This window comes from Theropithecus gelada, chromosome 4 (genome assembly GCF_003255815.1).
Source record: "Theropithecus gelada isolate Dixy chromosome 4, Tgel_1.0, whole genome shotgun sequence".
Lineage (NCBI taxonomy): Eukaryota > Metazoa > Chordata > Mammalia > Primates > Cercopithecidae > Theropithecus > Theropithecus gelada.
Window position 1 is genome coordinate 24,538,665 of NC_037671.1, and position 72,089 is coordinate 24,610,753.

A 72,089-nucleotide genomic window follows, 5' to 3' on the forward strand; every position below is an offset into this window, starting at 1 on the left:
ACCATATACTTCTCAAGGGCATGTACTGTTTTACAGTGGTAAGAAAGGCTTTGCAATGTGTTAAGCAAGACACCATGAAATGTGTATGTGAATCATTGTTAATATATGGCAGATACAGGGGGAAGTCCATATCGTGGTCCCAAAGGTAGAGGTTGCCTAACGGTCAGTAACAAAGGGAAAGAGAATATTTATGTAGTTTAGACCCGCCGAGGCATATGAGAGGGTAGTAGTCACTTGAACAAAATTGAGACTCTGCCAGAAAAAAAAATGGGAGATCCTGTGCCAGTAAATTACAAATTTGAACTCAATTCTCCCTGAATCCAAAGCTCATGCTTTTTCTATTACATTAATTTTCAACCTTTTTGGGTCATTGGCCCCTTTGAGAGTTTGATAAAAGCCATTGGAAAAAAATGCATGTTACCATAAAAATGCAAATGTGCACACAGATATAAAACTTATATAGAATTTCAGGGTGGTCACAGACCTCCCTAGGGCCTCAGTTTATTAATCCTCTATTACACATACCATGATGCCAAGGAAGGTTGATCGCATTATCCAAGTGTTCTTACAGGTCTTGCAGCCAGATCTGTGTGGAGAAGTGTTTTCTTTAATTAAACCATTAAGTTCCCAGGTCTACCAAACTCACTTCTTAAAAGAAAGTCTTTTTCACTTGATTAAAAAGAACCCCGTTTTCATTCCTTGCATTCAATAGAAGACTTTTTTTTTTTGAGACGGAGTCTAGCTATGTCGCCCAGGCTGGAGTGCAGTGGCACGATCTCAGCTCACTGTAACCTCCACCTCCTGGGTTCAAATGATGCTCCTGCCTCAGCTTCCTGAGTAGCTGGGATTATAGGCACCCACCACCATGCCCAGCCAATTTTTATATTTTTAGTAGAGACGGGGTTTCACCATGTTGGCCAGGCTAGTCTCGAACCCCTGACCTTGTGATCCGCCTGCCTCAGCCTCCCAAAGTGCTGGGATTACAGGCATGAGCCACCACACCTGGCCCAACAGAAGACTTTTTAGGCGGGCTTATGCTGTCCACAGAGGCACTCAGCAACGGTTTTCCTTACAGGGAATATCACATGTTTGGATCGGGGTTTACTCGAATCTTAATCTTGTCCAGACAGACACACCTCCCAACTTAGGATCTTCCTTTTTGCCTCCCATCAGCTCTACCTTGGTTCCTTTATTTTACAAGCTCCTCTGCAACTACCCTCTACCTCTCTTTGTGTCTCAAAGACAAAATGTATTGAAAATCTAGGTAAGTGGAACTCTTTTATAAAGCATTTGATTTAAAATGCAATATGCAATTTTTCTTTTTCTTTCTCTTTTTTTTTTTTTTTTTTTNCACACCTGGCCCAACAGAAGACTTTTTAGGCGGGCTTATGCTGTCCACAGAGGCACTCAGCAACGGTTTTCCTTACAGGGAATATCACATGTTTGGATCAGGGTTTACTCGAATCTTAATCTTGTCCAGACAGACACACCTCCCAACTTAGGATCTTCCTTTTTGCCTCCCATCAGCTCTACCTTGGTTCCTTTATTTTACAAGCTCCTCTGCAACTACCCTCTACCTCTCTTTGTGTCTCAAAGACAAAATGTATTGAAAATCTAGGTAAGTGGAACTCTTTTATAAAGCATTTGTTTTAAAATGCAATATGCAATTTTTTTTTTTTTTTCTCTTTTTTTTTTTTTTTTTTTGAGACTGAGTCCCACTCTGTTGCCCAGGCTGGAGTATAATGGCGTGATCTCTGCTCACTGCAACCTCTGCCTCCTGGAGTCAAACAGTTTTCCTGCCTCAGCTTACTGAGTAGCTGGGATTACAGACACCCACCACCATGCCTGGCTCATTTTTTGTATTTTTAGTAGAGACAGGGTTTCACCATGTTGGCTAGGCGCTGACCTCAGGTGATCCACCCGCCTCGGCCTCCCAAAGTGCTGGGATTACAGACGGGAGCCACCGTGTCCAGCCTCAAATGCAATTTTCTTACATGAAACCAAAATATATTAAAAACTGTGTTACACCGGGCACAGTGGCTCATGTCTGTAATCCCAGCACTTTGGGAGACTGAGGTGGGCAGATCACCTAAAGTCAGGAGTTCGAGACCAGCCTGGCCAACTTGGTCAAACTCCTGTAATCCAGCTACTGGGGAGGCTGAGGCAGGGAGAATTGCTTGAACCAGGGAGGCAGAGGTTGCTGTGAGCCAAGATCACGCCACTGCACTCCAGCCTGGGGGGACAAAGCGAGATTCTGTCTAAAAAAAAAATTGTGTTACAATTAAAATGCAACATAGAACTTAGAAATAATATATAGTTTTCTTTTAGATGCCAGTGACTCCAAAAGGTATTTTTAAAATTTCTATTTGAAATCTTACAATATAAGAATCTAGGTAAATGATTTATAACTGTTGGTACGCATACTGTTGTTAAACAACAACAACAAAAATCTGGCCATTATAGAATGCTCCAGAAATTACAAACATACACAAAGAGGAAAAGAAAAATAATCTTCATCCCACCACCCTGAAATAATCTTTGTAACTTTTGTGAATAGGATATTCACTGCTCTTCTCCCTGTGTGTGTGTGTGTGCGTGTGCATGCACACAAAATTGAAATGATTTTAACATGGTGGGCATTTGCATACATTCTCAAAACAAACTCTGTCTTCATATTTATTGACTTTTTCTTTAAGATACAGATAAAACTGTAATACTGCTAAAAATGCTAAATAATACTACTAAAAATAACTATAGTATTAGATTAGATACTTTAAGATGCCCATAAAAATGATGGTAGTAGACCTGGATAGAAAGGCTTTTTCTTTTTATTATTATTATTATTATTATACTTTAAGTTCTAGGATACGTGTGCACAATGTGCAGGTTTGTTACATATGCATACATGTGCCATGTTGGTGTGCTGCACCCATTAACTCGTCATTTACATTAGGTATATTTCCTAATGCTATCCCTGCCCCTCTCCCCACAATAGGCCCCGGTCCCCACAATAGGCCCCGGTGTGTGATGTTCCCCTTAGAAAGGCTTTTTCTTTAATTAAAACAATGTAAAAGTGCTAACTCCTCCGATACTGTTTGGACAATGTTTTTCTCTATTTAAATCATGTGACCACACACCCTGGGGGTTTGGAAGAAAACATAAATTTTATGAGAGTCAGGGCACAACGAAAACAAACAAAGAATTCAAGAATAATCTGTCGAGTTTCACACTGTCATGCTCACAACTTCACAGCAAACCTTTGGGATTAAATTGTGACACATCCAGGCTGAGGATCCAGAGTTCCAAACCCTCCTGCTGTTTTATTTCACTAACGTTTGAAGAATGTTGGTGGTCTTGTAAGAGAACCTGAAGAGAGAGAGGAAATGGTCAATATTAGGGAATAATCTACAGAAAGCAAAACATGATTTCCTTTCTTCTACCGGGAAGTATAGCTGTTCAGCCAAGATTAGGTTTTCTTTGTGCAAGGCTGTTTCCTGGGGTGCAAAAAGAAAATATTAAAACTCTTCCTTAAAAAAATTATAGCTTCTATATATGTATAGTTCTACATACTTTACAATATATGTTAATATAGTAGGCATATACATATTGTATAAACTAATAGGTATATGTATATGGGGAGTTAACTGAACTCATATTCATGTATATTTGGGGATGTGTATACTCAAAAGCCTTTTCAGGAGCAGAGTGCATTATCCAAACAGATCACCGCTTATCTTCCCTCAAAATCCTTTCTTTATTGGAGTCTTGCAAGGGATTTTATTACATGGCGGAGAATCACATCCTCACTGGAAAATGCACTGAAATTGCTTTTTATATGTGTCTTTTTGACAACTGAACTAATTATTGAATGGAGTCTGATAGAGGAAGAGGGCCTGTGTCCCCAGCCCTTTCTCCAGGCTAAGTGAGAACAGATTCCTTCATTTGTTCAGCATTTATCAAGGCCATTCTACATGAGCACCATTGAGTACTGTGAGGGAAACAGAGATGATTAAGTCATGGTTCTGATGATCATCAAGAATTGAAGGAAAAGTGAAACTCTATACTGGAAATATGGGCTGGGTGCTGGGAAAGTGCTGAGGAGGGAGGACTTAGTTCACACTGGAACTGTCAGGGAGGTTTCCAAACAGGAGATTTCCGTGGGCAATCCTGAGAGCTGGCAGTCCTGGATAAGGAACCAAATAGAGCTATGGAGGTGTGGAAAGTATTCAGTCTGTTGCAAAAAGCAAAGTGTTCAAATAGGTGGGATTCCAGGCTATTTAGAGTGATAGAAAGAGCCATAGATGGGACTGGAAAGGAGATTATGGAGGTTCTTGAACCTTGTGCTAAAGAGTCCAGATAGTAGCACTGTAAGATGGTTAGCATCATCCTCATTTTAAAAAAAAAAAAAAAAAAGTTTTTTTTAGACAAGGTTGCACTCTCTTGCCTACGCGGGAGTGCAGTGATGCAATCATGGCTTCCTGAAGCCTCAAACTCTTGGACTCAAGGCATCCTCCTGCCTCAGCCTCCCGAGTAGCTGGGACTAGAGGTGAATGCCACCATGCCTGCCTAGCATCCCCATTTTTATACATGAAAAAAACTGAGGCTCAGAGAAGCTCAAAGTCGCAATGCAGGTATACTGCAGGGCTGGCCTCGAATCCAACATTCTTTCCACTTTTAATTTATAACAGAAGTATAAAAAACAAAGATGCAAGCCGGGCGCGGTGGCTCAAGCCTGTAATCCCAGCACTTTGGGAGGCTGAGACGGGCGGATCACAAGGTCAGGAGATCGAGACCATCCTGGCTAACACGGTGAAACCCCGTCTCTACTAAAAAATACAAAAAACTAGCCCGGCGAGGTGGCGGGCGCCTGTGGTCCCGGCTACTCCGGAGGCTGAGGCAGGAGAATGGCGTAAACCCAGGAGGCGGAGCTTGCAGTGAGCTGAGATCCGGCCACTGCACTCCAGCCTGGGCGACAGAGCCAGACTCAGTCTCAAAAAAAAAAAAAAACAAAAAAACAAAAAAAACAAAGATGCAATATAAAATGCTTTTGTGCATTATTGGTTAATTTTCATGTGCATTTAGAAGAGGTAAGCTGAACCAACTGATAAGACTTTACAGCTGTATTATTAGTCCTTTTAAATTAATATGTTTGAAAACCTACTATAGTGCTCACAATTGCAGCTGTTAAAGAGTTAGTGACAGACACTGAAACCGGCGTGGCCTTCACGTCCCTGGTGTCTGAAGCAGTGCCCGAACCACGGCAGGTGCTCCATAAATGCAAAGGAAATAAAACCGATTCCATTTTTATTTTAAAGTCTATTAAATTTGAATTCAATCAAGAAAGTTGATTAGAAGTTGATTACAAGATGCATGCACACAAATACATTTGAAATGAATTTATGTCTCTTAATTATGGATTTGAGATTTTATTTATGAAAACTAGGGTCTCTGAATTTCCATTTGATAGCTACCTAATTTTTGTATTATTGAGAGAGTCCATTGGTGGAAAGCACCCAGGGTTAGGAGCTAGATTTAGGTTTGAATCTTTTTATTTGAGACAGAATCTCACCCTGTTTCCCAGGTTGGTAAGCAGTGGCATGATCTTGGCTCACTGCAACCTCTGTCTCCCTAGTTCAAGCAATTCTCCTACCTCAGTCTTCCAAGTAGCTGGAATTACAAGAGTGCACCACACCACACATGGCTAATTTTTGTATTTTTAGTAGAGGCGAGGTTTCACTATGTTGGCCAGGGTGGTCTCAAACTCCTGACCTCAAGGGATCTGCCTGCCTCGGCCTCCCAAAGTGAGCCACCACGCCCAGCCAAATTCAGGTTTGAATCTTAACTCTACACTTTTTTAAACCTTGGATAAATCTTGATTTAATCTTGGATAACTTCCCTGAGTTTCCATTTCCTCATCTGTAACATGGGAATACTACTCCTTTGCAGGATCATTGGAAGTATTAGAAATAAACTCCACATTAAGTCCATATATATAAAGATATGTAAAGATACACAGGTATGCTACATACAAAGTCACGTAGTAGGTACACAATGCATTGTGGTCATCATTGTTATTTTCTATTTTAATTTTTTAAAACTCCGTTACACTTCTGACAGATAGTCATTTCGTTGGCTAGCCTTTCTAGCTCATGAAACCCGTGACTATGTTCTATAGCCATATAATTTTCTCAAGCTTTGAACATTAAAATTAAATACAGAATAATCCTGCAGATATGGATAACTTCAGCTCAGCTATTTCCTATCTGTGAAAATATCACAGTTTATTTAATAACTGATGTCAGAATAGGTTTCAAGCAACGTATAGAATAGTAATGAAGCTGGGTTTAAACAAATGTGTCTGTTTATATTTAATTCCCTCCACTTTCTGATAGAATGAACAGTTTTATTAGAAAATAATCAGTGTGTGGATCTCTTTTCTACACATTGTTTCCACCTTAACTACCTAGACCCTCTTAATCTCAATGATTCTCACTGAGTTGGGTTCTTAACAGATAACAATGAATTTTAAGCACAGTGGGTACCGCATTCTTCATTCTGTGGGGAAATTGATTTGATGGAACAATAGATTTTGAGTTCCAATCTGGGGCGGAGTGCAGAATTTACAGAATAAAATAGATAAGTCAGCAAAGTAAACAATATCTTTCGAGGACTTATCATTCCCTCTCCAGAAAGGGCTGGCAGAGTCATTCTTTTGCTATGTATCTTATTTTGTTAGAGATATAAATCTCAGTTATAAAATCAGTTGAGGTCAGGCACAGTGGCTCACACCTGTAATCCCAGCACTTTGGGAGGCCAAGGCAGGCGGATCACTAGGTCAAGAGATACAGACCATCCTGGCCAACATGGTGAAACCCCCATCTCTACTAAAAATACAAAAATTAGCTGGTTGTGGTGGCGGGTGCCTGTAGTCCTAGCTACTTGGAAGGCTGAGGCAGGAGAATCGCTTGAACCTGGGAGGCGGAGCTTGCAGTGAGCCAAGATTGCACCACTGCACTCCAGCCTGGGCAACAGAGCGAGACTCCATCTCAAAAAAAAAAAAAAAAAAAAAATCAGTTGAGGACTGTGCTATGCAACTTTATAAACCACATGCTTGAGAGCTTCACAAAGTTTCCCTAAACTTGGAGCATCCTACTCATCCCCTTTCACTGAACAGGAATTTTTCATTAGAGGCTTGAGACATGTGAGTTAATAGGGTTCATGATCCTCATTCTGTTTTTCCTCTAAGCAGGTCTCCTAAGAGCATTAATTTGCGCATTCTATTTCAATAGAGATTTTAACACAAAAAAAGGTCAAATTATTACCCACATAATTTTTGTCACTTATTAGAGAAGTCTCAGTTGTCAAGTCCCTTTTCACCTGAGAAGTTCATGTGGGATGAGTTCCAACTTCTTTGCAGTGATCCGTGCTGATATTCAACATTCTGGAAATTCTGCATGCAAATCTCAACCTGTAGGTGAAAGTTACCTTTTAACCTTCAACTCCCGCTTCAATAAAGACAAGTTTCCACCTTTTTGGTAACAGACATTAGTTAAATTCTAACAGTCTAATTTTTTTGTTGTTTGTTTTTGTATCAGCCATACAACATCCCCAAATGGTTTACTTTTCTAACAAAAATGATTTTTTTTTCTTGGCTGGTTTTTTTTTTTCTCTCTCTCTCTCTCTTTTCTATGTTGCTCAGGCTGGTCATGAACTCCTGGCCTCAAGTAATTCCCCTGCCTTCCAAAGGGCCGGGATTACAGGCATGAGCCATCACACCCAGCCTTAAAAAAGAAATTTTTGAAATGGAAATATTCCGTACTGTCATGGGCTTCTATTTGAGGGTAAGAATCCAAAAGTCTTTACAGAGGGTCTCCTGCAGTTTGCTGGACCGCAGCCAGTCACTATGGAGGAAGAATAGGGTGGGAGGACTCAGGGTATCCCCACAGGCGCCTTTTTCCCCCCCAATGGAGCTGATAATCCTAGGTCAAACTGTGGCTCCCACAAAATTCTACATAAAACCCTGATTAGGGGAGGGATTGCATTGGGAGTTATACCTGATGTAAATGACGAGTTGATGGGTGCTGACGAGTTGATGGGTGCAGCACAGCAACATGGCACAAGTATACATATGTAACAAACCTGCACGTTATGCACATGTACCCTAGAACTTAAAGTATAATAATAATAAAAAAATAAAAAATATAAAAAACCCTGATTAGAGGCCTAGAGAATAAATCCATTGATTTACAAGAGGCTGTCCCTGACCTCATAGGGTGATGGGGGCCCAGAGATGTCATTCACATTTAAAGGAAAAACGCAACTTGAGTCTTGCAGCTTGAGTCTCAGGCTGGACTGCACTTATTCAAGTGCCCTCTTGTTCCTTCTCATCATAGTCTCCTCAGATGCCAGGTGTGGGCCTGCAGCCATTTGGTCCAATACTTGCAAGAGTGATCATCTGTATCCTCTTAGTGGTGCCTTCTGCGCCACTCGGGTCTGAAGTTGGAAGGGTGATATTGAGGCAAAACCCCAGAGCAGCTTGTCGACTTTGTTTCCACTGGCTTCTCCTCGTGTTTTGGTTGACCTGGTCAACATGACTCCTCCCAGCATTCAGGACTCCAAATAGAGTACCACTCAAAACTTGTACGTCTTCAGGGGACTTTTATTGCAGGTGATTTTCTACTGAGGGAGAAGGTAGGAGAAGTGTTCAGATGCTCTAAAAATTCAAGTTCCCCAAATGCAAAGGATCTTGCCACATCATGACTTCTTCCTAATGAGCCTCTCTTTGCAGGGGAAAGAATAGTTCCGATTTGAATGGCAAAATCTCTCCCTTCCAAGAAGGAAGGCTCCTCAGATGAGATCATTTTACTTCTCTGCTCGACACCTTCTCATCCTTTCACATCTTAGTAAAAACCAGTGATTAAAATGGTGCCATCTCTACATGATAGGGTCTTTTGGCAACTCTCAGTCCTCATGCCTCCTCCTTCTTTCTGACCCCATTCCAGCCTCAGTGGCCTCCTCACGGTCCCTCCAGCATGGTCCGCATGTCCCTGCCTTTGGTCTTTGCACATGCTCTGCCCTCTGCCTGAAATGCTGTTCCGTACATCTCTGCAGAGCTCTTTCCATGGCCTCTTCTAGTCTTCACTCAAATACCACCCTTCCAAGTGACACCTTCCCTGACCGTCCCGTCTAAAATTATACATATAACTCCCATCCTCCCATAACACTCTTCCCATCCTCCTTCTGTGCTTTAGATTTATTCTTAGAACTCACAACTGTCTAATGTGCTATCGTTCAAGCAAAATAAACAGGAGACCATTCGCTGGAGGCTATCTTTGTACTTTGTGTTCCTACGTAACAACCTCCCCACCCCCAAATAACTTAGTATATAAACAAGCTGAAACATAAGTGAACAGTGTATATATAGAGAGAGAGAGAGAGAGAGTAACACATAGCCAAGTTTCAGCCAATCACAAGCAACCAACTCATCACACCATGACGAAATAAGGCAAACACCTAGCTGTAGCCAACCAGGTGACTGCTCTGCTTTGCTTCTGAGTTCAGCTCCTGTTGCTGGGCGGCGCTGTCTGAACTTCTGGTTCTGAGGGCTGCCCAACTTAGGAATCCTTCTTTGCTCAAATAAACTCTTAAATTTATTTGAGAGACAAACTCTGTCTAAAAGTTCTTCTTTAACACTATGTAGTTTGAAAGTGTATCTCATTATCTGTTGGCTTTTTTTTTTTTTTTTGAGATGGAGTCTCACTCTGTCACCCAGGCTGGAGTACAGCGGTGCAATATCGGCTCACTACAACCTCTGCCTCCCAGGTTCAAGCAATTCTCCTGCCTCAGCCTCCCAAGTAGCTGAGATTACAGGTGCCCGCCACCACGCTCAGCTAATTTTTGTATTTTTAGTAGAGACGAGGTTTCACCATGTTGGCCAGGCTGGTCTCGAACTCTTGACCTCAGGTGATCCACCCGCCTCAGCCTCCCAAAGTGCTGTGATTACACGCATGAGCCACTACACCCAGCTTATCTGTTGGCCTTTAAAAATGAAAGCACCACAAGGGCAGGGATTGACATCCTATTTGTTCATTCCTGTATCTGCAGCACTTAGAATGGTGTGTGGCTGGCACGTAGTAGGTGCTCAATGAACATGGATTGAACAATGAATGCGTGAACAAAGAATAAAGTTAGGACCATTTATGGCCTCTGTGTGTGTGTGTGTGTGTCTGTGTGTGTGTGTGATGGAGTCTCACTCTGTTGCCCAGGCTGGAGCACAGTGGCACAATCTCAGCTCACTGCAACCTCTGCCTCCCAGGTTCAAGTAATTCTCCCACCTCAGCCTCCTGAGTAGCTGGGACTACAGTTGCCACCACCACGCCCAGCTAATTTTTGTATTTTTAGTAGAGACAGGTTTTTACCATGTTGCCCCATCTGGTCTCAAACTTTTGACCTCCAGTGATCTGCCTGCCTTGGCCTCCCAAAGTGCTGGGATTCTAGGCATGAGCTACCACACCCGGCCTATGGCCATTCTTGACTATCCTCAGCCAAGGGCACCCAGCTCATGCTTTCCCAAAGGCCACATGGTTTTCACAGCACCCTGCAGAAGATCAGAGGTGCTGCCCAGACTCTGGTTGTGCTCCTGAGAAACTGAATTTTCTGCATCCTCTTATCATTGGCCACTGACCTGGCTGAGATGCAATCTGTGTTCCTTGGTTTTTCGTATGCATAAACTGAATGTTTGAAGCCTCACCTTCCTTTGGATACAGATGAAATCATATTTAATGAAATATAAATCATAATAACTCTCAGCCCCCCTCCACCCCGCATAATTGCAGGAACTCTAGGCATCCCCCCGCCGCAGTTGATTTCTGTTCATGTTCTTCCCTGCCAAACTCCCTAAGGCCCTTGTCAGTGCCCCTTGAGAAAGGTCCCCACTATGCCTAGCCCCTGAACCACTGGGAGTCTCCTCTGCCCAGCACCAGAGCTCCTTCATGGGCTCTAAAGGCGCGAGGGGGAGGAAAGCAGCCAGCTGCTTCTGCTAGTGATACGCTAGCAAGCGGGACTGGGAAATGCTGGGTAGAGAAAGGCGGGGTCCCTGGCTAGGGCTCCACCCTCAGGCCTATACCCACGGACCTATGTGAGAACAGGCATTTCTGTTTTACCGCCCAAATATTGCATTTTCCAACACCACCCTGGCCCGCCACACCCCCCATCCTGTGCCTGTAAAAACCCGGAAACCCTAGAGGGCACAAACACAAGCAGCTGGACATTAACAGGAACACACCAGCAGAGGAAGACACCGGCAGAAGAACACACTGACAGACACCAGCAGACACCAGCATGTCATCGCCCGCAAAGTTCAGCCCAGGGCAGTCAGAGGAGAGCCCGGCCACTGGGCGGCCCAACTCCAAGGGAAAACCATCTTCTCACTCCACACCCCTTCTGGCTCCCCCATCCATCTGCAGAGAGCTACTTCCACTGCTCAGTAAAACCTTGCTCTCAGCCTGGCGCAGTGGCTCACGCCTGTTATCCCAGCACTTTGGGAGGCCGAGGCGGGCGCACCACAAGGTCAAGAAATCGAGACCATCCTGGCCAACATGGCAAAACCCCGTCTCTACTAAAAATACACAAATTAGCTGGGCGTGGTGACGCATGCTTGTAGACCCAGCTACTCAGGAGGCTGAGGCAGGAGAATCGCTTGAACATGGGAGGCGAAGGTCGCAGTGAGCCGAGATCGCACCACTGCACTCCAGCCTGGGTGACAGAGCGAGACACTCCGTCTCAAAAAATAAACAAACAAACAAACAAAAACCTTGCACTTACTCTCCAAACTCACGTGTGATCCGATTTTTCTGGTACACCAAGGCAAGAATCCAGGGATACAGAAAACCCTATTTCCTTGCTGTAAGGCAGAAGGTGTAATTGAGCTGATTAACACAAGCCGCCTACAGACGGCAAATTTAAAAGAGCACCCTGTAACACACGCCCACTGGAGCTTCAAGAGCTGTAAACATTCACCCCTAGACACTGCCATGGGGTCAGAGCCCATGCTCCCCACGACCTGCCTGTCTGCCTGCTCCCCTAGGGGTTTTGAGCAGTCCAGCACCTGAGCCACAGCCCCATCACACCCCCGAGATGGGGACAAGGGAACTTTTCTCGTTTCACTTAGACTCACAAAGTCTTTAGGTGACCACTACTGCTTTTGGGTCTGGGCCCGCACTTTACAATTACACAGTTTACAGGCAAACCCTCGGGCTGGTGGGAGAGTAGAGAACTTGCATTCTCTTATTGCTCCCCTCTTCCCCTTCTCCTTCCAGGTGTCATGCAAAATAATAGCCTTTGACTCCAGGACCCAACACAGATATTTCTGGAGTTGTCACCCTGTGCCAGAAGTTCCTAGTCTCTGACCTTATAGGACACCTTGCAATTCATTCTCATTCTATTTAGAGGATCCCTTAGAGTGCTACTCCATTCTTGGTTTCTGGCTCCTAAGTTCACTCACCATTTATCAGGAGGCAATTCTTATTCACCCCTTACTAACTCCTTGGGAGAGTAAGAATTGCCTTCTGGGAATACAACACCAATTCTCTCAGGGCTTTCTAGGAAAATCTGCTATAGATTTCTGTGTATAAACCCACTTCTTTCTTTCTTTATACATAAGCTCACTGATGGAGCATACACCAGCACACCCCTACTGGATTTAAGGTCACTTCCCTCTTGGAAAATCAATATTTTTCTTGTATATCACAAATCAAGAATTTCCTGGTAGAGAAAAACATTATCCTAAAGTCATCCTTCTTTGCTTTTTTTTTTTTTTTTTTTTTTTTGAGATGGAGTCTCACTCTGTTGCCTAGGCTTGAGTGCAGTGATGTGATCTTAGCTCACTACAACCTCTGCCTCCTGGGTTCAAGCAATTCTCCTGCCTCAGCTTCCGAAGTAGCTGGGACTACAGGTGTGCACCACCACACCCAGCAAATTTTTGTCTGTTTTTAGTAGAGACGAGGTTTCACTATATATTGGCCAGGCTGGTCTCGAACTCCTGACTTCAGGTGACCTGCTCACCTTGGCCTCCCAAAGTGCTGGGATTATAGGCATGAGCCACCACACCCCACCCTGCTTTACTCTTAAGATTCCAAATTATGACCTTCCCATATTCCTTCCATCCATTTTAGTCCCCTCCCTACACCCTCATAAACCCTCCATTTGTGACGCTCTCGGATTGGAAAAACACGAATCTTAACAAAATAATGCCCCACCTTCCAAAGCAAATGTGTTGGGTTCAGCATCCTTTAATGATTTGATTGTAGCTTGAAGATGCCTATTAGATGTAAGCAATAGAAGTAGGAGATACTGTTGCGGGAAGTGACCAATGTTTGGTGCCCACCTTAGAATCACGAGAGAGTAGTTCCTGCTCTAATTCCTGAGCAGTGAGCTACACGTAGCTGTCTGTAAGGGTAAGAGGTCTTGAGGCCGCTCCTCCCTGCAACCTGCTTCGCTGGGCACCCTGCACGCTGAGCCTCCTGGTCCTTTGCACATTGCTTTGCACACTTATCCTGCCTTGCTGTAGCTTTAGGACAAACAAGTTTGCTGAAGCTTCCACAGTGTGCTTCTCTTTGAAAATGGCTCAAAGCTGAGAAAACATTAAGGATCAACTGTTCTCAGAGGAAGAAAAAGAAAAATATGCAGGGTTTGTCACTGCCAGGAAAAGTGATCCTAAACTTTCACCCAGAATTATATACTGTGCTTTCATAAAGGCTGTTTCTAAACAGCTCTGGCTGGTTCTCACACAGTAACAAGACAGCCTGTCATTGAGACTGCAGACCAGTTCTAAACCCCTTCTCCAGGAACCTGCAGGCTGCAGGCCAGTTCCAGTTTAAGCCCTTGGCTAGGTAGTGGCCTGGTCTGCAGCTTCCAGGTTCAATTCAAAGTCCACAGCTTTTAGAAATAAATGTTTCTTGTGTAAAGATTTGGTGTCATAAGGTTGCTGCTTCCAGAATCTGTTTTTACTGAAAATGTGAACTGCTTCTATTATCAAATATCTTTAAAGCCTTGTGAAGTATCACAAAGGTTTGAATGTTATAAACCGAAACACAGAAAACCGGCATACTTCAGCATTTTAACACATGAAAATGTCAATCTGTAGTTAAGGCTCAAATTTTCAATAGCTTCAGTGGCTGACACAGATTCTACTTGGAATCGCTGCTGATTTATTCATCCTGGAATAAATGCAATGCCATTATATCTTGGTGACAACAGAAACAAGCTTTGGCCAGGTCTGTGCATAGTTTAGGGATGAAGAAAATAAGTTTTGAAAGGCAATGGGCATTGCTGATTATAGATTTTTATTAGGAACAGATGTGGGGCTCTGGTTTTTAGTGGTAGACAAACTGTTATTGAAAAAAGTCAGCTGACTAAAAACCATAGTATCTTCTTTTTTAGGAAAGAAAAATATTAACAAATTTAATTCATAATCTTGTTTGTTTGGTTGGTTTGTTTTTTGTTTGAGACAGAGTTTCGTTCTTGTCGCCCAGGCTGGAGTGCAATGGCGTGATCTCGGCTCACCGCAAACTCCGCTTCCTGGGTTCAAGCGATTCTCCTGCCTCAGCCTCCTGAGTAGCTGGGATTACAGGCACCCGCCACCATGCCTAACAAATTTTTGTGTTTTTAGTAGAGACGGGTTTCACCATGTTGGCCAGGCTGGTCTCGAACTCCTGACTTCAGGTGATCCACCAGCCTCGGCCTCCCAAAGTGCTGGAATTACAAGCATAAGCCACCATGCATGGCCCATAATCTTTTTCTTTAAGAGATCACCCAATAAGCAAAAAAAAATCAGAAAAAAGTTCTGAGATATCTGTTAATGTATATGTGGAATAGTGCATAAACAGCACTATTTTTGTTAACATATCTCCAGGCTAAAGCGGAGTTTTAGGAAGTAATTATAACAACTTCTTTTACCACCGTGCTTAAGCTTCAGATCTCTCCACTTTACATTTGTTTATGGCTGTCCCCGTTGAACAGTTTTCTCCTCTTAGGATGTATTGATTCTAATGCCAAGTTATACACCGTGTGATCATTTTATGTATTCCAGGGCTGTCATTTTTCTTTCTTCAAGGAAAGCGTAAACATTTTGGGTCACTTGCTGCCCTATTTTGGGATGGGTCAGCTAAAGGGGAGATTTTAGACATTGTGGATCATTTCCATCTCTCTCTGACACCCCCCTTTGTTTCCAGTCATTTACTGAGATCCCTCCATTTAAGGATACTCCTTGGAAATTTCAAATGACACTTCTAATCATAGACCATTGGCCACAACTTATTCACATGCCCACACCTAGCTTCAAAGGAGGCTGGGAATTGGAGTTATTCCAATCCAGAATAGTGCTCATATCAAGCAGCCACGTGGCCAGTTAAAGAATCAGGGCTTCACTTTCTAGAAGAAGGGAAAATGGGCAGTGGGAACAATTGGCGGTCTGTATCACAGGCTTGTACCAAATTACTCTCCTATCAACAGAATACAGCAGCTCCTTCTCTTCCATGTTTTCATTTAAATTTGATGTTGTCAGACACTTTGATTTTTGTCAATCTGATGGACACTCATTCTTTTTTTTTCCAAAAAAGATATATATCCATATCCTGCTTTCATTCCCTTTGCCTCACAGATAATCATTCTAATATATTTTAATATATCTTTGTGAATATTGTGCATACTACATTTTTTTTGGTATGCATCCACTGTTTAATTATTTCATAACATGATTGATTCTATATCTTTTTTCAATAAGCACTGTGTTTTTAGCTTCCATCCATGTTGCTATTTGTGCTTCTACACTTTTGTGGCCGATCACTGCCTAACACTCTGTGGCATTCACCCATGCATTTTACTCTCCCAGTGATGGATGCTCAGGTTGCCTCACTCCCTGACATCCCTTATACCTTACAGCAAACCCGTGTGATAAGTCTTATCATTCCAATTGTACAAATGAGAAAACTGAGGTTCGGAGGGGTTAAAGAATTTGCCCCAGGTTCCATTGTTAGGAAGAGAGAAAGAGAGCCAGAAGAAATCCCCTCGTTAGTTGTCGAAGAAGTGATGCGTCTCTGGTATGATATCAGAAGTTCTGAGTAAGCTCCTCTGTCCTGCGTGTCTTCTCCATTTGACTCCAATGATGCCTCCAAGTTAAAAGCAGAAATTATTTTCTTTGACTTAATGATTCCTCTCTGATCAGAATCCAAATAGATCGTAAGCCTTATTGCGTATTTATGCCTTGTGGTTAAATGAGTTTTCAGCCCTTTTCTGGGGGTGTATAGCTCTTGAGGGTTTAGAGGGCAGTGTATTGTTTGGGACAGAATTCCACTGTGAGTGTATGAAAACCCAAGTAACAGTGGCTTCAACAAGTGGCTATTCGGTTATGCAAGTGATTCTCAAAGCGTGGTCTCCAACCAGTGGCAGCAGCATCCTCTGGAAATTTGTTAGGAATACAAGGCTCAGGACCCCACCTCAGACCTTTGGAATCAGACACTCTCAAGAAGGGCCCATGAATCTGTGGTTTTATGAGACCCCCAGGTGATTCATGTGCCCACTCCAGTTTGAGAGCTACAGGGTTATCCTCCATAGCAAAAGATCTGGGGTTAGGCAGTCAGGGCTGGCACCATAGTACCAGCAATGCCAATGAGCATCCAGGCTCTTTCTGCTTCCCTGCTTTGCCATCTTGAGCATATGGCTTTCATCTCTGGAAGCAACATGTATTTTATTTTATTTTATTTTATTTTATTTTATTTTATTTATTTATTTATTTATTTTTTAAGAAGGAGTCTCACTGTGTCACCCAGGCTGGCATGCAGTGGCCTGATCTCAGCTCACTGCAACCTCTGTCTCCCGGGTTCAAGTGATTCTCCTGCCTCAGCCTCCTGAGTAGCCGGGATTGCAGGAGCATACCACCATGCCCGGCTAATTTTTGCATTTTTAGTAGAGACGGGGTTTCACCATGTTAGCCAGGATGGTCTCGAACCCCCTACCTCAGGTGATCCGCCCATCTCGGCCTCCCAAAGTGCTGGGATTACAGGCGTGAGCCACCATGGTCAGCTGGAAGATGTATTTTAGATACCTCATCTGCATTCCAGATAGAAAAAAAGGGAAAATTCAGGGTGGTGCCTATATCAAGAAATCTTTCCCAGAATCCTCTGCTTACGTCTCCCTGAGAGTAAAAGTCACATAGCCATGTCCAGATTCATAGAGTCTGGATAGGTGAGGATGTGTTAACTGTGCACATTGTCATTGTTCTCTTGCCCCCGGACTGGGACTCTGTTAGTGGAAAGAACGGGGGGATTGATGCCACATGTAAGCAAATCAGCAGGTTCTACTATTTGTACTTAAAAGCAGAGATGGGAGAAGCCACATTAGAGCAGTAAGTAGTCAAGAATGGCTTTAACCTGCTTCATAATTTTTCTGGTGGTTGGCCTTAGTATGAAGATAAGAGATCTGGACTCTTTTCCAGCCTGTACACTTGAAGGAGATTGCTGTTCCACCTGCATGAACAACAGTTGTTCGGATTTGTGGCCAGCAGTTTTCTTTTGTCCTTGGAGATCAAGCGAAGTTCCATAATTCACGCCCACTAAATCTGTAACACTAGCCTCAGCACTGAGACTAGATTCTGTCTTGCAAAAACCACAGAAGTGATTAGCAGAGGGACAGAAACAGATTAAGAAGGGCTTGTTATGCTGAGTTTGTTTACACGAGCTCTCCACCCACAGCCCAGGAGAAGGGATCATCTTTTATTTTTGCCTCTTGGCCTTGAGCCTGTTTTTTTGTTTTTTCTCTGAGTATCTCTGCCTGTTGACTTACTCTCCAACTCAGGGTTTTGTTTTTGTCTTTCACTTATTTTCCAGGTATACTTGGGAATAGGCCTCTGAATGGAAAGATAATATGTATTTTTGTCTCAGTCCCCCAAGGACTGTCTTGTGAAAAAGAATAACCAGCCCTGCCCTGTCTTAAGCATTGCAAAGTGCAGGGAGCTGGTTGCCCAGTAGCCCGTGGGCATGCTTGGGCCCTCCAGCCTTCCCTTGAAGGGGCGGGGCCCCTGCAGCTAACAGAAGACCTTTCATGTTTCCTTGCTCCTAGGAGTGGGTTGTGCCCATCAACACTACAGGTGGGTCCTAGGCAAGTGCCAAACAAGCAGCTGCACAGCCAGGGACTTTGAGCTGGTTGCAGCTCCCCTCTCTTTGTGCCCCTGCCAACTCACACACACCTGGGATTTCACCAGCTGCCTGCCCACTGAGCCCCCTTCCCACCATGTGACCTAATCCTCATTACACCTGCTCCTCTGCAGGGCAGCCAGCCCGTCCCCACCTTGCCTAAATAAGGCCTGGGGAGGTTTGAACAAGAACTATGCTATTCATGCCTGAAACAGCCAACTCCCTCCAGTTTCATGGCAAATTACGAGGGATTGAGGTTTACTGTGAAGAAAGGCTAGACCTGATGATTAATCAGCCTGGTCATATGGGGATCAAATTAAATTGGACCTGAGGCCTCAGCTCCAAAATGGAATCAAATTTTCTCTCTTGGCAGGATACGTGCATTGGACTGAGACTACAAACACAGCCTGTCCATCTTCCTTCTTTGCATACAGATATTGGTTTGTAATTTTAAAACACAGCAAAGAGGTGAGACAAACACTACAGTTTAAAGTGAATGCAGGGCTTCTATTCAATTCAGCAAAGATTTATTTTGTCCTTTTCCCTAAGAAGTCTCCCAGTTAGGTGTTAGGGGTAAGAAGGCTGCATAATACCAGATCTGCTTCTTCAGGGAGCTCAAAATCCAGTAAAGAAGATAGACATGCTATTAATATAAATTTGACTATTAAGCACAAGAACATACACAAAGCTATAGAAACCATTAATTGTTGTTGGGGATTAGCAATAACTTTTACAGAGAAGGTAACTTGTGAGCAGTTTTGAAAGATGTGTGGCAGCTTTGTGCTCTCTCTCTCTTTGGGCAGACACTGTGAAGTGTCCTGCAGTTGCGATATTTTCTTTAATGGTGTCTGACATTGTTTTGCACCATTACTGCCTCTCATATTCTGTGCATGAGTATAGTCCAAGGCTAAAAGCAGTAATCACCTTTGGAAACTGCCAACAAACATGAATAACTCTTCTGGGGCCAACTTTTCTCAAGGAAGTAATAAAAGTACTCTTGTGGCTAAAGGCAGTAAGCATGAAAGTCTCTTTCTGGCTCTCTCACTGCCTTGTGACTTTGGACATGAAATACAATGTATCAGTTGGTTGCCTTTACAAATGCGAGCTCTTTGTGATGGCGTTAATCAACCAGCAAATGAGTTGTAAGCACTTACCTATGTGCTTGGTGCAATTCATTGTCACTTTTCTGAGTCACAGAAGTGCAGAAAAGATGAAAACTGGGATAGAAAGGATACCAGTTGCAATGTATAAGCAGCAACTTTGTAATTTTAAAACAGAGTATCAGTTTCAGAAATAACTGGAGTGGCCACTAAAGTATTTATGCAGCTTGAGAATTTTAGAATTCTAATAACTTTTAGTCCTTGCCTCACCTTCTTCACTAGAGATCACCTACTGTGGTAGTCCAGGAGCCTTCAATGCTGTTTGTCGATATTTCCAGTTCTGTTTTTGGAAACACAAGGGATTACATTTCGTCAGCTCCCTGAGTTTAGGCCCAGCCATATGTTTTGCTTTTACCAGTGAAATGTGAGTGGAAATGGCATTTCATATCTGAGTCAAAGCACCTCATTGCAGTGCTCAGTTACACAACCCTCTCTTCTGCCTCAGCATCATGGAAGTCTTTTTTGATAAAGAAGCGCTTTGCTGAACCATCCTAAGGAGGCGAGCTTCCTTAAAAAGTCACGTGGGGCTGTCTTTGCTTAACTAAAAAATGGTAATAACAGTGAATTTTTTGTTTGTTTCTTGGAAAGCCACTGAGATTTAGGGGCTGCTTTTTACTGCAGTATAACCTAGCTTGCCCTTACTAATGCAACAACTGAATAACCATTATTAACTATATTAACATGTAAGAAAATGGAGTAATTCAGAACACACCCACCTTAGGTAGACTGACACACAGAAGTCATCTTAAGTTATTTCTGTGCATAGTAAGGCCCTTTATACACAAACCTGCAGCACTAATTCAAATTACCTTTTTTTTTTTTTTTGAGATAGACTCTCACTCTGTAGACCAGGCTGGAGTACAGTAGCACAATCTCGGCTCACTATAACGTCCGCCTCCTGAGTTCAAGCGATTCTCCTGCCTCAGCCTTTCGAGTAGCTGGGATTACAGGCACCTGCCACCACACCTACCTAATTTTTGCACTTTTAGTGGAGACTGGGTTTCGCCATGTTGGCCAGGCTGGTCTCGAACCCCTGACCCCAAGTGATCCACCTGCCTTGGCCTCCCAAAGTGCTGAGATTACAGGTGTGAGCCACCGTGCCCGGCCTCTCATTTTAATTCTCATATCAACACTATATGATAGGTAGTACTACCCACATTTCACAGGTAAGATTCACAGAGTTCATCTAACTTGCCCAAGATCACATGTAATTGGCCAGTGTGATGGCAAATCCTAGGTTCTCTCCCTTAAACTTGCCGCCTCCCAGGACTGATATGGATGATTCCCTCCTGGTTCTATTAGTCTGTACATATTCACATGAAGCCAAACCCCACATGGGCCAGGTAATTCGCTTCCCTTTCTTCCTATGTTCTCTAACCTCAGTCTCACTTGAATTCTGTCTGAATCAAGTGTCTGATAGACATTTCCCTTCAGGGTCAAGGAAACCAAATGGAAGAACATGGATGGAATGGGGAAAATCCACCCCGATTTCTGGAGAAAACAAACCACATATTGGTCAACAAAGGTGATCATTATGTGAAGCACATGCAACATTTTTATGTCGCACGTACGTTTAACAACAACAACAAAACAGAATTTCAAAAGCTCTCAAAAGGCTATCCACTCTGGTCTTCTAGAAAAGATAGGCCAAGTGCGTTGGCTCACGCCTGTAATCCCAACACTTTGGGAAGCCGAGACAGGCGGATCACGAGCTCAGGAGATCGAGACCAGCCTGGCCAACATGATGAAACCCCATCTCTACTAAAATACAAAAAAAGTTAGCTGGGCATGGTGGCACATGCCTGTAATCCCAGCTACTCAGGAGGCTGAGGCAGGAGAATCACTTGAACCTGGGAGGCAGAGGTTGAAGTGAGCCGAGATCACACCACTGTACTCCAGCCGGGCAACAGAGCAAGACTTCGTCAAAAAAAAAAAAGAGAGAAAAGAAAAAGAAAATAAAGGAAAAGAAAATAAAAGATGGTTGTAACCCACCCAGGGCAAGTGTTTATCAGTATTAACTTCCATGGTCTTCAATAAAATTTTCACTATTTCACGCCATAATTTGTTTGGGGGAAACTCCCAAGTTTCCCCATATTTGCATATGGTCTCGCAGTCCAACATCAAGGTTATTATATGCAGGACAGAGGGACGCTCTTTCAGGGTTGGGACCCTGGCAATCTTATCAATTGATGGATCTCAGTGCCTCGTTTAATGCCAGGCAGTAAGCCCTTAGAGACATTTATTAAACAAATACATAAAGTTAAAGAACTCATGACCACTGACATAGAGTACAAAATAAACACATAAATAAGAATGTGGTTTTACCAAAATGAAAGGAAGACTCACTTTAGCCAATCACATGAATGATTGTCCCTTAAGATCCGGGTTATGCAACCATAAGTAAGTCACATACACGTCTTGTTAAAGTCTAAACTCAAAAATGAAAAATGATTTCTTCCTGCACATTTAAGCTGAAAACCTCCTTAGGGGTTTCTGTTTTATGCACACTAATTTAATATTAATAAGAATTATATTGCTATGCCTAATATACGACTTTGGTGAGGGAAGAAATGTACATTGGGGCTTTTGGACATCTTTGGGGATCTGCTAGTATCTGGACTTGGCTTTCACAAGTGTAAACAAAAGCTCAGTTGAATGAGCAATGGACATGCCTTGCCGAGTTGCTGATTAGCAAAACGCTATTTGAGGAAACCCACATTCTTCTTTGAAGTGTAATTCACCTTGCTCAATAGCACATGGGACAACTGAAATTTTTGAAGTGACCATTGCTATTAAACTGTTCTGGCTGGGTGTGGTGGCTCACGTCTGTTATCCTAGCACTTTGGGAGACCGAGGTGGGTGGATCACTTGAGACCAGGAGTTCGAGACCAGCTTGGTCAACATGGTGAAATTTCCTCTCTCCTAAAAACACAAAAATTAGCTGGGCATGATGGCGCACACCTGTGGTTGCAGCTACCTGGGAGGCTGAGGTAGGAGAATTGCTTGAACTCGGGAGGTGAAGGTTGCAGTGAGCCAAGATCAGAGCACTGCACTCCAGCCTGGGCAACAGAGTGAGACCCTGTCTCAAAAAAATAGAATAAAATAAACAGTTCCTAATTCCAATGTACGTGTCATCATTCCACAGTGAAGGTAAGAGATAAGTCACCAGAAGGATTTTATAAAATCTCTCTCTCTACACACACACCCACCCCAAAAGATATATGAAGGTGTAAAATATATCAAGCATATACAGATGTATAGCACGGTTCTACAAATCTACAATTTGCTATGAACTTGTCTGCTGTCCTTTTAACTATTAAGCCAATTCTGAATCCCGAGTCACTTCCCTTTCCTTCCTGTCGTTGGTTGGTTCAGGGCAAAATTTAAACAAACGCTTTGTCCACTAAAATTGTGTCCGGAATTGGTGGGTTCTGGGTCTCGCTGACTTCAAGAAGGAAGCCACAGACCCTAGCAGTGATTGTTACGATTCTTAAAGATGGTGTGTCTACAGTTTGCTAATGTGTTTGGACTTTCTTTCTTTTGGGGCGTTCATGATCTCTCACTGGCTTCAGCAGTAAACCTACAGACCTTCCCGGTGAGTGCTACAACTCATAAAAGCAGCATGGACCCAAAAAATAAACAGCCAACAGATTTATTATAAAGATCTTTATTTAAAAAAAAAACAAAAACAAAAAAAAACCCCAACCCCACACAGTGGAAAGTCACCTGACCACGTTGTTGCTGGCTTGTTCTGGCAGGCTGCTTTTATTGCCTTATCTGGCCCCACCCAGATCCTGCTGATTGGTCCATTTTACAGAGAGCTGATTGGTCCATCTTACAGAGAGTTGATTGGTCCATTTCAACAGAGTTCTGATTGGTGCGTTTACAATCCCTGCGCTAGACACAGCGTGCTAGACAGAAAAGTTCTCCAAGTCTCCACCAGGTTAGCTAGATACAGAGTACTGATTGGTGTATTTACAAACCCTGAGCTAGACACAGAGTGCTGATTGGTGCGCTTACGATCCCTTAGCTAGACATAAAGGTTCTCTGCGTCCTCACTATACTCAGGAGTCCAGCTGGCTTCACCTAGTGGATGTGGTACTTGGGGCTGCAGGCGGAGCTGCCAGCCAGTCCCAAGCCGCGCCTGCACTCCGCCCGCACTCAGCCCTTGGGCGGTGGATAGAACTGGGCGCCATGGAGCACTGGGCAGCGCCCGTCGGGGCGGCTCAGGAGCCCACGGCGGTGGAGAGTGCTCTGAGATGGCGGGCTGCAGATCCTGAGCCCTGCCCCGCGGGGAGGTGGCTAAGGCCCAGCAAGAATTCGAGCATGGTGCATGCGGGCCGGCAGTGCTGGGGTACCTGGCGCAACCTCCGCAGCTGCTGGCCCGGGTGCTAAGCCCCTCACTGCCCTGGGCCAGCTACCCAGCCGGCCGCTCAGAGTGAGGGCCCCCACTACTGAGCCTGAGCGCCCCCACTACTGAGCCTGAGACTGAGCCTGAGCCTGCGCCTGCGCCCCCGCCCATACCCACCCGGAACTCATGCTGGCCTGTGAGCACCACGCGCAGTCCCGGTTCCCGTCTGCGCCTCTCCCTCCACACCTCCCCACAAGCAGAGGGAGCGGGCTCCGGCCTCATCCAACCCAGAGATGGGCTCCCACGCTGCAGTGGCGGGCTGAAGGGCTCCTCAAGCACCGCCAGAGTGGACGCAGAGGCCGAGGAGGTGCTGAGAGTGAGGGCTGCTAGCATATTGTCACCTCTTAGAATCACATGGAGGGATTATGGTCGAGGTCATGCATAGGTAACCAGGTTGTGAGCTCTTTGCAGTTACCCAGGCTGTTGTGCAGCGGCATGATCATAGCTTACTACAGCCTCGGACTCTTGGCCTCAGCCTCCCAAAGTGCTGGGATTATAGGCCTGAGCCACTGTACCCGGCCATGACTCATTTTTAAAAAATCCTTTTCGTACCTTGTCTTGCTCTAACTAGGTGTCTAGTAAGTGTCTGTCAAGTAGGCTAAGTAAATACTTGTATCCGGTAACAAAGCTGAGATTATACTTGTACAAACTCTACAACCAATATTTTGCTGTCAGCTTTTTGAGAATGGGAAAATGTTGGTTTTGCTTTTAGGATTTATTGGGTTTAGTTTCAGACTCATTATAAACAATGCTTCATCTTTAACTTTCCAAGTAATGAGCTACAGTACAAAGCACTTTTCTGAACCGTTTGAGGATACGTTGGCGACCCAATATCCCATCACCCAGAATTCTTTAGTGTAGATTTTTCCTACTATGAAGGAACATTCTCCTATTAGACCACAATACAACCATCCAAGTCAGGACATTAACACTGACAGTGTTACCCTCGAATCCTCAGAGCCTATTCAAGTTTCTCCGGTTGTCTTAATAACGTGCCCTATAGCAAAAGGATGCAGTCGAGAATTACACAATGCATTTAGCGAACACGGCTCTTCACTTCTCTTTTGTTAGAAACTGTTCCTCAACCTTTTCTTGGCTTCCATGAGCCTGGCACACTTTTCAAGTGTCCCAGAGGCTGACTTGATAGAATGCCTCTCCAATGTGCCCCCTTACAGGTGGTGTTCAGTTCAACTGCTTAAGATAATGTGTGCCAGGCTTCCCCACTGCCAACGTACTGGTTTTTTCCCTTTCTTTTCTTTCTTTCTTTTCTTTTCTTTTCTTTTTTTTTTTTTTTTTTGTTAGAAACAGAGCCTTGCCCTGCCACCCAGGCTGGGGTGCAGTGGTGCCATCATAGCTCACTGCAGCCTTCAACTCCTGGGTTCAAGTGGTCCTCCCACCTAAGCCTCCCATGTAACTGGGACTACATGTGTGCACCACCACGCTAGGCTAATTTTTAAATTTTTTGAAGATACAGTGTTTCGCCATGTTGCTCAGGCTGGTCTCAAACTCTTGGACTCAAGCAATCTGCCCACCTCGGCTTCTCAAAGTGCTAGGATTACAGGTGTGAGCCACCACATGCAGCCCACTTGCTCATTTGGAGAGATGTGCTTTCATCAAGCAGAAGTCTGAAATGCTCTTTACAATAAATTTGAAGCTAGAAGGTACCTTAAAGATAATCTAATTCAATGATTTTATTTAGGAACTATTTAATTTCTGGGAATAATTTTCCTTATTCTAAATAAATATATGTTGAGTCTTACTTTAAAAAAAAATTTTTGTTGGCCAGGCACAGTGGCTCACACCTGTAATCCCAACACCTTGGGAGGCTGAGGTGGGAAGGTTCCTTGAGTTCAGGAGTTTGAGACCGGCCTGGGCAACATAGTGGGGCCCCATCTCTACAAAACTTCAAGAAATTAGCTGGGCATTTCGACCAGGAAGTCGAGGCTGCAGTGAGCCGTGATCATGCCATTGCACTCCAGCCTGGGTGACAGAGTGAGATCCTGTCTCAAAAAAAAAACCACACACACACACACAACCCACAAAACTTCTGTGATTATAAAGAAGTTTCTGGAGTCAGAGACTCTGTCTCAAAAAAAAGAATGGAGCAGACTTAGGAATGGGAGGCTGAGAGGAAGCTGACTACGGATAAATGGAGAAAGCAACAAAGCAACCAATCCCTTCATGAGCCTGATTTGATTGGGTCTAAGAGGAATTTGTAAACGTACAGTGAGAGAACATAGCCTGCCTTGGGAAGTTGAATGGATTTATGTCTCTCCAGCCACATGAAATCTTTAGGTGATGTACTTCAGATGTGATCGAGGTCAACTACAAAGAATAGAAAACCAGCAGATAGTGGCCTAAAGGAATAAGGGTAGATTTTTCTTAGAAGGTTGGAGGTTACTGGTTGCTGGCAGTGGTTCAGTAGCTGAAAGATGAAGGCCAATGTATCTGATTCCCTTGGCCTTTCTCTCATGATTCCAAGATGTTGTCGTAGCTTCAGGTGCCACATCTGCATTTGAGACAGGAGGAAAGGAAGAGCAGCATTGCCAGACATATTGGTCCTGTTTCATCAGGAAAACAAAAGGCTTATTCAGAGTCCTTCCTCGCTACCCCTCCCAGTAGGTAGTCATCCACTGAACGTCAGTCTGAGGTCTCACATCATCACTTCCTGCTACACTGGAGCCTGGGAAAGTGAGGACTTCACTTTCCCAGTTTCTATAGTAGAAGCAGGAAAGAAAAAAAGCAATTAGGAATGGATGTTGGGCCCATCAGTCTATTTGTCTGCTACAAGAAGATGGATCAGTTATTTTTCATATCTCATTTGGAAGACAAGAGACATTTCAGTTGGACACAAGAAAAAAATTCTTAACCCTGAGGTCAGCCTACTATGGCAGACAGTGTAGACAGTGATGCCTCTATCTTTGAAGAGCTTCCAGTTGTGAAAGATCCGTTATTATGGGTTTTAGAAGATTTAGACATTCAGTTTCCTGGATCCTGAAGACTGACCAGACGATTTCATTAGATCTATAATCATTTGATTCACTACTTCAAAGCGATATGTTCCCGACCTCTCAAAGCACTGTGAAATACCAAAAAATACAAGATGGCCGTGCCTCCATCCTTCAGCCCCTCTCCCCCTCTATCCACTTCGTTGGAAAACTTCCAAAGGCACTTTGGTTTAGTGGTTCTAAGCATAATGCTGTTTCTCTTATTCAAAATCGGTTTCAAGTATGTCATGAAAAAATAAAGTACTCGAAAAATGAGGTTTAAGTAAAACATCAGGAAATCAAGATTTGTTTAGTTTATTGAAATGCATTTGGATAAAGCCAAACATTGATCAATTACTTGACTATGATGGGAGCATTTTACAGGAGAGTCACAAAACTTCCCTAGCCATAATATCATAAAAGGTTGTGTGTTCTGCTTTTTTTTTTAAGTAAATACCCTTGCAAATCACTTGGCAAACCTGTTGAGAGCCCATGGTTTCTTTCTGCTTCACCTCGGTTTTGGCTACACCAGGTTCCCTAATGGCAACAGCTAACCTTTTCCAGACAATCCTTCATGCCTCAGGGGAGGAAAGACAATGCCGCATTGTGAACTCACACGAGGTTTGCAAATGTGGTGCAATTTTGGTATACTAGTGGCCTGAACTTTACAAACCCACCAGAGTCCAGCCAGCCTGGACTTGTTAGCCAGAAAGCAAGAGAAAGACTTTTCTTCACCACATTTAAAGAAGACCTAAAAGAGACTTTCTTACCTTTTAGACTTTTTAGCAACTAGAATGAGAACTGAGATTGGTTTCACAATAGCCAAACAAATGATCTCTTTCATACATACTTTTTTTTTTTTTTTTTTTTGAGATGGAGTCTCGGGGTTTCACCCTGTTGGCCAGGCTAATCTCGAACTCCTGACCTCGTGATCCGCCCACCTTGGCCTCCCAAAGTGCTGGGATTACAGGTGTGAGCCACCATGCCTGGCCCTCACACATACTTATTTTTATTATATTCCCACACTCGTTTAGGGAACTCTATTAGAATCTATTGCCTCTGTAGAGTTTTGATAAGTAAAAGCTCTTGTTTTCACCATGCACCAGGCTCTATGTGAAGTGCACCATAAGTGATCCCTAATTAATTTCATCCATTCAACAGATTTTTTTTTCTTTTTTTTTTTTTAGGCAGCCTGTGTCACCCAGGCTGGAGTGTAGTGGTGTAATCATAGCTCACTGTAACTGTAAACTCTTGGGTTGAAGCGATCCTCCCATCTCAGCCTCCCGAGTAGCTGAAACTACAGGTACCTGCCACGAAGCCCGGCTATTTTTCTTTTAAATTTTTTAGAGATGGGCTCTTACCATGTTCCCTAGGCTGGTCTCAAACACCTGGCCTCAAGCAAGTCTTCTTCCTTGGCCTCCCAAAGTATTGGGATGACAGGTATGAGACACCACACCCAGTTCCATTCAACAGATTTTTATTGAGCATCTACTTATGAGCTGGTGTTCTGTGTTGAAAATACATGCTATTGCTAACCCTCACCATATTACAAGGGAGTTGTGATTAGCTACATTTAAAAAATTTTTAAAATGAAGCTCCAGGGAGAATAAACAACTTCTCCAGGGCACACAGCGAGTCTGTGGCAAAGCTGGGAGCTGACTGTCGGCTCTGTTCCACTCCATATTCCATGCGCCTTACCCGGTGTCTCACTGCTGGCTTCTTCCTGTCAACTGACTTTATCACAAAGGCCCAGCATTTTGAGACTACAATTCACGAACTTTTTTTTTTCTTTTGAGACAGAGTCTCACTCTATCGCCCAGGCTGGAGTGCAGAGCCTCCATCTCAGCTTATTGCAACCTCTGCCTCCCAGGTTCAAGCAATTGTCTTGTCTCAGCCTCCCAAGTAGCTGGGATTACAGGCATACACCACCATGCCTGGCTAATTTTTTTTTTTTTTTTTTTTTTTTTTTGATTTTTAGTAGAGACGGGGTTTCACTCTGTTGGCCGGGCTGGTCTGAAACTCCTGATCTTAGGTGATCTGCCCGCCTCAGCCTCCCAAAGTGCTGGGATTACAGGCAAGAGCCACTACGCCAGGCCCCTTTCACAAACATTTAAGGTTATTCTGCCAAAACAGGTGACACTCCTGGTACAAAAATTCAAAGGAGGACCTTGCCTTTCCGTGAGGCTGGTATAAAATTTCATTCACTCAGTCCCTCTCCTTCCTCAACTGCTCATCTTGAAAATATGATTTCAGAAGACTTTAGTTCTAGGGATAGCTAATCCATGCTTCTGTTAATCATCTCGGTGGACTAGCCTCAGGTTGGGAATTCAACACATCCTGGCAGGAATATCCTCACAGAAGGGAGGATAAACACCCATCTGCAGTCAGGAGTCCCTGTATGTCTGATCTACCTGCTCACCATCAGGACAGCTTTCAGTGGTTTAGCTCTGTATGGTCCAAGTTCAGGGTTGTGAGAAACAAATGAGATAACACACGTCACAGCAGCTTGACAATTGGAAAGTAATATATTTGGGAGGTCGAAGGTGGGCGGATCATGAGGTCAGGAGATTGAGACCATCTTGGCTAACACGGTGAAACACCATCTCTGCTAAAAATACGAAAACAAAATTAGCCAGGCGTGGTGGCAGTGCCTGTAGTCCCAGGTACTCAGAAGGCTGAGGCAGGAGAATGGTGTGAACCCGGGAGGCAGAGCTTGCAGTGAGCCGTGATCATGCCACTGCACTCCAGCCTGGGGGACAAAGGGGGACCCTCAACCCAAAAAAAAAAAAAAAAAAAAAAAAGACAAAACACGATGATCCTAGCTTGCAATGCAGAAGGGACTGAACATTCAAGGTAGAGTTGGAGAACCCTTCAGCTCAACTTTACAAAACTTTTCTTTTTTTTTTCTAGAGTTAGGGTCTTGCTCTGTCACCCAGGCTGGAGTGCAGTCGTGTGATCTCAGCTCACTGCAACCTCTGCCTCCCAAGTTTGAACAATTCTCCTGCCTCAGCCTCCCGAGTAGCTGGGATTACAGGAGCTCACCACCATGCCCGGCTAATTTTTGTATTTTTAGTAGAGATGGGGTTTCACCATGTTGGCCAGGCTGGTCTCAAACTCCTGACCTCAGGTGATCCTCCTGCCTCGGCCTCCCAAAGTGCTGGCATTACAGGCGTGAGCCACTACACCTGGCCTTACAAAACTTTTAATAAAAGGTTATTCAATTATGAGTCTCCAAGGAAGGATAATGAAATGAAGCATCTTCTGTCACCGCCCCTTTCTCACTGGTATCTGGGGCATGAAATTCTGAAGAGCATTCATTCTTCTTGAACGTAAACACAACTGTGGTCAACAGTGGGCCCTCTCTATTCCACCAATCTTCTAAAAACGAAATATGATGATTTAGCAAAGAAAGATGTCTAGTGCAATATCCATCACAGCTTCTTCGTTTTTAGACATGGGATCTCACCCCGTTGCCCAAGCTGGTCTCAATCTCCTGAGCTCAAGTGATCCTCCTCCCTCGACCTCCCAAGTAGCTGGGGCTACACACTTGACTCCATCACAGGTTCTGAAAGGAAGGTTTATAGTGTATTAGAGCCTCATGAAGGCAGGCAGCTACTTCCCTTGTGGTTGGTGAACCTCAAATTGCCTCTGTATGGCCATAAGCAAAAATCACAGAGACGGATTTTGATGTGTCTAAAGAGGCAGGCACAGCTGGGCACAGTAGCTCAAGCATATAGTCCCAGCACTTTGGGAGGCCAAGGCAGGCAGATCACTTGGGCTCAGGAGTTCGAGACCAGCCTGGCCAACATGGTGAAGCTCCATCTCTACACACAAAAAAATACAACGAGCCAGGTGTGGTGGCATGTACCTATAGTCCCAGCTACTTTAGAGGCTGAGGTAGGAGGATTTTTTGAGCTCGAGAGGTCAAGGCTGCAGTGAGTTGAGATCACACCACTGCACTCCAGGCTGGGCAACTGAACGAGATCTTGTCTCAAAAATAAATAAAGACACAGGTACAAAGGAAAGAAAATGAGGAATACTTCTGCTGGTCTAAAGCCCTCTGTAAAAAAGGGTGGTGCATCTCCCATGTACTGAATCCCAGGGGAAAGGCTCATCACTGGAAGCCCATTTTCTGCCTCCTCAGATAACTTCTCCAAAGCCCTGGTCTCCTTTCCTCCTTTCTCTCACCAGCCTACTGCCCGTTTCCAACCAGCTCCTTTGTTTCCAGGTTTTACACTGCCATCTCTAACTTTGTAACTCCTACTTGGAGAGATAAGCCCTTTGTCAAAAGCCGCATAGTGTCTTCCAAAGACTGGTTTACAAAGACGGAGCTGGGTAATGCAAAAAAAAAAAAAAAAAGTACTCCCTGCCAGGAGGGGTGTCAAGGCTTCAGTCTCACCTCTGCCTCTTGCATGTTACAGCATCTTGGGCAAAGCCTTTCACTTCCCTGAGCCACAGTTTCCACATCTGGAAGACTGGTAACAATCTCTGCTTTTGTGTTCCATATAATCAAGTGAGATGTGGCTAGAAATGCTTGGAAATACTCTCTATAAATCTGAAAGGTCCTGTTTCCCCCTTAATTATCCTATGACAAATATAGTCATTCAGTAAATGATTATTGAGTACCTCTAATGGGCCACACTGGGCTGAGCCCTGGGGATACAGCAATAAATATGGCATGTTCCCTGACCTCAGGGAGCTCACCTGGGGGTGGGGGACAGCAGTGTAATGGGCAATTAAAATAAACTCAGCTAAATCTCATAAGTGAACCCAGGAGTGGTGCCCAGCTTGGACCAAAGGGTTTTGCAGGGAGAGGGCTAACAACACAACATTCTCTGGTCAGAGAATAGGAGAATTTGCCAAGAAGAGAAGGTGGTAAAGGTCATTCTAATCAGAAAAGTAGCATGTACTGGTGGGCGCGGTGGCTCACGCCTGTAATCCCAGCACTTTGGGAGGCTGAGGCGGGCAGATCACCTGAAGTCAGGAGTTCGAGACCAGCCTGGCCAACATGGTGAAACCTCGTCTCTATTGAAAATAAATAAATAAATAAAATAAAATAAAATAAAATAAAATAAAATAAAATAAAAACATTAACCAGGCATGGTGGCAGGCGCCTGTAATCCCAGCTACTTGGGAGACTGAGGCACAAGAATCACTTGAACCCAGGAGATGGGGGTTGCAGTGAGCCTAGATTGCACCACTTCACTCCAGCCTAGGTAACAGAGAGAGACTCTGACTGAAAGAAAGAAAGAAAGAAAGAAAGAAAGAAAGAAAGAAAGAAAGAAAAAGAAAGAAAAGCAGCATGTACAAAGGCAGGAAAAAATGGGAGTATGGGAAGTTTAAAGTATGGCAAGTATTTATTTCATTCTAGTGCGGCATAAGCTAAGGAGGCCAGGGAGGTGTGACACTGGAGAGTCAGGAGGGAGGCACGTGTTGGGTGCCATGCTGCGTGCTCATGATTTGTATATAGTGCAAGGGGTACCAGGTTCTAGTACATTCCATGTATTAACTCCCTTAATTCTCCCAGCAGCCCCATGAAGTGTGTCCTATTATTGCTGCTGACAGAAGAGGAAATGGAAGCACAGAGAAGTCCAGTAACTTACCCAAGGTCACACAGCTAGAAAGTTTGCCAAGGAGTTGGGTTTTGCCCTAAAACTATTGAGAAGCAACTAAAAGATGTTAAGCAAGTTTAGGGAAGCCTGATCAGACTGACTTCTTCTTCTTCTGGTGCTCTCTGTTTCTAGGCTTTTAGATAATTTCTTGGCAGCCTGCATTAACTAATAAAGTATATGTCACTTTCTCATGTGGAAATTTATATTGTTTGTTTAAATACTTAGTGATTATCTCCTGGGCTTATCAATGAAGCAATCCAGTAATTGAAGTCTTCGGGAATGGGGTAGATTATAAATGGAAATTTGTACTTAATGGTTGATTATATTTAATGATCAATTAGCTTGGCTAATTTTGCTTTCCTCTTTTCTGTAATAACCTTTTGTCAGGGATAAATAGAACAATCAGTGGATTTGAAAAATACAAAAGCTTATAAATAAGACGCAATATATACCAAAAAGCCTTAAACTATTCAGACTCTTTTTTAGTTCACTTTAGTTCCAGGAATTAAAATAAACTCACCTTAAGTAAACAATCAGGTACACTAAGTTACCCATTCAAGAAGAGTGTTATTTAGGTAACAGACATAATTCCTCCTGATGCTTGGATACCATATAACCTTTCTAAACAAATCAATTCTGGTTTATCACCATCAGCCAGCACTGGTGGGAAGCTCAATCTTTTTTTTTTTTTTTTTTTTTTTTTTTAGTTTTAGTTTTCCTCTTTTATCCATCCTTTGGAATTGTGGAGAATCCTTGGGCATGTACAATACTGGAATTTAGGAGAGGTGGTTCCTAGTTTCCCTAATAAGGCTTCCACGCATATGGTGATGGCCAACACCACTACTGATGACGTCATGACCCTTAGGTAGAAGTCAGCCACAAAGGCTGGGTGCTAGAGCTCATGCCTGTAATCCCAGAAATTTGGGAGGCTGAAATGGGAGGATAACTTGAGGCCAGAAGTTTGAGACCAGCCTGGGCAACAAAAATTTTAAAAATTAGCCAGGTGTGGTGGTGCATGCCTGTAGTTCCAGCTACTGAAGAAGCTGAGGGAAGGGGCTGGCTTGTGCCCAGGAGTTCGAGACTGTAGTGGGCTATGATGGTACCACTGCACTCCTGCCTGGGCAAGAGAGAGACCCTGTCTATTTAAAAAAAAGAAGAAAGAGAGAGAGAGAAAGAAAAAAGAAAAGAAAAAAGAAAAGAAAAGAAGAGGGGAGGGGAGGGGAGGGGAGGGGAGAGGAGAGGAGAGGAGAGGAGAATCAACCACAGGGATGCAGGGTAGTTCCCACCATCTCCACAGTTGCTCTTCCAGGGTTCTGCTAGCTTCAGGATGCCACCACCAGCCTTTTAGGAATCCAGCCTTCTTTGCGGTCTTGAAATACTGTGCCCTTTACTTCTAGAAGTTCAAAGCCCCCAGCCCTTTCCTGTCTAGGTAGGACTCCCCAGTATATTGGACTTCCAGTGGACTCACCTTCTTGAGCACACTTTTGAAAACAAGGAACTGTTAACTTGCCCCTAGGACTAAGAGAAACCCAGATTGCTGTAACCCAAAGCCCCACCACATGGGCTCTAGGGAAGGAAAGAAAGACTTTCGTTGTTTTACAGTGAACCTACAGCCTAGAAAGCAGGCACAGTTTATTCTCAATGTATTCTGCTGCATTCAATTTTTAATATATCTTTTGATTACATTCATGATAAATCTAGAAAAACCTTAAATATCCTATTGAGAAGATATACACTGGAATAATATACAGCAACTAAAGGGCTCAATTAAAAAAAAAATTTAGTGATTTGAAAACAGGATCTTGATATTCTCATGTTTTAAAAGTAGGTTGCAAAGCAGGGTATGCAATTTAAGACTAATCTCGGAATTTATTTACACATACACACAATATTGTGTCATAGACAATCAGTGCTTGTCTCAAGAGTAGGGGGACTATGATTGAGGTTTATTTTCCTTTTTAGGCCTCCGTGCACTTTTCCAATTTTCCTGATTTCTTCATATACTTGAATTACTTTTGTAATAATACTCCCTGGCACAGTAAGTACAATGGTGCTTGTGTGTGTGTGCACGTGTGCATGTGTGTGTGTGTGTGGCACTGGTCCTTTTCTTGGAGTAGTTACCTCATGTAAATGAAGTACTGACCTGTCTCAACAGACTTTGGTTGGGAATAAGAAATTAACTTGAAAAGAGAATAAAATAACAACGTGGAAAGAAAAATACAAAATACAGAAGGTATAAGACAAAAACTTAAATATTTATCAGGATAACAGTACTGTAGTATTTTTAAAATACTTTTTGTTTCTCCTTTAGAGATATAATCAATGATACAAATATGTATTTTGTTTTGGCCAAAATTAGCTCTTGAGCAATGTGTAATTTTCAGTAATAGGCTTAATGTTTGAAGCCTATTACTGTGTTGAATCGTGGATCTTTTTTTTTTTTCTGAGACAGAGTCTCACTGTGTCACCCCGGCTGGAGTGCAGTGGCGTGATCTCGGCTCACTGCAACTTCTGCCTCCCGGGTTCAAGCAATCCTCCCTGCTCAGCCTCCTGAGTAGCTGGGATTACAGGCACACGCCACCACACCCAGCTAATTTTTTTGTATTTTTTAATAGAGACGGGGTTTCGCCATGTTGGCCAGGCTGGTCTTGAACTCCTCACCTCAGGTAGTCCGCCCACCTTGGCCTTCCAAACTTCTGGGATTACAGGCCTGAGCCACTGAGCCCCGCCTGAATGGTGGATCTTTTACTAATTTGCTGTGTGACTGAGAACAAATTGATAACCTCTCTGGATTACTTTACTCAAGTAATCTTTACTCAAAGATTACTTTGTCTATCTTTCATTTTTACTTTGTTATTTAACAAATGCTTCCATAGCACCACTATGTGCCAGACACTCTTCTAGGTGTTTTGTAGATATTAATTAAGTTAATCCTCAGTACTACCCTATGGGAAAGGTATCATTCATTATCCTTACTTTATATGTATAAGAAAACTGAGAAACAAAGAAGGGTCAAAAAATCATCCAAGGTCACACAGATACTAAGCAACAAAATCAGGATTAGAATATTGACTGTCTGGCTTCAGATTCCATCATATTGACCTCTGTATTATGTTATGCTGGACTAAATGACATTTACACGTCAATAATTTATTGTGTGTAAAACACCTGGACAGTCCCAGCCATACTACTTCCCTGTACTTCCAAAATCGCTTTAACTTTTTGTCCCCTGAATTTTCATTTGGAAATCTAATTGAGAAAATTATCAAATGTAGTCACTCATTGGGCCCCACAATTAGTTGAAAGCTAGGGATATTTTCAGACCTTGAAAAACGTGAACTTTAATGGGAGGTCCATTAGGATAAGCAAATTTGGACATAGAAAGAGAGAGTAGTCTGCTAGGATCTATGAGATGACCCTAATTGATGGAGAGCCAACTGAGCTCTGGGATGAGGGCACCTTCTGTTGAGATAATGATGACGATGATGATGATTATTATAATGACACTAACACATAACAAGTACCAATCAGGTGCTAGAAACTGTGATATATATAGATATAGATATACTTGTTATGTATTAGTGTGCTGTATATATACATATATATACACACACACATACAAACACACAAAATAGTGCACTTTTCCCAAACTTGGCCATATATTCATTATATATATGTGTGTGTGTGTGTGTGTGTGTGTGTGTGTCGTCTAATACTCACAACAACCTTCTGAAGAAGTGAAGCTTAAAATTTGATTCCATGACTTGCCTGGATAATGCTACTAGTTAAGTTGCAAAACTGAGACTACAATTCAGGTTTGTCTTACTACAGAGCCTAAACTCTTAACCAGTCTGTCATATCCAATTGCTACTTAATCAAAATAGGCAAATTGGTAGAATTCCAGCTAAGGTTAGACCCATTGTTACCTATCCAATGAAAACTTTAGGCATGGTGAACTGAATAAAGAAAAATGGCCTGAGAGAGGAGCCACCTGGAAGGTGACTGCCTTGTGTAAGTGGACCAAAACCTAGGGAAGAAGGCTTTGGAAACGTCTGCACCCTGGGGGCCAAGGACCAAGGGCATAAGGCCTTGTGATGGTCCTGAATGGAAGTGCCATGGACCATGGCTAATGACAGGAAGCTGCAGTCTATGAAACTTAGCAGATTTTGGAAGCATAGCAAATGTCCCCATTCTTCAGAGCTAAACAAACTCAAATCTTAGAGAAGCTTGGTATAGGGTTCAGTTAAAAGATGAATGAGTAGGGCCAGGTGCGGAGGCTCACGCCTGTAATCCCAACACTTTGAGAGGCCGAGGCGGGCAGATCACGAAGTCAAGAGATCGAGACCATCCTGGCCAACATGGTGAAACCCTGTCTCTACTAAAAATACAAAAACTAGCTGGGCGCACTGGTGTGTGCCTGTAGTCTCAAGTACTCAGGAGGCTGAGGCAGGAGGATCGCCTGAACCCAGAAGGCAGAGGTTGCAGTGGGCCGAGATTGCGCCATTGCACTCCAGCCTGGTGGCAGAGTGAGACTCCATCTCAAAAAAAAAAAAAAAAAAAAAAGATGAATGAGTAAATCTCATTCACATGACTGGATCCAAGAGATGAATTACTGAAGCGGTCTTGAGAGGACAATTCTCAACTCATTTATGTTTTAATTAAGACCAAGAGAAACTAATCCTTTTAAGAGTTCTTGTGGGCCGGGCGCGGTGGCTCAAGCCCGTAATCCCAGCACTTTGGGAGGCCGAGACGGGCGGATCACGAGGTCAGGAGATCGAGACCATCCTGGCTAACACGGTGAAACCCCGTCTCTACTAAAACTTACAAAAAACTAGCCGGGCGAGGTGGCGGGTGCCTGTAGTCCCAGCTACTCGGGAGGCTGAGGCAGGAGAATGGCGTGAACCCGGGAGGCGGAGCTTGCAGTGAGCCGAGATCCGGCCACTGCACTCCAGCCTGGGTGACAGAGCAAGACTCCGTCTCAAAAAAAAAAAAAAAAAAAAAGAGTTCTTGTGATTATTTAAATCCCTCATCTTTGCATCCATGAAATTGAGTGCAGGAGAATGACTTGAAAAATGAAGAGATTTGTTCCTTTGTTTCTGAGAAGAAAAGGTAGGAGTAGGGAGAAGGTGGAAAAGAGAAAGCTAAGTGGGAAGAGTTGGGGAGGAAAGAAAAGAGGCAGAGAAGAATCCAAGTAGAAGGAAAGCTGGTGATTAGTCAAGAGGCCAATGGGTTACTTCTCGTGTACCTGCAGGAGAGAGAAAGGAAAGGTGGTCCAAAAACAAAAATAGACTCTGGGAATTACTTTTGTATGCCTGACACCTCCTCCATCCCAAAATTGATGGTGACTTACCAGTGGTCCCTGGGCATGGTAGGTGAAGGCTGAGATGGGGGACACATAGCAACTGAAGATGGGGAAGGCCCACTTACATCTACCATAGTGGTTTCCCTTTGTCATAAATGAGGACTTGTGACAAATCCTCAAATTTACCTTCCAAGTTAAAATATAGAATCATGAGAGTTTACATCCAGCTATTCGTTATGTTAAAGAAATAGTTTATGTCATATAAAATACAACAGTGCATTTTTCCAAAATCAGGTCATCAACATACACATAGAAATCTTACGTAAAGGTAAGCACTGTAAACAAATGTTGAATTCTAGTGAAACACTTCAGCAGGCACATCCTGAGGAGTGAAGTGTACTGATGTCTGCAACTTACTTATTAGTGCATCAAAACAATAAGATGGAGTGATGGGTGAATAGAGGGGTGGGTAGTTTGATAGATATGTGACAAAACAAGCACAGTACACTGTTATTCATAGAGTCGAGGTGGTTTGTGTATGGGTGCTCACAATTTTTTAGCTTTTTTGTATGTTCACAAAAATGTATAATAAAATGTTGGGAAAAAATCTTACTAGAGAGAAGAGGTTCTTTTAAAAGACGGCACCCAGACACAACATAACCAATCTTTTTTGATTACGCCATTAAAAATAAAAAGCCTCACTGAATACAGTGCTTTCTTTTATCTTAACCTATTTCTTTTGTCTTGCCTGCCTTTTTCTCTTTGGCAGACTAGTATAACACAAATATTGGTACTTGGTAAAGGCGTGTTTTATTACTACGCTTAAAACTTAGGAGAAAATATACTATGCTATTGTTCTTGCAGAATATGTTAATGAGAGAAATCCAACTGTGATTGTCAACTAGGAATATCCCATTTGGTTATATGTAAAAATGCATTTTTTCACTATAGCATTTGTTAACTAGTTAATAAATAGCCAAGAAATGTTAATATATTATCTATGAAGAATTTTAGTTTAGTTTAGATTTTTGTTCCCTGCTAGCAATGAGGTAAAATAGAAAATACACTAATATCCAGAGGTGACTGCAATTGTTAGGTGGCACTGTTACTCATTCTATCTTAAAGCATAACACATTTGTGTGGACTCTATGCATGCGTTCCTGTGTGTTTAAATTTTAAATCACTCTTTGTAACTGCAGCTGATGTTCTCGAGCAATTGAGAGTTTTCAGAAGTCAAGAGGAGGAGATAATTTTTTGCCTATGTGTCTCATTCCCACCAAAAACAAAACAAAACAAAACAAAAAACCTTGCAAAATACTGTTAACCCATGATTGTCTAAGATTTCACCTAAATTAACTCATGCTGATATACTTTCATAGTTGATTCTTTATTTTCAAATTACCTGCAAATGTAAAGTGATTCTATGTCTTTTTCACCTATGTTATGCTTATCCAGAGCATTATAAGTAAGATATATCCATAAATAGCAAAAACATTGCCAGTAGTGGATTAAAACTTACCTGATGAATGTATTTTAAAGTGTTATGTTTATTTATGTTCAATTACTTAAATAAAGTTGAAAAGAAAAATTGATTTTTCAAAGAAACAATGGAGTTAGGATTTTTAAAGTTAGCAGCTCTATATAACGGATCTTATCTTTTTTATGGCAAAACAAGCGAATTTCAATATCAGGCACTAACATGCAATAGTAAACTCTTGCTTGTATGTTATGTAAAAGACTAATAGTCTGGCACTTGCATTCCTAAAGAAACAAGACATTTTCCAAGACTATAAAGTATAAATACCTGAATGATCAAACAATGAGCTTCAAATTACCCATTTTTATCAAGTGAATATAATTAGTTTCTAATGAGACCCAAGAAAGTGACAAAAGTCTGATCTGAAAGTATTCTTAGATGATCTTAGGATTCCTGTATCAAACATGAGACATGTAAACCGATCTGCTCAAACAATGATGACTCTGTTCAAACTTCAACTACTGAACAGCTTTAAAATACTAGAAATTAAAAACCTTTGCAGAATTTCCAGACTATGTTTTAATAATAATAAAAACACATTAGCACGTAGGCAGTGTGGGCTTTTGAAAAGTCCTTTGTCACTAAGTCAAGCCTCTTTCTTGAAAGATAAGAATAATGGGTTCAGTATTAGAAATGTGAGCTATCTAAAGAAAACAATATAGCAACATACTTGATATCTACTGAATTGCTTGCTATTTTTAAACAAATTATTCACTAAGTAAAACTGTTTTCCCCTTCTTTTTGAAAAGCATTAAAACCTTGAGTGTATTTAGTTAGATAAAGGGAACAAAAACTATATTTAAATCACTTTTAAAAATACCATGTTTTCATTTGTACTTAGAAAAACACAAGGGGAAAAAGTTGTGAGTTATCTCAAGGGTAGTGAGAATAACAATAAGCATAAAGTAACAATAAGCAGAAAGAAAAGATAACATAAAAAAGCATGTTCTTGCTGAAAGCCCACGATGAAAAACATATTCAATTATACAAATGATGAGAAACACAACTTACCTGCTCTGACAACGGTATTTGTTGGGTCACAGGATAAGGGAAGGGGTAAAGCTGTGATAATGGATTGAGGAACGTATCAGAGTTAAGGATCTCATGCAAAAACCCCAGAACGTTAGAAAGGTGTGTTTCAAACCTACCTTCCTCCCAGATGGTTGTCATACCTCCGAAGCCCTACCTTAGATAACCACACTTAAATCACTTGACTAGCAGAAACCCACATACTACCTTCATACTATTGAAAGTAAAATTCCAGAAGCCATTGTGCCTATTAATGATTACAGTCTGTTCTCCAGGGAGGATTTCTGATCCATGCCACCTTCTCAGGATGGCACAATTACCCTGAGATGAACCGTGCAGCCTGTCCCAAAAAGTTCTCTTTAGTACAGACTTTTACTCCAGAGTGAGCAGGCATAAACATAGCCAAAGTTGTACCGAAGCTTCATTTAATCACTGAATTGAACATGCATGCTTTTAATAAAAGCTGTATAGAGTTATTACTGATTGTCTCTCCTGAGCTTCTTTGCAATCTGAGAGGCTTCTGACACATCACACCAGGACTAAAGTTCCCAGAAAGGATTTCTAACCTGAAAGAGACAGACAGGCGTTTCAAGGAAGAAACAAACACATATGCTACATCTCGGCTGCATTTTAAAACTACTCTCCCAGAACAGCATCCTACCTCCCTTTTAGTAAACACATGCTTGTAGACATTAAAATAAAGTGGGTATATAAATTAACAAATCAATGCTCTTCTGTATCAAAAAACAGTCATCCATGACAGGCTCTCCATTTCCCCAAACACGTTTGGGGTAGAGGCATTGGAAAAAAGCAAAAATGTGAACCAAAGGAAAGAAATATGGTAACCTAGGAGAATATTCTTTGCCAGGCTTTCACAGTTAAGGTAGCAGGATGTGCATGCACACACACACACACACACACGATGCCACTTTTGTTCCAGCGCGAGATAGCTTCACGGGTGCCGGGCATGGTGACATACAATGGATATCAAAACCACACAGTCAGTCTTAGCAAATTAGGTAAATTAGAGATCATTTGATGGTATTCTATTGTTGCTATTGTAATCACAGTAATTTTCCCTGGTAATGGTGCTTCGTGATGAAGTGCTGTTCTCATAGGATAATTGTGAAAGATACCGAAAGATGCAGGGATGCAGCATCTGGTTTTAAAAGCTCTTCAGATTCAAATTGGCATTTTACTTTATCTTGAAAATTTATTAGAGATTCAGATCATGCCGGTTTAAATGGAAAGGTGAAAGCAGGGTAATTTCAATCTATGAATTATTCAATCTCAGCCTGGCGAAATTGCCATCCATGAACTGATGCTCTGACAGTCCCTTCGCAGAGCCTCCATTACGCTTGTCATTTTTATTTCTTTATCTACGATCTCTTCCTCAGTTACCGAGCTTGTCCCTTAGGGCTCAGCTTCACAAACCAAGTATTTCAAATTGGCAATAACCTAAATGTGCCGCTGTTTCGAATCGCTGTCTCCACAGGCTGTCTTTTTTTTTGCTTTTTCCAAATCATTAAAAACCACGTCCATGATGATGTTTGCTAGGCTCTTCGATTAGATGAATTAAAACACGCATATACACACACACACACACACACACACACACACACACACACAGAGAGAGAGAGAGGAGGGCATCACTGCGAAGAAGAGTTATGTTCCGCTAACATCACAAGAGAAGAGAAAGTGATGCTTTCTGCTTCCTTCTTTGTTGTCAGCGTGACCCATCCTAGCTGCATAGCATCACGCAGAAAGAAGCCAGAGCTAAAGGCGGCTTGCCTGGCACCCTGATTTCCAGCCAGAGTTGATGAGGACTGCATGGCAGGCAGGCTAATCCAGACAACTGTATACTTAGCGAGCACGATTATTTAGGAAAATCAGAAAAAGCCATTGGATGACCGAAATTAGACTGTCATTCTCCCGGGCTCCACCTGCACACAGACTGCAGTCGCAAGGATTCTCCACTTGATGGCTGGTTGTGTCACTGCTAGTCGACAGCTGTCCCGCATCCAGAGAGGACTGGGAAAGATTTAGATCAGGGAGTCTGGTTTCTCCTTTAAACCGTGCTCTAACTGAGGAGTGGGGATCTGCGCCAGCCCCGTGACCAGCCTTAAATGTGAGCTGGGGAGTCACACAGCATCAGTGCGGTGAGTCGCTCGCACAGGCCCCAGCCAGACAAACCATGGCAAGCATCCTCTCTTTTGTCCTAGCCTTTATTCCTGCAGGTAGAGCAGCGTGGCATAAGAAGCCCCCAAACTATTCACACACATGGTGGGAAACCAGCCGTGCTCCATCAGAAGCAGTTTGGTTACAAGTCTCCGAGCAGTACCTGCTCAGCTGAAAATTCGCGCTGCCAAGTTAGAAGCCATCGTGTACATTCAGGCTGCATCTCTGCTCCTGGCTAAACAAAGGTAAATACTCCTCATGCAAGACATGCTAAGTAGTAGCAGGAGAAGAAAACTTTAAAACTCTGTTGCTTTGTGCCTAGTTGTCTGCCTCTGCTTTGCTGCATTGCGACTGGGAAACTGCAGGAGCTGGAGCTGGCAGTTGCGATAATGCAGAAAGCAGCAGCTCTGACACAGCAGTCAGCTGACTTGCGGGGTGTTATCATTCAATGTCCTCTGCAGAATCAGACCAGTTTCTAAGGTGGCACCAGACAGATGACCTTCAGTGGAAAGAGAGGCTTAAGGAGTGCAGTCTTTCTCCATCCACACCTGGCAGGGACATCTTACGTTGCTTTTCTCTCAGACAGAGTTTTTAACTCACAGCCTTTAGGACTTAACTGTTTCTGGCCTGCTTGCTAAGATGGCAGGTAATTCTTAGGGTGACCACCCCCACGCGAGCACAGGTTAAAGCCATCACTGTCCCTCTCGCTTTGGCTGGTTTCAACGTTGCGAGAATGATTGTGGGAGAATTCCTGCCCACATTTTGGTTTGAAAAGCACACTTCTTTTTTAACAGGTAGAAATCGCCTTAAGCTACTTGTATGCTGTAATGAACTAGTCAATTGTACCTAACGGAATGGCAAGAGCAATAGGGAAAACTGGAAGGTAAATTAGTTCAGCACTAGGCTTAAATCATGGTCCGGTTGCTGTAAGGCAGTGTGCACGCTCTATCGTGAAACGCAGGTTGTACAACCCAATTAATCTGACAATGGAGCAAAAGTCTTGTGTGGTATTACCCCAGTGGTCTGAGGAATTGCTAAAATAAGAAGGCAGTCATTACCAGGCATTTGTTTAATGACTGTAATCATACCGAATTAATTTAACTTGCTGCAATGTTTAACAGAAAGTCAATTATATATTTGTGCTAAAAGAATAACAATACTAGTCTTTGCATAGCACCTTCCTCTGAGGAGACATCTTCTGAAGATTACCTCATAGCCTCAACACTTACAGAGCACTCAGAATGTGCTAAGTGCTCTGCAGAACCATCCCTGACCAGCCTCTCTGAGGACAGGTGCTTATGTTTCTAAGCGAGAATGATACAAAACATCTTGTATGAAAGCGTACAAGGAACGCCACCCTGACCTGTGCTACTCGCTTTTTGAGGAATTTCCATGATTTTTCCCACTTCTGCCATATAAATTGTATTTTTCTGTTTGTATCTCATTTGGTTCTTTTGATATGAATGAACAATGTGAACTTTTGACATGAAAAAGTTTCTAGACAGCAGAGAGTTCAAAACTAGAAGAAAGAGCATCGTCCCTATAATGATAGCATTACAAAGAGCATTAAGTGATTTTAAAATAAGGGACCAACTCCACTTTTAGGGTGAGCTGCAGACCCATGCTCAGAAGTGCCAAATACAGGCTTCTATTCTTGCACCTTTTCCAACGCTCATTAGGAGAATCCAATAGTCTCATAAACTTACCTTGCTCACCCCTTTCAAAACCTGCTATGAGGAGATGAGCCCCAAATGATACAAATCACCAGTAAATTTTATTGTAACTCCTTAGAGACACTTCTATTTTTGAAGAAACTAAAGCTTCTGGAAAAGGTGTGGCCATCTAACTGTGAAATTTCAAGTATCAATTCTCAAGGTAGGAAATCATTTCTGAGGGGTGAGGAGCTTTTCTAGGGAGGTCACTTCTGCTTCATCATCTGGCAGGTTCAGTGCCTATTCTCCCAATGCTAATAGGGAGCATTCGGCCTGGAAGCCCCTATAGCCAATTTGTGCCATGAACGTTGGTGATCAGTCTGGGTCCTTGGGGCAGGAGAGACTCTGACAGCGTCTCACCCTCCTAGAAGGCATCCCATTTTTGCTCGAGAGTTTTTTAAGGTCCTTGCTCACCAAGAAGTAGCTCAAGCTTTGGTACTTTTTGAAAACTCTCCCAGGTGCCATATTCTACCATATACCCAAAATAAAGAATCACTGATGAGGCTGGGCATGGTGGCTCACACCTGTAATCCCAGCACTTTGGGAGGCTGAGGCAGGTAGATCACGAGGTCAGGAGATTGAGACCATCCTGGCTAACACAGTGAAACCCCATCTCTACTAAAAACAGAAAAAATTAGCCAGGCGTGGTGATGGGCGCCTGTAGTCCCAGCTACTCGGGAGGCTGAGGCAGGAGAATGGCATGAACCCAGGAGGTGGAGCTTGCAGTGAGCCGAGATCACGCCACTGCACTCCAACCTGGGTGACAGAGTGAGACTCCGTCTCAAAAAAAGAAAGAAAAGAAAGAACTACTGATGAAATAATGCCATGTGTTATTTTTTTGCACCTGTGAATTTGTGCTTGGAAGTTCAAATACACTGTATGTTATAGCATGAGGATGAAGAAACGAAAATGAGCCCTTAAATTTATCTATTCTTATCTTTACCATTAAAATTCTTTACTAATCAATGGTCCAGCATGGTGGCTCACACCTGTCATCCCAGCACTTTGTGAGGCCAAGTTTGGTGGATCACCTGAGGTCAGGAGTTCAAGACCAGCCTGGCTAACATGGTGAAACCTCTTCTCCACCAAAAATACAAAAATTAGCCAGGCCTGGTGGCAGGCGCCTGTAATCCCAACTACCTGGGAGACTGAGGCTTGAGAATCGCTTGATCCAGGGAGGTAGAGGTTGCCGGGAGCCGAGATCACGCCATTACACTTCAGCCTGGGTGACAAGAGTGAAACTCTGTCTCAAAAAATAATAAAATAAAATTCTGTACTAATCAATAAAAGGAAAATAATTTTAATAGAGAAAACCCATGTAGCTCTGATCGACCCATATGTGGGGACAGTCTAGCCACATGTAGTAGGTACACCCTCCCACAGCCCCTTCTTGTCTTACAGCACTCACTGCCCGCCTGTGTCATAACGTTTTGTTCACCTCGTGTCCTCCTCTGTGAATCTGGGAACTCTTTGAGGATAGGGGCATGACACATTTATCTCACTGGCCCCAGTGCCTTTAGCCTGCCTGGCAAATGGCAGGTCTCCACAGTATTCATTACAGGAATGAGGTGATGTAAAGTCATCTTCCTGCCGGGCGCGGTGGCTCACGCCTGTAATCCCAGCACTTTGGGAGGCCGAGGCAGGCGGATCACCTGAGGTCGGGAGTGTGAGACCAGCCTGACCAACATGGAGAAAACCTGTCTCTACTAAAGTCATCTTCCTGTTAGACAAGAAAGTTTAGAGACATCCAACTGTCCAACATGAGAACATAAAGTTTTTCTTTCATTGTAGATTATCTTGAAATCACATGCTTCCCCATAACGGAAAGAATGTTATTTTTCAACTATAAACATTGACCTAAAGACTATACAGCAAATAATTTAAAAAAAAAAAAAAAAAAAAAAAGGAGAGAGGTGGAAAAATGGATAACATGCTTTGCGAAACAAAGTCAATCAAAACTCTATATGCCTAATAAATTTCAGTTAATTTTAGATATTTATTCAGAAGAATAAGGTATACATTTTCTTTTCCTTATGTACTTCGAGAGAGAGTCCAGTGAGGAGGGTGGCTCTTAATTCCTTTGCTAGAAATCTCCCCTCTTCAGCACCAAGGAAGGAAAACATTCTCTTCCTAACCCTCTACTCTGATTTTTTTTTTTTTTTTTTTTTGCCATACACTCTCTAGCACTCTTGAGAATTCTGTGGATTACTTTTCAATAATACTTCTATATGCATATGCAATACAATAAATAGGATTACACAGGAAACTAATTATATCAAATATCTTCACCTTTGCTTAGAAAATCAAAATACTTCCAAAGTGAAATCGCAAAGTGACTTTGATTTTCTCTCTTCCAACTATTACCCAATAAGGAAGCAAGTTAAAGAAAAACCTAGACAAGATTAGGGGGTGGGAAGGGGAATAGATAACTATATGTATTGAATTTCAATAAATTTAAGATTAAATGTTTCTTCTTAAAAGTGATCTTTTTAGTTACTAGCAGATTCCCATCTTCACATTTAAAAAGAAATACTATGGGCCCAGCATGGTGGCTCACACCTGTAATCCCAGCACTTTGGGAGGCCAAGGTGGGTGGATCATTTGAGATCAGGAGTTCATGACCAGCCTGGCCAACATGGTGAAATGCTGTCTCTACTAAAAATACAAAAATTAGCCAGGCATGGTGGCTCGCGCCTATAATTCCAGCTACTTGGGAGGCAGAGGCTGGAGAATCACTTGAACCTGGGAGGTGGAGGTTGCAGTGAGCCGAGATCGTACCACTGCACTGCAGCCTGGGCGACAGAGTCTCCACCTCAAAAAGAAAAAAAAAAAAAAAAAAACTATGTTGACTTTCCCTGATTAATTCACAGAACATAAACCCTTCCTCAGGTGCCTTGAAAAAAAATTAAGTAAAACAAAGTGATTCCTTCACTTTCTTGTTTTGCAATTGAGGAAGGAAATCAAAGCTCAAAATAGTTGAGTCATGCTACAGCATCATGTAAGTAAAGATGCAGGAGAGCCCAAGGCCATATGTCCTAAACCTACATCAGACTCTCTCCATTACATATTAACAGATAGGGGTGTGCTGGAGTCAGGTGGTGAGAGAGACAATTTTTAAATATTCAGGAATTTTGCAACCTGGGTACTAAACCATTAGCAGCTTGAAATCAACCATAGAGGGAGTATTTGCACCACAAAAATTGGCAAACATTACAATTCAAGATTGTTGCTTTTTAAAACAGCTGGGCCATAGTGTTATGGAAAGCGAGACCACTACCCCAGGGAGAGGGAAGTGAAACAGCTGAGGAGAGGTGATGCAGAAGCCCCCTAACTTCCACCCAGCCCAGCCCAGCCAAGCCACAAAAGCACAAAAAGGGAATAACATTATCACCATGGTATCCAAGGTTCAAATATAGTCCTCTGTAAAAGAGAATACAGAGTAAAGTCAGAAACAGTTATTATAGACCCAGAGTTCCTGGTAATAAGTTCTGTAAGTTCAAAGAAAGGGAAGAGCAGGCTGCTCTCCTTGCCCCGTCTCCTTCTGCAGTGTGGGCCTCCTGGCCCAGCCACTTCGGGCTTGCTCATTTTCAGAACTAAAGGTCTACTTCCAAAAATGGCATCAGGCATGACAAATGGCTGGGCTATGGCCCGGGAGACGTCAGCCTTCCAGCTCCTGCAGAAAATGTGTTTGAATCCAAATATTAATTCTGTATAATAGCAGAACTGCAAGAAGAAGAACAGAAACAATTACAATTTGCTGAGTGTCTACAACGTCCTAGGTACATGTAGTATCTTAATCTTCCCAATCATATCAATACATTCAACTATAAGTACATGCATAGGACTTTCTCCTTTTTCCCAAAGTTTTAAAGAAACGATTGACAAATAAAACTTTTGTATATTTAAGGTGTATGACATGATGTTTTGGTTTGGTTTTTCGAGATGGAGTTTCACTCTTGTCATCCAGGCTGGAGTACAATGGTGCAATCTTGGATCGACGCAACCTCCACCTCCTGGGTTCAAGCGATTCTCCTGCCTCTGCCTCCACGTAGCTGGGATTACAGGTGCCCGCCACCACGCTCAGCTAAGTTTTGTATTTTTAGTAGAGATGGGGTTTCACCATGTTGGCCAGGCTGGTCTTGAATTCCTGATCTCGGGTGATCCATCCACCTCAACCTCCAAAGTGCTAGGATTACAGGCATGAGCCACTGTGCCCGGTCCATGAAGTTTTTATATACATATACATTGTAAAATGATTGTCACAATCAGTCTAATTAACATGTGTATCACATCACATACTTACCATTCATATAGCTTTCTGTAGCCAGAGTTCCAAGTGCTTTACAATTAATAACTCATCTAATCCCTACAACAACCCTGTAAGGGAAATATTACTATTATTCCCACAAGAACTCCAGTAGGTAGTTATTATCATGCTCTTTTCAGAAAAAAAAAAAAACAAAAGCATGTGGAGTGCATAATGTTTAAATCACACATCCGGTGAATGCAGGCTGCTGGGTTCAAACCCGGATGTGTCTAATCTAGATTCGAATTCAAATCTTGTCCTCTTAACTGTTAATATTCAAATATGGGCATCTTTCAAATTAGTGTTTAGTTGTGATAGGCTCCAAGGGGATTGGAAGAGCCTAAAGAAAGAAGGAAAAAATACAAATTAGACTCGGAGTCACTCAGGGGAAAGTTTAAAGTCTAAGAGTTGGTGAGTAGAGAGACTCTGTCCCATAAGAATTATCAGAAAATTGGGCTTTTTCATTAAAGTGTTCCTTAATAATATTTGAACTCATTGGTGTGCTGGTAAATTGGCTCTCTGGGGTGGGGGTTGGAGGGAGACCTGGCTTGTAGTGTTTGCCAATTTCTGTGGTGTAAACACTGCCATCATGGCTGATTTCAAGATTGCAACAGCTTAACAACCTGTTTGCAAAATTGCTGGGTATTTAACAATTAGCTCTCATAAGCCAGTAGGAGCTGGCTTCAAGACACCACAATTTGGACTCAAGTAGCAAATTATTCTGCCCCGCTCTAGAAGCTGTATCCTTTTATAATACCTATACATTCAAGGCAGATTAAAGGCGGAGTCTTCTGATGTTTAAAGATTTGAGGTAGTCCTCTGTGTGCTTCCTGCTGTCCCTCCCAAACTGGGTGCTTTTACTTCTTGTATTTAATGGCAATATTTTTAGTTTGTTGTTCTTGATTTTAAAAGGAAGTTCAGATGTTTATGTTTCTCTCCCCATGACCATCAAATAAATCTAACACATGTGGGTAGCTTTGTAAGTGGAGTGGCCTTTGATTAATTGGGTAAAAGGTTTCCTCACCCTTGTGAAGTGGACCACTCTTTAGCAGACCTAAGTTACCTGAAGGTGTATGTTTATGTGTGCACATGTATACACATGCATGCATCCAACAATATTTACTGCTATCCCTGTATAAGCCAGGGGTGTGTATGAACACATAGCACTCATCATTTTGGATTTGCACCTGTTCCGAAGTGCTTTCCCACAATATTTTGAGACCCCAACATCCATGGAAGTCCCTCGGTAAGTACATGATTACCATGAGGTCATGATGTAAATTCAGACCTAACAAATTAAATGGCAAATTAAATACTTTGAGAAACCATGAAACTCTAAGAATAATCACCATTTTCTGTATAATTTTTTTTTTTTTTTTTTTTTTAGCTCTTTGGGGCTGCGAATTTGTAAAGCACATACAACTAAATGAATAATTATACAGCAAGGGGCTGAAAGGTAACTGCAAAATAATTGCATGCTATATGATCCCTCCATAAAAACATGTTTAATAGAATATTCCCCTAAAGTGGTTCTTTTACCTACGGCACACTTTAAAGTTGTTCTTTTAAAAAAAAAAAAAAATCTGTTTAATACTAAGCTATAACTCCTTTGAAGAATATTTGGTAAAATACACAAAAGTGTAGGCTCTAAGTGTACATTAAAAAGCTAAGTATGAAGCTTGAGTTTTTTTCTACATTATGTAAACATTATTAGCTTTTCAAAGTTGATCATCAAATGCGTCTATTTTTGGAAAAATACTTTTTGTTTGATTAACATAGGGCTCTTTCTAGCATCTGGATGTGCTTCCAAAGTGTTTTCCAAGTCCAAGTGTTGCTAACCTCTTATTCCATTTTATTTTATTTATTTGTTTTTTTTTTTTATTTTTTATTTTTTTGAGACAGAGCCTCACTCTGTTCCCCATGCTGGAGTACAGTGGCATGATCTCGGCTCACTGCAACCTCCGCCTCCTGGGTTCAAGCGATTCTCCTGCCTCAGCCTCCCAAGCAGCTGGGATTACAGGCATGAACCACCACTTCCAGTTAATTTTTCTATTTTCAGTAGAGACGGGGTTTCGCCATGTTGGCCAGGCTGGTCTCAAACTCCTGACCTCCAGTGATTCACCCACCTCGGCCTCCTAATGTGCTGAGATTACAGGTGTGAGTCACCGTGTCCGGCCTATTCCATTTAATTTTAATAGCAAGTTCAATTGCATGTCTTTCTTTTTCTCTCGCCCATTCTTGCTCTCTCTCTCTCTCTTCTCACTTCAGGAATTAGAAAATAACGTAGGTCAGAGATAAAACTAAGTAAGTGTGTGTGTGTGTGTGGCATGAGGAAGAGATCTTTGCGCTAGGAAGTAGTAGACATTGGGCAAAGCGGTTACCTTTCCTATCTTACAAGTTTTAAGCTGGGAATGTAAACATTTTGTGAATACTACACACAAAAGCATAATGCATGTGAATGTGCTTTTAAAAGTTTGAAGTGCTGTTTAAAAATACACCTACAAATGTAATTGAATTTTCTAACATTTGGAGTAATTCTATTAATCTAAAATGATGTAGTTGCATACCGCTACTCACTCTCCATCCCCACTGCTCCTGGACCCCACCTCTCATACCATTCATCTCCTCTCTTTAGTGATTTTTTATTCTCACCATGTTCTGTAAATGGTCAAGAGCCAAAAGCTGCAAAAAGTCAAATAAGTATCTGGTGAAGAAATTATCCTTTGTGCCATAACATGAAACTAAATTAATTACTGTTTCGCTTCTACCTTTAAGAAATCTGAGGATTTTTCCTTGAAGAACATTGCTTGCTTCAATGACTGCATACAGAAGTGGCCTAGGAGTTAAAATTACCAAGTATCAGAACTTTCCAACACCACCAGTGTTCTTAATATCTTCTAGATGGTGAAGTTTAGAAATATAATTATATTACATTTGCAGTAGATGCTTAAGGCTTTCCATGCCCTTGTGAAATTACCTGCTTCTAAAGTATTTTACCAAGCGATTCAGATTTTTTTTCCCGTTCTCAGAGGATGTAGTGCTGGAGAATGACAATCCCAGGACAGATGCAGACTGCCAGTGGATTTTCTTCCTTGGATCCTTCCTGTCACTAATGCTTATTATGCTGATAATTTTTTTTCCCTTTAAGCTCTGTTGGACTTAAATATGCTGATAATTCAAAATGGAACCAGTCACCTTTCATTCACTTTATCACTCAACACACCACTGTTTCCATGATAAGTTAAATACTGTTATAGCCACCAAAATTATTTCCTAAGTATAAAAAAGCAGAAGCAGTCAGCTTTCTTCTGTTAAGAATAATGTAATGAGAAAACCAGTAGAAAGCCAATAAAACTATACAGAGTTTAGGTTCGCAGTGTCATTGGGAATTAAAAGTTATCTTGATTTAGTAGTAGGAGAGCACATTTGTGAAAACTAGACTTCACAGATTTATGAATGCTTTCTAGATCCACGTCAGATAAATGAGCAGCCCTTAAAATACAATAATACAATCTGTAAACTTCTTTGACTTTTAAAGATAGCTGCCACTGAGGAGCGGCTTGTATTTTGCAGATGCTGGGAAATACAGGAGGTCAGGAGTTCGTGAACAGCTGGCCAACACAGTGAAACCCCATCTCTATTAAAAATACAAAAATTAGCTGGGCGTGGTGGCGCACACCTATATCCCACCTATTCGGGAAGCTGAGGCAGGAGAGTCACATGAACCTGGGAGGCAGAGGTTGCAGTGAGCCGAGATTGCACCATTCTACTCCAGCCTGGGCAACAGAGTGAGGATTTGTCTCAAAAAAAAAAAAAAAAAAACACTATGTAAGCTTTCCCTGATTAATTCACATAACATAAACCCTTCCTCAGGTGCCTTGGAAAAAAAAAAAGTAAATGAAAACAATTGATTCTTTCAACTTTCTTGTTTTGCAGCTGAGGAAGGAAATTGAAGCTCAAAATGGTTGAGTCATGCAACAGCATCATGTAGGTAAAGAGGCAGGAGAGCCCAAGGCCACGTGTCTTGGAAGCTGCAGATGTGGATGGGAAGTAAGGAGGTGGAGACAGCCTAGGTTAAATATTCTTTTCAGAAGTGTGATTAACAAGGATTCATTAGAAGCAGTAGTTTACAAAGTGCACATTTCCACAAATGAAGTTTTGTGGGGGTTATTTATTGGGGTGGAAACTTTCTGAATAAATTTAATTACTGGCCGGACGCGGTGGCTCACGCCTGTAATCCCAACACTTTGGGAAGCTAAGGCAGGCGGATCACGGGGTCAGGAGATCGAGACCATCCTGGCTAACACGGTGAAACCCCGTCTCTACTAAAAACAGAAAAAATTAGCTGGGCGTGGTGGCAGGCACCTGTAGTCCCAGCTATTCGGAAGGCTGAGGCAGGAGAATGGCGTGAACCCGGGAGGTTGCAGTGAGCCGAGATCACACCACTGCACTCCAGCCTGGGCGCCAGAGCAAAACTCTGTCTCAAAAAAAAAAAAGAAAAAAAAAATTTAATTGCTGAGGAGAAAAGAATAGGCAGAATGTGATAAATTGAAGATATGGGAGTTTGAAGGGTCAGTTAATGGAGTTCCAGAGGAGACATGAGATGGGGCCAAGAGCAGGGTGAGAGAGTTGGCTTTGAGTGTCCTTCTTACCCTCTGAGACTAGGGCAAAGGAGGTATGGATGTAGGAAGGGGACAGTGGTTCCTGTTTGAGTGTGGACTCCAGAGTAAAGAGCAATGTTGCACAGATGTTCCGACCAGAAAAGAGAGACTACCACTTTCTGGACATTGATGTCATAATACTATTAGTGCATCCAAGATTTACTTAGCTTTTTTAGACAATAGATCACCTTTCCTTGGGGAACAATACAATATAGAGGTAAATAGCAAGGACTCTGCCATTAAGTTCAAACCGCTTTCTAGCTGGAGGACTTTGATCAAGCTACTTAAAATTTTCAGTTTTCTAAAAAAATGGGGATAATAATAATGTATCTACCTCAGAGAATTACTGGGAGAATTACATGAAATAACTAACAGTAAACATTCAGGACATTTTTTTTTTTTTGAGACAGAGTCTCACTGTGTTGCCCAGGCTAAAGTGCTGTGGCACAATTTCGGCTCACTGCAACCTCTGCCTCCTGGGTTCAAGCAATTCTCCCACCTCAGCCTCCCAAGTAACTGGGACTACAGGCAGGCGCCACCATGCCCAGCTAATTTTTGTATTTTTAGTAGGGATGGGATTTCACTATGTTGGCCAAGCTGGTCTCAAACTCCTAACCTCAAGTGATCCACACTCCTCGGCTTCCCAGAGTGCTGGGATCACAGGTGTGAGCCACCACGCCTGGCAAGAAATGTTAAATATTACTTTGTTGATATTACTCTTCTGGTAAATTAAAATGAATAAGTATTTTTATAGGGTGCTCTTGAGGAACATTTCCCCCATTCTGTGTGTGTCCAGTTACCATTTTAGACTTGGGATAAGACTTTAATTTAACCCTATTGAATTCTGCATGTTAAATTCATTTTATTATTTCACTCTCCTAAGATCCTTTAGAGTGGTGACTCTATCATTCCATGTACTTATTGTCCTCACCAGCCTGTGTAATCTGTGAATCTCTTAAGAGCCCTGTGACAGACACTGCCAACCACATATCTGATACCCATTTTCACTTTCTTCCTTACTTACACATCCCTGACTTAGTTTGACTGTAGCAATGGACCCAATTTAGGTGCTTTAACTCCCAGCATCGCTTGCAGCTAGTGGTGGTCATGTGATACAGTTCTGGCCAATGAGATGAAAGCAGAGTCACTGGGTAGGCTTCCAGATCAGTTTATTGAAGAGGCCAGACCCATGAGAATGAAAACCAAATTAGAAGAATGATGGAGAGGGAAAAGAAAAGTAGTCCAGGACACAATGCCACTGTGGGGCTGTAGCATCCACCCTGTGTTGTGCACCTCCAGTCATATAACTCCTGGAGATGTGACAACAACAACTCCTATTTGATGAAGCCTCTGTCACTAGGTTTCTGTCACATTTAGCTAATGCAATTACCAGCTGTTGCAGATGCCATCTATCTATCAAAATATATGGCGGGGTGGGGGTGAGGGATGAAATACTATCTACGAGGTATAGTGCACACTATTCAGATGACAGATATACTAAAAGCCTAGTCTTCACCACTACATAATTTAACCATGGGCTCACACCTGTAATCCCGGCACTTTGAGAGGCCGAGATGGGTGGATCACCTGATGTCAGGAGTTCAAGGCCAGCCTGGCCAACACGGCAAAACCCCATCTGTACTAAAAATAGAAAAATTAGCCAGGCATGATGGTGCACGCCTATAGTCCCAGCTACCTGGGAGGCTGAGGCAGAAGAATTGCTTGAACCTGGGAGGTGGAGGTTGCAGTGAGGTGAGATTGCACCACTGTACTCAAGCCTGGGTGACAGTGACAGAGGGAGGCTCTGTCTCAGAAAAAAAAAAAAGGGGTCCTAGAACTGGGGCTCACCCTCATATTCTCACAGCCAGTGTTAATTGTAGTACTCCACATCATTAGAAATAACTCATACAAACCTCCCTTTTGTATTATACCTTCTCTTCAAGATCTCATTTTACTTTACCCAAATGATATTATTAACCTTTCAAATATCCTTGGGCATTAATAGGAATTAAAGAAAGTTTTTTGTTTCTCAGGTGAATCCACTTTGGCTTTCAGTATCTGAGTGCCCTGCTCATAATCAAAGAACCAGAAGGAGTAAAGAAAACACACTTAAAAGCTTTTGCAACTATAGGGACAACAGACTGGTAAAGGGTCCTAAATTTTCCTCTGGACTCAGACGGGTCACTCTGCCCTCAACCCCATTGTTGGGATCTCACTAAGAATAACTTTTTCCCTGTTAACATTTGTCACTCTTTCTAAACAGAAAACAGTTTGTACATTTCACTTACCACCCAGAAGTAGACAGTCCTGGCACAAACATTTCCTTGATATTTAATAACTCCCCAACTCCCTCCAACTGCTGCAGCTGCTGCACGGCAGACGCAGGGAAAGATTAGATATGGCATTTGCACCTGGCCAGTCATAAACGGCTCCTTGGTTACATGCAAGGTTAACAGGCCCAATTCCCTTCTCTTCTTCTACCCAGAATGCTGCAACATGAAAGAGAGCTGTAATTATTTATAAACAATAAAAACTCCTATGGCGCATATAAAATGAATGGGTTTATTTCCCTACTCAGAGTGTAAGTAGACATTTTCCTGGTTGTTGACATCTTTGGGGCCATGATTAGAAATACCTCCTCTACCCCTTGTGTTTGAATGTGAGACTCTAGGTCTTTGTATCGGAGTGATAGGGGCGGACTCTTCATATCTATTGTGTGCTGTCTGCTACTTAGCCATTCTAACCTTTGCAAACGAAGACTCCTTCTCTTCGTAACTTTGCCTCGGTACCTTGTGGTACGTCTGCCACTAGCTGGCCTCTCTTCCCCTTGCTCCTGTTTTTCTGACCCAGCAATGATCTGAAGCGGGAGAAACGTAGCTCAGCTCTGGAAATGGGGCGGAGTTGGGGGCATTTTATTGAGTCCTCTCCTTAATCATGATTCAGTGGGTCCTGGTTGGCTCACCAGGTTGGCTCAACACAAGATGAAAATGAGTTTATAGACCTCTACGGTCAGCTGTCATCTGCTTAGCTCCAATGTGGTGATTTGAGAGCAAAGTAGAAAAAAATGCAAAAACTCAAAGACTCCATGTTAGCAGATGACTTGAATGTGCTCCCTTTTTCCACCAACCCTAAAGCTCTACACTTTTGCTACCAGTATGTTACATAAGCATGAGTCACTCTTGGAATTGAATGGCTCCTTTGACCACTTGGAATTCAGAGGCACACAAGGCACTGTAGTTGAAACGGAAAGCTTGTCACATTGGTGGCACTTTCTACTCTCAGTTTCTAGGAGTTTCCAAGCTTTTCAAGTAGGAGAGTCTGTTTTTTTACCCAAAAGTAGTAGTTTTGTTTTAATCTCTGTTGATTGAGAACACCAAAAGTTACCATGAAAGCCGCACATTCTGGATTTATTCATCATTACAAAGCTACTTACACATGAAAAAGAGTAGTACAAATACTGCAATACATTATTCTGTCCTTGATAATCCTTGGTATGGAGATTCCAGGACCCCTTAATGTAACCCAGAGGGTTCCCAAGGATTCAAGGCCCAAATGACAGTCACCCTTTCAAACAAAAAAATGACTCTTGCAGAAAGGATTTAAAGGGAGAGCTGTTAAAATCTTACAAAACTTGCAGATAAGATCCTTTGATACACCATGTTCCAAAGGACAAATGAGAAATCTAGGGAGATAGCTTTTAAATTTCTAGCAATAATTTTAGCATTTAGGCATCTGCTGTTTAGCCAACCTATGAATACTGTATTTTTTAATGGACCAATGTAATTGGATAAAATTCCTAATCAGCTCAAAATTTTTATCTTAAGTGAGTAACCCTTAGTATAATCACTGCATTAGCAATAGTGAACTACACTTGAAAATCTCTATTTAGTGAAACTACATTAAGTAAAATGCAAAAAAACTGATGAGCAATCTAATTTAATTTCTACATTATTAACACATATTGCACTATCATCTATAATTTTAAAATCAAGTTCTCTCTATCTAGACCTGTAAAATCATATTCTTATAATTGGATGTATATTCAAAGTTATTTCTAGCTTTATTTTCCCTTTTGAATTTGGGCAAGCAATAGTTCCTAAAAAAATCTCCAGTTCACATCTTAAAAACACAATGTAAAATTCTAGGGTAAATTACAGTCTAAATTACAGTCCTTTCTTCTCTAAAAAAATTGGGGGAAAAAATATACTGTATCTCATTTCCAGTAATCCTCAACTGTTGGTCCTTGACGGCTTGTATTTTCTTGTTGGAGTCTACTCTTGCCATGGGATTATATTTGGTTTGTAATGTTTTCACTGGGTGAGAAGAAATGAGAGGATCAGCCTCACACCTAAGCCAAACTACTCCCTGGATAATCCTCTCCAGATAGCAAACACCAGGAAAGCAAAGATAAACTTCACATTGGCAACTCCAAGGCTACACATCCCTAGCAGGAATACTTAAAGGCCTCCCTGGGTGCCTACTAACAAAAATGATGTGGTCCACAAGCAGAAAAGATACACATTCCCAAGCAGAGTTTAAAGAAGTTAAATAGTGACCCCCACCAAGCAGGCAGGGGACCTGATAACCTCTCCTAGTCAGGCTGCCCAGAGAGATCTGTGAAAGCCAAAGACCAGACTACTGACATAAATTCGACTGCCCTGACAATATGCAGTTGACCTGCCGACATCTAATGGCTACGCACCTAGGCAGACCTTCCAGAAGGGCAAAAATCAATGCTTCACTCTCACTCCTGTTCTGAGCACAGAGTTGCAGTCTTCACATAGTGTAATACCTCCTTCGTTCACCCCAAAGACTCCAACTCCCTCTTCCCACCCCTAAGCCCACTTTTCCTGGATTTGCATCCAGGTGCAAATTCATACATGTGGTGGGAATCCTTCATCCAAATGCAAATCATTTTGCAGGATCAGAATTCTTTTGCTATGGGACTGGAGGGGCCAGCCTCTAGGAAAATTTGCATTTTGACTGCTTATGATAGGCACCACCATGGGTTACAGAAATGAAGGGACAAAGAGATCATTACAAAATCAAATTAACAAACAAATGAGAAACAAATATGCTCTATTAACTGTCTACATTTTGTTTGAACCCAGAAGAGACTAAAATTTAGAATGCTGAAATGCATCCAACTGAAAAGGGGCAAAAAGAATTTTAATGAATTACAACACAACTTGAGATGCAGACTGTATAATTAGAGTCTGAGATTGTAACTCAGTGGAAAGCTGGCTTGATTTAGTCCCCTTCAGATGACTTGTGAGAGAAATTGACTGTATTTCAAAGTAAGAGTTCCATAAACATTATACTTTAAGACAGCGTAGGCTGGATGCAATGGCTCATGCCTATAATCTCAGCACTTTGGGAGGCCAAGGCGGGTGGATCACGAGGTTAGGAGTTCGAGACCAGCCTGACCAACATGATGAAACCCCCGTCTCTACTAAAAATACAAAAATTAGCCGGGCGTGGTGGTGCACACCTGTAATCCCAGCTACTTGGGAGGTTGAGAAAGGAGAATGGCGTGAACCTGGGAGGCAGAAGTTGCAGTGAGCCAAGATCACGCCATTGCACTCCAGCCTGGGTGACAGAGTGAAACTCCATCTCAACAACAACAAAAAATATAATATAGTTATATAGAATACTCAAGCTAATATTAGAACATTTTAAAAACATTTTCAACCAAATATTTTTAAATGACTTGCTAATATAAGATGTTTCTATGTTATAAACAATGAAACCAGAAATGTTCCCCCAAATTTAGTTCCAAATATTTTTCTTCAAAAATCCCATATTACTTTGTTCTTTAAATCATCCTCCTTAATTCAAATATATTGATACTGAAAAACCAAGATATCTAGAGCCAGTGATGTAGATAAATGTGAGAGCAATGAAAAAGACTGACAGGAAAAATATCACAGCAATTTGTTAGATGCATTTGCAAGTACTTTGACTGTTGAGAACACAAACTTGAGCAGTGAGAACAGAAACTTGGACAATGACCAATGTCATCTACCCTTGATCCTTGAAGTTGATTTGGGTACCTTTTCCTCCACCTACCTCCAAACAGGCATGCAGATTCATATCTTCAAGAGCTTTAGGATTATACATTGACCCTGTGCAGACCTGGGCCACCTCTTTGCACAGGCTAGAAATGGTTCAAAGCTTACCTGGAGATGTATTTCCTGAGTCAGGATTTGCAGAATACAATATAATTATCCTTAGAAACCATGGAGGGCCGGGCATGGTGGCTCATGCCTGTAATCCCAACACTTTGAGAGGCTGAAGTGGGTGGATCACCTGAGGTCAGGAGTTTAAGACCAGCCTGACCAACATGGTGAAACCCTGTGTCTACAGAAAATACAAAAATTAGCTGAGTGTGATGGTGCACGCCTGTAATCCCAGCTACTCATGAGACTGAGGCAGGAGAATCGCTTGAACCCGGGAAGCAGAGGTGGCAGTGAGCGGAGATTGTGCCACTACACTCCAGCCTGGGCAACAGAGTGAGACTCCACCTCAAAAAAAAAAAGAAAGAAAGAAAAAGAAAAAGAAAAAAAAAAACCATGTAGGATGAATGACACCAAATCTGTTTTACTTGTTTTTAGGCCTTCCTGAGTATGACTGCAATTGCTCGTGGACAATGTTAGAATTGCTAATGTAGTGTGCCATAATGTAACTGCCTGACAGGTCCTCCTTGCCCACTACCTAGACAGAGTCAAGTTATCAAGACAGAGGAATTGCAATAAAGAAAGAGTTATTCACACAGAGCCGACTTTGTGGGAGACTGGAGTTTTATTATTACTCAAATTGGTCTCCCTGAGCATTTGAGCATTTGGGGATCAGGGTTTAATTGAATTCGGGGATCAGGGTATAATTTGGTGGGGCAGGGGTGGGAGGGAGGCAGTGAGTTGGGAGTGCTGATTGGTCAGGTCAGAGATGAACCCACAGGGAGTCGAAGCTGTCCCCTTGCCCTGAGTCAGTTCCTGGGTGGGGGCCACAAGATCAGATGAGCCAGTTTATCCATCTCAGTAGTGCCAGCTGATCCGTCAAGCGCAAGGTCTGCAAAATATCCCAAGCACTGCTCTTAGGTTTTACTGTAGTGATGTTATATCCAGGAGCAATTTGGGGAGGGTCAGAACCTTGTAGCCTCCAGATGCATGACTCTTAGACCATAATTTCTAATCTTGTGGCTAATTTGTTAGTCCTACAAAGGCAGTCTAGTCCCCAGGCAAGGGGGAAGGGGGTTTGTTTTGGGAAAGGGCTATTATCGTCTTTGTTTTAAACTATAAACTACAAACTAAGTTCCTCCCAAAGTTGGTTCTACCTACAACCAGGAATGAACAAGGACAGCTTAGAGGTTAGAGGCAAGATGGAGTTGGTTACGTCAGATCTCTTTCACTGTCTCAGCTATAATTTTGCGATGGGGGTTTCAATAAATTCTGTCTTGTCTCTCTAAGTAGACTGTACGTTTCTTTTTTATTTTATTTTATTTTAAGTTCTGGGATACATATGCAGAATGTGCAGGTTTGTTACATATGTGTACATGTGCCATGGTGGTTTGCTGCACCTATCAACCCATCGTCTAGGTTTTAAGCCCCGCATGTATTAGGTATTTATCCTAATGCTCTCCTTCCTCTTGCTTCCCACCCCTTGACAGGCCCTGGAGTGTGATATTCCCCTCCCTGTGTCAATGTGTTCTCACTGTTCAGTTCCCACTGAGGAGTGAGAACATGCAGTGTTTGGTTTTCTGTTCCTGTGTTAGTTTGCTGAGAATGATGGTTTCCAGCTTCATCCATATCCCTGAAAAGGACATGAACTCATTCCTTTTTATAGCTGCATAGTATTCCATGGTATATATGTGCCATATTTTCTTTATCCAGCCTATCATTGATGAGCATTTGGGTTGGTTCCAAGTCTTTGCTACTGTAAATAGTGCTGCAATAAATATACATGTGCATGTGTCTTTATAGTAGAATGACATAATCCTTTGAATGTATACTCAGTAATGGATTGCTGGGTCAAATGGTATTTCTGGTTCTAGATCCTTGAGGAATTGCCACACTGTCTTCCATAATGGTTGAACTAATTTACACTCCTACCAACAGTGTAAAAGCGTTTCTATTTCTCCACAGCCTCACCAGCATCTGTTGTTTCCTGACTTTTTTTTTTTTTTTGAGATAGAGTCTTGCTCTGTTGCCAGGCTGGAGTGCAGTGGCGTGATCTCAGCTCACTGCAACCTCCACCTCCTAGGTTCAATCAAATCCCCTGCCTCAGCCTCCTGAGTAGCTGGGATTACAGGTGCATGCCACCACACCCAGCTAATTTTTTGTATTTTAGTAGAGACAGGGTTTCACCATGTTGGCCAGGATGGTCTCGATCTCCTGACCTCGTGATCTGCCCACCTCGGCCTCTCAAAGTGCTGGGATTACAGGCATGAGCCACCGTTCCCAGCCTGTTTCCTGACTTTTTAATAATTACCATTCTAACTGGTGTGAGATGGTATCTCTTAAACAAATTTACAAGAAAAAAACAACCCCATCAAAAAGTGGGCTAAGGATATGAACACTTCTAAAAAGAAGACATTTACTCAGCCAACAAACATATGACCATAAATTTCTTTTTTTTTTTTTTTTTTTTGAGATGGAGTCTGTTTTTTTACCCAGGCTGGAGTGCAGTGGCATGATCTCGGCTCACCACAACCTCTGCCTCCTGGGTTCAAGCGATTCTTCTGCCTCAGCCTCCCCAGTAGCTGGGACTACAGGCATGCACTACCATGCCCAGTACCATGCCCAGCTAATTTTTGTATTTTTAGTAGAGAGGGAGTTTCACCATGTTAGCCAGGCTGGTCTCGAACTCTTGACCTTGTGATCCACCTGCCTCAGCCTCCCAAAGTGCTGGGATTACAGGCGTGAGTCACTGCCTGTAAATTTCATGGCTGACAGTAAGTTTCTTCAGGGAGGAAAAGTCTTCCTGCCAGCCCCCTCCCCCAACCAAGTGCCAGGCATCTGACCTTTGAACCATTGACCATAGTTGGAGCTCTAGGCTAGATAGCCTAAGAGACCCTATTTGGAATAATTTATTGCGATTACTGGCACATAGTGGTCTCTTTCTCTCTCTTTCCTGCCTTCCTTTCCAATTTTTCTGAAACCAAAGCAGAAGTGTTCGTGTGCACACTTGAGTGAAGCTCCTCCTGCTCGCACTGGACTGTAATTGTAGAACGCTTTCTTATCACCAAAGACTTGAAAGGCCTATCTTTATAAAAAGAAAGGCCCACCCCTAATTGCTTAACCCTTCTCCATTCTAACAGTAAAACTTCCACTGGTTGATGTCCAAAGAGACAGCAGTTACATTTTTACCAACCGTGGTTTAAATAATGCCTGTCTTGGAGAACATTACATTTTACTTTTTCCCATTCAGTCCTTCCCATTTTTCCCATTCGATATTCAGGGTCGATATTGAACTCAAAATTCAATTATATACCAAGGTCTACTGGCACTATTTTATGTTGTGGTCTGTTGAGAAAGTACCAAACTTAGTATCAGGCATGTAGTAAGTATTCAATGAAAGTTCTTTACCTTTTCACCCCTTAACCTTAAAGCTACCTGAAGGTTGGAGTAGTGTATACCTTGCGTTATCTACTCCACTGAGAAAGCTCAAAGCATTTACACACCATTTTGTAACCACCCAACAGGTTCCTCTTGCCCGCTGCCTAGACAGAGTTGATTTATCAAGACAGGGGAATTGCAATAGAGAAAGAACTTAATTCACACAGAGCTGGCTGTATGGGAGACCGGAGTTTTTTTATTATTCAGATCAGTCTCCCTGAGAATTCCAGGATTGGAGCTTTTAAGGGTAATTTGATGGGTAGGGGCCAGTGAGTCAGGCGTGCTGACTGGTTGGCTCAGGGATGAAATCATAGGAAATCAAAGCTGTTCTCTTATGCTGAGTCAGTTCCCGGGTGGGGGCCACAGGACTGGTTGGCAGGTCCAGGTGGGGCCATCCAGTTGTCAGAAATGCAAAAACCTCCCTGGCACAGTGGCTCACTCCTGTAATCCCAGCACTTTGAGACGGAGAGATCACCTGGGGTCAGGAGTTCGAGATCAGCCTGGGCAACATGGTGAAACCCCAACTCTACTCAAAATACAAAAATTAGTGGGGCATGGTGGCGGGCACCTGTAATCCCAGCTACTCGGGAAGCTGAAGCAGGAGAATCACTCGAACCTGGGAGGTGGAGGTTGCAGTGAGCCAAGATCGCGCCACTGCACTCCAGCCTGGGTGACAAGGGCAAGACTCTGCCTAAAAAAAAAAAAAAAAAAGGAAATAAAAGAAATGTAAAAACCTGAAAAGACATGTCAAGAGGCCCATCTTAGGTTCTACAATAGTGATGTGATCTTCAAGAGTAATTGTGGAAGTTGCAAATCTTATGCGCCCTAGAATAATGGCTGGTAATTATTTAGAATTCAAGCCCCTCTCATCCTAAATTGGTGGCCTTTCACTAGTTTTACAAGAACAGCTTGGTTTAGGGGAAGGGCTATTATTTAAACTATAAACTAAATTTCTCCCAAAGTGAGCTTGGCCCATGCCCAGGAATGAGCAAAGACAGCCAGCCTGTGAGGCTAGAGACAAAATGGAGTCAGCCACGTCACATTCCTCTGTCTGAATTTCTTCGGTTATAATTTTTGCAAAATCAGTTTCAACTTGATTGCTGAGCCTCTGTATTTTTTGAATGCTATTAACCCTATTCATAGTTCCTGGTATATAGCATTACTGCTTGCAATCATTCTATGGTTCATTCTACAGATATTTATACAGTGTCTTTTAGGTAGAGTACTGTGTATATTACCATAGTGAAACTGGGAAGCAATGTAGTGTTGTGGTTAAGAAAGCGGGCTCAGGAATAGCCTTGAGCAAGTTACTTAAATGCTGTTCCTCAGTTTCCTCATCTGTAAACTGGGGATAATTATAGTATCTACTTTATGTGAATAAATGGGTTATATTCATATAAAGGAATAAATGGGGTAAATCATGTGAAGTGGTCACAACAGCATCTGCCACACATTAAGCACTTGGTAGATGAAAACTATTTTGATGTATCCAGGAGCTAGTACAAGGGTTCTTAACCAAGGGTCCCTGGATTCCCAAGGTCCACAGATGGATTTGGATTGAGCATCTCAAAACATCTTGAAATTACTAGCAAAATTTAGAATAATTTATCTAAACTTTACAGTTTATAATATAGAGTTTTCATCAGATTTTCAAAGGTAAGGAGCGGACAAAAATGTCACAATCCACTGAAGTAGGGCATAGAGAGACAAGACAGAAGTTTTGCCCTCAATGACTTCACAGTTTAATGGAGGAAATGGACATTTGGTGACAATAAGATGTGATAGCAGTTATACAGAAATGCACTGGGACACACAGAGAAGGGTCTCCTGAAGGAGTGATGCCACAAGCAAGGCTTCCTAGAAGAGGTGGCATTTAAGATAAATCTTAAAAGTATGAATACAAGATAGCCAGATGAAAAAGGGGAGCAAGAATGTTCCAGGCATAATGAGGGTCAGGTACAAAGCTATGAGCTAGTGTGGGAAGAACAAATTGTTATATGAGTGGATCAAGAAGAAACTGGAGACAGGGAGGCTAGTAAGGTGGGCAGGGGATTAGTCATGAAGGACTTTCACTGAATGCTATGCTGAAGAGTTTACATGTTATATAGAAGGCCATCATGGTAGACATGGTGCTGACCAATATTTCCAATTCTCCTCCCCACCCTAGATTGAAGATATGTTTCCTTGCCCCGTTGCAGCTGGGCAAGACCATGGGAAAGATTCTGACCAATGCACTGTGACTTGAGGCAATGTTCCAGTTTTAGAGCAAAGCCTTCACATGCCAGGGCATGATTCTCTATTGCCACACCAGTCATGGAGGATGATTTGTGTTAAGATGGCTGATGTTTCAACTTAAGTCTCCACCATTGAGCTATACCCTTTACATGGCAGACTTTGAATGAGTGGAAAACAAACTGTGATTGCCTTTTGCCAGTGAGAATGGGAGGTTGTCTATTACCTCACCATCTCTTGACTTAACTAGTATAGCCATGGAAGGCCACTGAAAATGTTTTCCCTGAATATTACAAACAGGGGTTTGCATCCTATAGAGAGGGTGCTCTTGAGCTATGGAAGGATTCTAATCAGGGTCATGATTATGATATTTGTGTTGAAGATTGCTCTGGTAGTAACAATGTGAACTACACAAGAGGTGAGGAAGCTGGATGCAGTTAGGAGGCTGTTGCATTAGCTGCAAAGTGAAGCCAGCAGGACCTCAATTAAGGCAATAGTCTTGGGTGGGGGATAGTAGGTAAGCTTGGGTCTTTTATTATGCATCAGGGGCTCATGAGTCTGCCTATTCATTATTGCAAATGTGTACTGAAATATATTCCCCAGTCTATATGGAAAGCATATTATTCTTATTTTCCATGATTACCAACTATGGTCACTGATTTTCATGGTAGAATTAGAAAAATTTATTAACGAAAAGAAAGGGCAAATCTGAAAGCTAACTTATTTATAAAAAAGCATTTCCAACTCTATTTTAATTTGTTCTGAAACCCAGTTGTAACGAACCTAAGCATTCCTTGTACATGCAACATAAAGGGCACCTATGATTGTTTCAGTCGTGGTGAATAGTTTTACATATTCTGTAGCTAAACATAATCGATTTTGTAGCTTCCTAATGATCTACCCTGAGGAGTTATTATTCCTGATGACAATTAATCAAAATTAAAACTGACTGCATAGAATGAAGCAAATTCAAACATCCGGCCTCAGTTAGGAACACCTGCACATTAAGATTAATCATGGGCCCTGCTAGAGTGTGACAGGTATATCAATATTATAGAGAAAGAGAAAGGTAACATTTTCCCGGAGAGTTCCAAGTGTATTTCCAAGGAGCAAAGGTTCTGAGCCTGAGTCTAGGTTGAACAAAACCACATAAAATCTATATTTGTCCATGACATTGAAATTAAAATTGTTTTCTTCGAAAAAGCGTAGTAGTTGTGATAATTTGTGTTACAAAACCACAAGTACCATTGTAGAGAGCTCAAAGGAATTTAGATCAGTGAAATGTTGACTTTTGTTTTGTTTGCCCTGGATAGTATCAGAAAGTAGATAGGAATTTACCTATTAGATATTCTTAAATTTAAAATCAAAATGTACTTTTGTGTTTTTCTCAACTTTCTATTTTATGTTTATTACCTTAGTTGTTTTACAAACCATGCCACTGTATAATAGAACTAGAGAGGTAGTGTTACTGAAATATCAGAGGCTCAGTTCAGGTCCTACTGTTGCTGCACGGAAAGCCAAACACCAAGACAATGAGTATTGCCAGGAGGGCTTTCATCAGGTGCCGCAGAAGAGGAGATGGGAGATCAGTCTCAAGTCCATCTTCCTGACTGACTAAAATTAGGAGTTTATAAAGCAGGGAAGAAATGTAACCATGTGAGGGAAAATAGGAATTAAGGATGAGTTAGGAAGAGATGTTGGTCAACAAGAAGAAGGTGGTCAGTTCATTAATCATGATTCATGAGGAGTCTGGTGTCCCATTGACCAGATGCAATGATCTGGTGAGTTTCAGCTCCTTGATACTCTCTGAGAGGCCTGATGGTTGATTTCCTGAGAAACGAACTCAGATAAGACAAAAGTAACTTTCTCAAGTTTTTAAACTAGGAGGATCAACTTTTATGTTTATTTAAAGAAACCATAAATATCAGTTCTGTGGGACAATTCAGCTGGTTTCAGTAGCATAGCACAGTGATTAAGTGCACATTCTCTGAAGCCAGGTGAAATTGAATCCTACTTCCACCACTATGAGCTGTGTTACCTTAAACAAGTTACTTCACACCTCTGCGTTTCAGTCTTCTCTGTGAACTGGAGATAACAAAAAGATCTGCCTCTTAGGATTAACAAATAAATGAATTCATATGAAAACAGTTTAGAATAGTACCTGACACATAGTGTGCACTTTATAATTATTTGTTATTATTATTATTGTAGTTATTTTTTAATTTTATTTTTATTTCAATAGTTTTTGGGGAACAAGTGGCTTTTGGTTACATGGATATGTTCTTTAGTGGTGATTTCTGAGATTTTGGCGCACCTGTCACCCACGCAGTGTACACTGTATCCAATGTGTAGTCTTTTATCCTTCACTCCCCTCCAAACCTTCCCCCTGAGTCCCCAAAGTCCATTATATCATTTGTAGTTGTTATTATTATTAAGCAAATTACTTAAACTTCTCTAGGTCTCCATTTCTTTATTTGTAAGATAGGGATTATAGCATTGCCTATATTATAAAATTGTTATAAAGACTAAATAAGGCAATATAAGGGTATATTCTCCAACTAACAGATGATACAATAGCAATGATGATGATATCAATTATTGAGTACTTGTTGTGTGCTAAGTTCTCTACATATTCTATCTCAGCTTCATAGAAAGTCTATGAGGTAGATATCACTTTATTCTTTCAACAGATGAGAGAACTGAGGCATGGAGAGGAAGTAACCTGCCTCTGCTTACACAGCTTAATCATCAGCAGAATCAGGACTCTGGCTTGTCTGTCTCATTCTAAAACTTGTGCTTTTAGGCCAGGTGTGGCAGCTTACGCCTGTAATCCTAGCACTTTGGGAGGCTGAGGTGGGAGGATTGCTTGAGCCCAGGAGTTTGAGATCAGCCTGGACAACAAACTGAGACCCCACGTATACAAAAATTTTTTGTTTTAATGAGCCAGGTTCAGTGGCATGTGCCTGTAGTCCCAGCCACTCAGGAGGCTGCAGTGGGAGGATTCCTTGAGTCCAGGAGTTTAAGGTTGCAGTGAGCTCTGATCCCATCATTGTACTCCTCCAGCCTGGTTGACGGAGCAGAACCTAGTCTCAAAACAAACAAACAAACAAACAAACAAACAAAACCTAAAACTTGTGCTTTTAACAAGTATCCCACGCTAACAAGAAAAGGAGAGAGAAAAACAAAGTGGTTTATGTCCTGTAGCTGAAATCTTATATTACAAATAATAAAACTTAGAGTCCAAGTTGCCCATTTCTATCAATTTATTTAGAATACAAGTGCAAGTTTTGAATATTCCTCAATGAGTAAAGAAAGTGTCTAGATTAGAGGCATTAGACATGGATAAAGAGAAGTTCTGAAGTTTGAATTTTGTAGAATTGAGTAGGTACAATACTGGTAGCTTTTTTTTTTTTTTTGAGATGGAGTCTCGCTCTGTCACCCAGGCTGGAGTGCAATGGTGTGATCTCTGCTCACTGCAATCTCTGCCTCCCAGATTCAAGCAATTCTCCTGCCTCAGCCTCCCAAGTAGCTGGATTACAGGCGCCTGCCACCATGCCCAGCAAATTTTTGTATTTTTAATAGAGATGGGGTTTCACCATGTTGGTCAGGCTGGTCTTGAACTCCTAATCTCGTGATTGATCTGCCTGCCTCGGCCTCCCACAGTGTTGGAATTACAGGCGTGAGCCACTGCGCCCAGCCGATGGTAGCTTTTAAAAAACACAAACATGCCTAGCTCAGTAGAAATTCAATTAATAGAATTCAAGTAATAATAGGCATTAATGAACTGACAAATTCGTTATTGTGAGAGAATAAACAACAAACTATATAAAAAAGAAATCAAGAAAATAGTCACATGATAGCATTAAAAAATACTTAGGGAAAGATCTGTATAATGAAAACTACAAAACACTGACGAAAGAAATAGCAGAAAACACAAGTAAATGGAAAGAAATTCCATGTTTCTGGAATGGAAAACTTAATATTGTTGAAATGTCCATACTACCCAAAGCAATCTATAGAATCAATGCAATTCCTATTAAAATTCCAATGACATTTTTCACAGAAATAGAAAAAACAATACTAAAATTGTTATGAAACTACAAAAAACCTGAATAGCCAAGGAAATCTTGAGTAAAAACAACAAACTTGAATGTATCATACTACCTGATCTCAAAATATATTACAAAACTATAGTAATCAAAACAACATGGTACTAGCATAAAAACAGACATACAAATCAATGGAACAAAAAAGAGAGCCTAGAAATAAATACATGTATTTATGATCAACTGACTTCCAACAAAGGTGCCAAAAACACACGATGGGGAAAGGACAGTCTCTTCAACAAATGGTATTGGGAAAATTGGATATCCACATTCAGGAGAGTGAAGGTGGACCCTGATCTCATCTCATATACAATAACCACCTCAAAACCAATTAAAGACTTAAATATAAGACTTGGAACTATAAAACTACTATCAGAAAACATAGGAAAAAAGCCTGTTGGAATTGGTCTTGGAAAGGAGTTTTTGGATGTGACCCCAAAAGCTCAGGTAATAAAAGCAACAGCAGACAAATGATATTCTATCACACTAAAAAGCTTCTGCACAGCAAAGGAAACAACAGTGAAGAGACAACCTATGGAATGGGAGAGGATATTTGCAAACCATACATCTGATAAGTGGTTAATATCCAAAATACTTAAGAAACTCAAGCAACTCAATAACAAAAAACAATCTGATTTTAAAATGTCCAAAAAGCCTGAATAAACATTTCTCAAAAGCAGACATGCAAGTGGCCAACAGATATATGAAAAAATGCTCCATCAAGCACAGTGGCTCACACCTGTAATCCCAGCACTTTGGGAGGCCGAGGTGGGTGGATCACCTAAGCCTGGCCAACGTGATGAAACCCCATCTCTACTAAAAATAGAAAAAAATTAGCCAGCATGGTGGTGGGCGCCTATAATCCCAGCTATTCTGGAGGCTGATGGAGGAGAATCGCTTGAACCCGGGAGGCAGAGGTTGCAGTGAGCTGAGGTCGCACCACTGCACTACAACCTGGGCAACGAGAGCGAAACTCTGTCTAAAAAAAACAAATGCTCAACATTACTAATCATCAAGGAAATGCAAATTTAAATCACAATGAGATATCACCTCACATCTATTAGAATGATTATTAGCAAAAAGACAAAAAATAACAAGTGGTGGTGGGGATGTGGGAAAAAAGGAACCCCTGTACTGTTGGTGGGAATATAAACTAGTAAAGCCATTATGGAAAACAGTATGGAAGTTCCTAAAAAAAATAAAAATAGAATGATCACATGATCTAGCAATTTCACTTCTTGGTACGTATCCAAAGGAAATGAAATCAGTACGTTGAGGAGAGATCTGGACTCCCATGTTCACTGCAGCATTATGCACAATAGCCAAGATAATGGAACCAACCTAAATGTCCATCAATAGATGAATGGATAGAGAATATGTGCTGTAACACTAACACAAGAACAGAAAACCAAACACCGCATGTTCTCACTCTGAGTGGGAGTTGAACAATGAGAACACATAGACACATGGAGGGGAACATCACATACTGCAACCTGTCGGGGGTGGGGAGCAAGGAGAGGGAGAGCATTAGGACAAATACCTAATGTACGTGGGACTTAAAACCTAGATGATGGGTTGATAGGTGCAGCAAACCACAATGGCACATGTATACCTATGTAACAAACCTGCATGTTCTGCACATGTATCCTGGAACTTAAAGCAAATTTTTAAACAAAGAGAGAGAAAAAAAATAAAATAATATGTGCTGTAGAAACACAGTGGAATACTAGTTAGCCTTAAAAAACAAGGAAATCCTGCCATTTGGTACAACATTAATGAACCTGGAGGACATTATACTAAGTGAAATAAGTCAGACACAGAAAGACAAATACTGCATAATTTCACTCATATTTGGAATCTAAAGAAGTTGAGCTCATAGAAGCAGAGAGTAGAATGGTGGTTGCCAGAGCTAAGGGGAAGGGCTGATGTAGAGATGTTAGTCAACAGATACAAAATTTCAATCAGAGTGGAGGAATAATTTCTGGAGATCTATTGTGCAGCATGGTGACTGTTGTCAATACTAACGTGTTGTATACTTGAAAACTGATGAGAGTAAAGGCCGAGCGCAGTGGCTCACACCTGTAATCCCAGCACTTTGGGAGGCCAAGGCAGGTGGATCACCTGAAGTCAGGAGTTTGAGACCAGCCTGAACAACACGGAGAAACCCCGTCTCTAATAAAAATACAAAATTAGCCAGGCGTGGTGGCGCATACCTGTAATCCCAGCTACTCGGAAGGCTGAGGCAGGAGAATCGCTTGAACCCTGGGGGACGGAAGTTGCGGTGAGCCAAGATCGCGCCGTTGCACTCCAGCACTCCAGCACTCCAGCCTGGGCAACAAGAGCGAAACTCCATCTCAAAAAACATATATAAATAAATAAAATAAAATTTGATGAGAGTAGATGTTAAATGCTCTCACCACAAAAAAAAAGTATGAAAGTGCTAGAATGTTAATTAGCTTGATTTAATCATTTCACAATGTATACATATATCAAAACATCATGTTGTATGCCATAAATATATGTAATTTTTATGAGTCAATTTAAAAAAGAGTGAATAGAAAGGATTTTTAAAAGTCCTTAAATGTAAAGAATTTGGAGGTTCTAAGTCATCACCTTGCCCATACTTCTTTTTATGCCAAGTAACAGAAATAACTACCTACTAAGGTGTAACAAAATCAGTCCTATGCCCACTTACTATTGTCTGATGAACTCATATCCCCTAATAGGTCACTAGTCATCATTTATAGAAGAAAAAGTCCTTGAATTGGAACTTTAGAGTAAACACAGGTCAAACTGACAACGTGTTCATTAGGTATCACAGTAGGTGTTCAAACAATCAGAGATTCTGGCCCTCCAGAAACAGGCCAAGATGGGTGAGATGGCATTTATTTATTTATTTTCAAAAGATCTACTGGGTTTCCACTGTGTATCCTCTGTTGAGTTGCAGTCTAGGGACTGAAAAGCAGCCAGTAAAGAGTCAGCCCCATTAGCCAACTATGCTGTGACTGCCTGGAGCATATTCTACGGAGACATCCTGGGAAATGGGATAAAACA